This window comes from Diabrotica virgifera, chromosome 3, assembly GCF_917563875.1.
Source record: "Diabrotica virgifera virgifera chromosome 3, PGI_DIABVI_V3a".
Lineage (NCBI taxonomy): Eukaryota > Metazoa > Arthropoda > Insecta > Coleoptera > Chrysomelidae > Diabrotica > Diabrotica virgifera.
In genome coordinates this window covers 190,026,376-190,098,464 of record NC_065445.1, presented here as the reverse complement: position 1 = coordinate 190,098,464, position 72,089 = coordinate 190,026,376, and the positions used below count along the sequence as shown (strand labels likewise).

The window sequence follows — 72,089 nt, the reverse complement described above, 5'->3', positions numbered from 1 at the left end:
GTTACTACCCCGAAGAATAAAGGTTTTTATTGAAAACAAACAAATCAATAAGACAATCAGATAGTGGAGAATACAGTAAGCGAATGGGATTAGAGATTAATACCAAAAAGACCAAATTCATGATCATCTCCAGAAACTTGGATGCATTTGAAAACTCCACCATAACACTGAATACTAAGTCCATTGAGAGAGTGAGCAAATTCAAATACCTAGGAACGTGGCTTTTTGAAGACTGGGCATCGGACAGGGAAGTAAAATGTCGCATTGAGCAAGCTCGACAAGCTTTCGTAAAATTCAGGAAGGTACTGAGCTGCTCAGAGTTCGACCTTACACTGAGACTAAGGTTTACTAAATGCTACGTGTGGTCGGTGCTGCTATATGGCATAGAGGGCTGGACACTCAAAACGAGGGATATAAACAGATTAGAAGCCTTCGAAATGTGGCTTTATCGCCGTATCCTAAAGATACCATGGACGGCGAAAGTCACAAATGTGGATGTCCTTAAAAGAATCAACCAAGAACGTCAGCTTTTCGAAAACATCAAGAAAAGAAAAACGGCGTATTTGGGTCACATCATGCGAAACGAAAAATACCAGTTCCTTCAACTTATAATCCAGGGTAAAATTGAAGGCAAGAGAGGAATAGGACGCAAGAAAATGTCCTGGCTCCGAAACATAAGGCAATGGACAGGGATTACCGACATACAATCACTGATCCACATTGCAAGAAACAGAGAGTTAATGGAAAATGTGATCGCCAACATCCATTAGTGGATTTGCATTTGAAGAAGAAGAAGAATCAGATAGTACAGCTCGGTATGGTATAGGTTATTTGCTTGAGTGTCAAATTGAACGAAAATAAATAAACTAACTTTTGCGTCCAAAAACAAAAATATGCCTCATGTGGGGTTATAGAACCTACAACGGGGAAAGACTATTGGTCTTGCGGAGCAAGTAATGTTCTCAGAGGGACATAGCTGCAGAGCCAGGTGTAACACAGGGCGTTCTGTATAAAACCTATGCTAGGTAACAAGAAATAGGAAAGCTCAAAAATAAATAAGGGAAAGTCGCTAAAAAGTAATAACAGCTCGCCACGATCGTTTAATTGTCCAATCAGCAGGAAAACACCCAATCATTTCTCACCAGCAACTCCAAAGGCAGCTTTTGGAAACTACAGATGTAACTGTTTCAGTTGAAACGATAAGAAGAAGAGTTCGTGCCAAGAAGTAGACAGCAGGAGACAGTTATGGGTTCCCGAGTTATCCAGGCAGCACAAGATTGATCGTCTAAATTGGTGTCTTCACCACCAAAACTCGGAATGGGACGTTTCGGCGTCGCCGTTTCGGCGTGGCCATTTCGGCGTGGCCGTTTGGGCGTAGAGCCGTTTCGGCGTAGGCCGTTTCGGCGTAGGCCGTTTCGGCGTCGGCCATTTCGGCGTCAGAAATTTTATTTTAGTTGACTAAATACCTACATTGAGGTTTATTGGTCAGGCAATTTTTTGGAAAAAAATCTTTTAATATAGTTATTTAAATACATTGGAGTTCATTGGTCACACAATTTTAACATTAATGGTCAAGTAGAAAAATAAACTAAATATATTTCTTTTATAAACATTTTGTTATATTTTATTCTGCAAATACCTATATTGGATTTTTTATTAATGCATATTAATAATAATTGCTGTTCTCTTAATTGTCCCAGAGCTAATTAGATGATAACTGACATTTTTCAACTTTAATTAGACATACATTATATGGTATATAGACGGAGAATTTTAATATTGTTAAAATATCTTTTTTAAGCAAAAATATTTGCAGAATGTATATTTTTAAAAAAAATTAAATTATACAATATTTTCTTGAAAGGAATCTGCTTTTAAAATATTTACCATTAGTTAGTATAATAATAGTTATCCCTATATTTATTGCAGTTTCTTCGAAAATTTAAATACAAAATTCTATAAATCACATAATAATGTTATTAACATTTCCTCGAAAACTTAGGTAAAACTTCAGGTAAATTATGGCCCTCCCTGCGGTCGGGCCATAAACTTTACCTTCAGGATTAAATGTACTACTTCAGTCCCGCGGTATATAATGTACTATTATTAGGAAATACCTCGAACAGAGATCAGTTTAAGAGTTTATGTAGTGTCTTATAATATTTCATAGTAGTATTTATACGATATACAGACGAAGAATTTTTAAGCTATGGAACGAAAAATTTTATCGACCAGAGGAAGAGAGAAATTTACCACTGATGGTTTCATGTATGTTTTTGACGCTGTTAGTAAAAGCGATGAATCCCTAAAATTTTGGAGGTGTGAGAGGAAACAAACGTGCAAAGCAAGAATACATACAAGAGATGGTGAAGTCATCAAGAAAGTAAATGTTCACACTCACGACTCCTCGGCGATGGACGTGGAAGTAGCACAAGTTGTTACAAAAATGAAAAAGCGTGCTACAGAAACAAACGAAGGGACAATAGTGGTAATCAATGAGTGCCTGAGAAATACAAGTCAAGCTTGTCATGGTCGGCTCCCAAACACTGGCGCGATGAGAAAATTCATCAGACGAAAACGTAACGAAGTTCATGCAGCCCCATCAAATCCGACAACTGTTGAAGAGTTAGTAATTCCCGAGTCTTATCGTGTTTACACGTTACAAGATGGTGTAGAAGAAAATTTTTTATTAGCAGATGATGGAGAAGGATTGCAAAGAATTTTGATTTTCGGGAGAGAATCGTGGCTGCAACATCTACAGACCTCAGATGTGTGGTATGGTGACGGTACATTTGCTATAGCACCATCTCTATTTTTACAAGTATACACAGTTATGGCCACAAAATATAATGGAGTCCATCCAATATTTTATGCCATGCTGCCGAATAAAACAAGATCCACATATACCCGTATGTTTGAATTGATCAGACAAATTGTACCAAATTTGCAACCCAGAGCAATCCATTGCGATTTCGAACAGGCGGCATTTAAGGCAATGGAAGATTGTTTTCCAGGCGTCGACATCAATGGATGTTTTTTCCATTTGGCACAAAATATGAAGAAACAAGTGGCTGCTATGGGATATACGAGAGAGTATAATGCTGATCCACAATTCGCTTTAAATTGCAGAATGTTGACAGCATTAGCATTTGTTCCTATCGAACATTTAGATGATGCCTTTGCCGTTCTAGCGGAAGCTCTACCTGCTGAACACCAACCACTTGTAGACTGGTTTGAAGACTACTATATTGGACGTATGAACAGAAGAGGAAATGGCAGAAGACCAAGTTTATTTCCCCAAAGGATGTGGAACCTCTACCAGAGAACTCTGGATGGAGAAGACCGGACAAATAATCACGCTGAGGCCGCCCATAGAAGACTCAAGATGGAATTGGGAGCAGATCATCCAACCATATGGAAATTTATAGATGGCCTGCGTCAGGTGCAGAAAGGTCGAGATGTCTATTTCGAGCAACTTGTGGCAGGTAATCTCCCACCATTGAAATTAAGAAAATACAGAGACGCAGATGATCGCATTTCACGGCTTGTGGGAAATTTTGATGCAAACGGGGATGTTTTAGAATTTTTAAGAGGACTAGCACATAATTATAATATGTAAGTAGGTACTTTATTTTAATTAATATTTCGTGAATAAGTTTTGTAGGTTAAATATAAATGTCTTGTATGTAAGTATAAATGTTTCAGAATTTTTAATTGGACTAGCACATATCTAATTATAACATGTAAATAATAACTAAAATAAAATATTCATTTTTCCAAAATCTTGTTTATTCATTTATTTATATATAATATCTACAGCTAGAAGCCAATTACAGATATTACATTAACTATGAGCTAAATAACAAGCACACACACATAAGTATAAAATTGACATATACAAATCTACCATTAATATTAAAATTTTGTGATCAATGGACTCCAATGTATCTACTTAAATAACTATATTAAAAGATTTTTTTCAAAATAATGTCTTACTAATAGACTCCAATGTAGGTATTTAGTCAACTAAAATAAAATCTCTGACGCCGAAATGGCCGACGCCGAAACGGCCTACGCCGAAACGGCTCTACGCCCAAACGGCCACGCCGAAATGGCCACGCCGAAACGGCGACGCCGAAATGTCCTAGACCCACCAAAACTGGAGCATTGGCAATTGACAAAATGTGCTATTTTCAGAAAAAGTCAGGATTTGTGTAAAATCAGATGACCCACGAAATCGTGTACTTAGAGGTCGAGGAAGACAAGCAAGAACGAAAACTGTCAGATCTATTCACAAATATACAAGGGGAAGTGTAATGTTCTGGAGAGGAATTGTGATCCGTAAAAAAACTCCTTTAATTTTCATTTAATTAACGTTAACTGCTCACAGGTATGTTGATAACCTGTAGTTAGGCTCTGGAGAGGTGCAACAGGAGAAAATTTAATTTTCATGCATGATAATGGACCTCCACATACCATTAGAGTGACAAGAGACATCATTGAAGCAGAAGGTATCCCTTGTTTGGAGTGGCCTGCTTGCTCACCCGAGCTTAACCCTATTGTGTATTTGTGGGATATGCTTAAAAGAAAAATTAGAGCTTGCCGGGAAAATCCACAAAACACCGAACGGCTGGTACAAGCTGCTTTTGAAGAATGGAGCAGCCTACCACAACAACATGTTGATAATTTGATTAGGAGCGTGTCCCCGCAAACTGAAGCTTGCATAAAGACTAGAGGTCATAACACTGACTACAAAAAACAAAAAAAAAATAATAAAAACAATTTGAACATTATTAGTTTTACATTGAAATTTTTGATGATATTGATTTTAAAACAACTAGTTTCAATTTGTTTGTTAAATACTTTATTGTTTTATTTATTTGTTATGCATTTGTGACTAAATTGCTTTAAAATAAATATTCTTTGACTTCGTTTGTTCGTTTTTTTTTAAATTTGCACGAAATAATAAGAAATATCAGATGATTCCATATAAGTTTGGGTGTGTGTATTATTGCCTCATTATTGCCTCGAACCTCTTGAAGATGATTTCTTGTTTGCACCGCTGCGCTGTTAAATGACGATCCCGCAAAGCGTTGACTCGTATAAAACGATCATCTAAAGCGGTAGTTTTGCGCTTCCTGCCACTTCCCGCTTTACGCTTGTTTGTTCCAGTGCGTATAAAACGTTCCACTACCCTTTGGATGGTAGACTCTCATCCACACTTACAAGACCTTTATTCGACCCGTAATGGAGTACAAGTCATGTCTCTACACTCTTTGCACAAGAGCAAAACAAGAGAGGTTGTTGCGAGCGGAACGTAGAATCTTGCGTGTATGCAACTACGAGCACTGGAGATATCCCTCAAACGAAATCCATAACATTTCAAACATCCCCAAAATCACGGAGAGAATAAACTCTCTGAACAGGAACTTCCCAATCAAAGTAATCAACGATCCCCCCTCCGACACACAAGAAACTCTCAAATGTTCCTGTTCATCTTCCGGCCACGTACTCTACCGAAAGCCCAAACACAAAAAGATTCATTTACCGTCTGCTCTAATGCAAACATGCATTGACGAACTCCCGGTAGAGTACGAAAACATCCTCGAGGCTACCCCGTTAGCCTACCGTACCCACCTTTAACATTTCCTCTTCCCTACCCCGAACAGGGAGAAGTTGGTTTTTTGCGGTTTCCCAACTTCATTGCACAATTATACCTGTTCGTCCCAAGAAAATAGCCGCAACTATTTTCTCCACTCGAACGCACACTGTCCACGCCGCGCTCAAAGCCACCTCCTGACCGCCGACGAGGGACGCAGGTTCGCCTGTCGTTGTACAATGGTTTCTAGGGAGACTGGTCGAGAGCAAAGCACGGACAGTACACATAAATGTCTATGGAACCAACAACAATCCATCAAACTTTCTTCTCTGTTGACTTCTTAGCCTTCTGGACACCACCGTCCGGCATAACCCAGGATCCAAAAAACACCAGGATACGACACTTGCCCCAGTGTGTTTTTCGGACTGTTTGCTTTTGCTGCCAACATTTTACATTCACTACAAACCCTGAAGAGGACAAAATCCTAAACGGGGACAATCATTGATCGCATTTCTACATAGCATTATATCTATACACGCAAATCAAACAATGATAGTAGTTTGGATGGTAGAGCGATGAGTGTGTAGTACTCTAGCCACATATTCATAATTTCGCCCATCTTCAACCAGAGCAACGGCTTTCGCACAATCCTCGATACTAAGAACCATGATCAATTGATCATTGATAAACAAATTATTTAATATAATCAAAAATCCTAATGCCAAATTTTGAAATTTTGTAGTTTATAAACATTTAGAATAACTTTAAAAATATTGTCCGTAGGAACAATCTTTTTATATATTCGAAAAGCTAGTATTTTAACACGAATTTTCAAATAAAAAAAATTTAGCCTGGGTTCATTTGGGACAAAGTTAGTCATGTGTTTTTTTTAATTCACAGCTAATTTGTTTATAATAATTAAGAAATTTCATTGATGCCATTTTAAAGAATGGGATTTGTATTTTTTGTTAAAAAATTTGCATAAACATTGTATCTTCACAGCACCCTCTACGACTTTTCAAAAATGTAGTTCAAACGGTTACTAGAGGGAACCTACGAATCCACCGAGTTAAAACACCGGAGAAGCCATTTCAAACTAATACAATTTTCTGTATCTCCGGATCAACTCAATGGATTTTGATCTTTCTTTTTTTAATTTGTATGTAATTTCTACGTACATTACAAATATGCAATTTGTTTATAAATTTATTAATTATATAATGATTTATTATATAATGACTGATTATATTATATAAATATAATATTACAATAATCAGTCTAATGTGTTTAAACAATTCTTGAAAAAATGTTTTTTTACAAAAATCTATTTTTTTAATCATAGTTTTAATCATTAATGATCATAGAAAAAGGTAAAGTACACTTTAATAAATAAATTATTTTTATTAGATAATTAGTTATTAAAGATAATTTATTTATTAAAGTATACCTTAACTTTTTCTATGATTAATAATGACATGATTAAAAATATGGATTTTTGGGAAAAAGTTATTTTTTTCAAAATTAACTTTCAACAATCGGCATTTTGAAGGTTTTTCAATGTTCTAAAAAATTAAATTTTGTAGTTTTGTCAACTGTTTAGCTTTTGAATGGGGTGTAAAAATTCGAAAAAATCGCGATTTTTGCACTAAATTGTTAATAATTAAAAAACGGACGCGAACTCTAGGCAGGAAACAGGTTACAACAGAAAATGATCGATACTTACGTTTAAAAAAAGTTAACCACAATATTGACCAACAAGAATCAGAAGGGAAAATTGTCTTATCGTTTACTATAACAAAAAATAAAAATATGATGGATACGATGTTTTTTGAAGTTATACTTCTTTAGGCGCGATTGAGGGTGAAATTTTATTAATCTGCGCGCATGCGCACACAGACAGTATGGAGTTCGTTACTAAATGTTTTAATTTATGTATGTATCAGTCCAGAAAAGGTGTGGAAATAATATATTAGTGTTTTTAAATATATTTTTCTACAAACGTGTTAAAAATGCAATTTATAGCACTCAATAGGAGCGTTAAAAATGCTACTTTAAAGCACCAGTGCTTTAAAAATTTTTAAGGCACTGCAGTTAACAGTGAATTGTCAAATTGTGAAACGTCAAAATATTTATATTTCATTTATTAACATTAATATTAATAATACAACTTGCGTAATTTGAAAAAGGTGGTTTAAAAGGTTTTTTAAAATTTAATTTAAACTGTATTATTGAATTTTTAACACGTTTGTAGAAAAAAACTATTAAAAATTTGTTAGAATATACAAAAATAAAAGTAGATTCTGATGTTATTCTATAGTTGTTATGATTTGCGTATTGACAGTATAGGCAGTTTTGATGTAATGTCAAGAAAAATATAAAAATATAATGTCAGTCAAGTTCAAGTAAAAGTTTTTGTAGGTATGGTCCTGTAATTGAGAATGAATAAATTATAATTGTTGATATATAAGACCTTTGTAGAAAAAATATTGTATGATATACGTGTTAAAAAGTACATTTTTAAGGCACTCATGTGAATTGCAGAATGAGCGAAGCGAATCTTTCACACGAAACTTTCACATACGTGCCTTAAAATTGTACTTTTAACATTTATATCATAAATAACTATTATAATTTTTGTGTATTTGAACTTGTCTACCTCGGGAATAAGATAATAAGTAATATTTAAAGTATTTTATAATCAACTTCGTCTGTTTGTCACTATGTCTGAGAAATCTTGTAGCCCGGATAAAGAAAAGGGTATAGCTTAGTGGTATAGCGTTGGACTGGAGATCAAGAGGTCCCCGGTTCGAATCCTGGTGTTTTCTAATCTTTTTTTAATTTTTGGCATTGTTCTAATAAAAATTTTTGGAAAGTAGTAAGTAAAAATTAATTTAATCTTTAAATAAAATACAAATAAACTGTCCGAAAGTATATTTATTTCATTGAAATCATATTTAGAAGTATAACTTCTTACGTGCGTACAAAGTACACACACATTCTTTTTTTTTATTTCTGATTTACGATCCAAACCATCCATTTATACCATCCATCCACAATCCCTAGTTCATTCCTAGTACAGACTCTTCGACTTCCTCGATTTCTCGATAACGATAACATCATTCTTATTATACTAACACGGATTTTTGAAGTACATTGTTTGAAGATTAGAATTACGTAACTATATTGATGGATGTAAAAAATCTTAAATAACCCTTTATATTAAAAAATACCAATAATCCCTATACTCAAATCCTACAGTAAACAGATTAATCTTACAGGAATCCTACAGAACCACAGCCAAAAAGGTAAAATCGCTCGTTTCTTAAGAGCCCAAAATCTACTATCATGTAGACAATGGTACAATAAGTGGAGAACTATTTTCTCAAGAGTATGAAATATGGTTCTTCAATATTCTTTCTCTACACATTCTTAAGCCAACTGAAAACCAGCCAACTACCAGTTGGCAAAAGTTTTTTAACAATTTCTTCTTGTTTTTGTATGCTCATTTCGAAGATTTTCCCGTTTTGTACGATGCAGGTACATTTTTGGAGAATTTCTGTAGAAATTTACTTAGATACTTTGCCCTTTTTGACATTTCTTGTTTAATATTAATGCTACGTATTTTCGATACTGAAACATATTTCCAGTAGGACGGCGTATTTTATGAATTTAGAATTTTGTATGACACTTTCGTGATCTAAAGAACTTTAACCACGTCAAAATTTTAACCAAGTTTTTCTTAACTTAGTGGTACTACTTACTTTTCAGGTTCACTGAAGATGGACTGATAAGTCCAAAAACGTTCGTCCTGAACAAAAATTAACTATTGTAATCCACTTGGAGTTTTGATTTAATTTAACTAAATACATACCAATTCCAACAGAAGCTTTCACTTTAATGAAAAAGATTTTTAATAACATCTTCTTGAATTTGTATGCCTTATTTGGAAGATTTTCCTGTTTGTACAATTAGGGTAGTCAATGAGGGTATTTGGCTCCGAATTCAATCTTCGGCTCCGAATTCCATCCTACTACATCGATTTACTTGATATTTTCACAGTAAGTAGGGAATAGCTCAAGAAACAAAGTCTACCCTATGCCGATGTGCGCTTTTATCTTGGGGGTGGTTCCCAGCCCTTCTCGGCGGTGAAATTGTTTTGTTTAAAATAGCCACGGAAGAGGCTAGAGAACCTAATTTTAAGCAAAAACTGTTCTATAATTATTTTTTTGAAAACTCAATACTTTTTCGAGTTATTCGTTGTTGAAAATTGGCCATTTTCATTGAAAAATTACACCTTTTCGAACGGCTTTTTGCGAATACCTTAAAAACTATGCATCTAACAAAAAAACTATATAAAATATTTCTGTAGGTTATAAAAAAACAAAGAGATATGTTCCTTCATAAATCTTCTAGCTAAAATACAAAGAGGGGTATGGTAGGTAAGAAGAGTTTGTTTTTTTTTGCTGCATGCTTAAATCGGTTTACTCAACTTGAAATAACAGAGAAACTGTCGATTTTAAGTGTATAATGATACTAATAACTTTTGTAGGGCTTGAAAAACCTTTAAAATGAGCAATTAAATGTCGATCACATTTAAACTAAGCGAGATATTCTGCAAAAAAGTTGATGACTAATGTATTTTAAGAAGAAATGAGAAGTATATTTAACCCGTCATCCATCAGAACTTAAATCATCGTTTTGATTCTACAATAATTTTTACTATAGTGTTTTTTCTATGTTCAAAAAGTTGGACTGGATTAAAATGAACGGTTTTTGAAAAAAATAAGATTAAATTATAGAGCGCATTTTTAAATTTTCTTAAAAATCTTCCTTTTCCTCCATGTCACTCGAAAAAGATAAGAGATACGAAAAAAGATATTACACAAAAATGTGGGGCTTTTTCAGATATAAATTTCCTTTTCATTTTACATTACTGTATTTCTCATCATTTTCAAGTTACATGGAGCAAAAGAAAGATTTTTAAGAAAATTTAAAAATGCGCTCTATAATTTGATTTTTTTTTTCAAAAACCATTAATTTTAAACCCGTCCAACTTTTTGAACATAGAAATAACACTATAATAAAAGGTATTGTAGAAGGAAAACGATGCATTTACATTTTGGTGGATGGGGCTTAAAATTACTTCTCATTTTTTCTTAAAATACATTAGTTATCAATTTTGTTTGCAGCATCTCGCTTAGTTTTAATGTAATGGACCTCTAATATAGCTCACTTTAAAGGTCTTTTCAAGCACTACAAAAGGGATTAGTAGCATTATACACCTAAAGTTGACCGTTTCTCTGTTATTTCAAGTTGAATACACCAATTTGAAAATGTACCAAAAAACAAACTATTTTCACCTACCATCTCTTTTTGTATTATAACTAGAAGATTTATGAAGGCAAGTGTCTCTTAGTACCGGCGCTAGGGTATAAGGTGCCTGCCTGCAAAACTGGCGTGGGCGCCCTTTGGTTTTTTTTTTTAATTAGTATTTTGTATAACACCAGCAGAAAAAAGCTCATTTTGGCGCCCCCAAAACAGGGGCGCCCGCCTGCAATGCATCCCTTGCAGGCCCGTTATCGCCGGCCCTGAGTCTCTTTGCTTTTTTATAACCTACAAAAATGTTGAGTTTTCAAAAAAAATTATAGAACAGTTTTTGCTTAGAATTAGGTTCTTTAGCGAATTTCGTGGTAATTTTAACCAAAAAATTTTCCACCCGTAAGAAGGGGTGGGAATCACCCCCAAGATAAAAGCACACATCGGCATAGGGTAGACTTTGAATTAGGAGATAAGTAGAGACCAGGCCCAAAATTTCATTAAAATCCATGCAGTCGGATAGAATTCGGAGGTAATATCCTATTCTTGCTCCCATTGACTGGAGTAAATGTAAATTTTTGGAAAATTTCTAGAGTACTTGAATACTTTGTCTTTTTTGACTTTTCTTAGTTTAATATTAATGCTACGTGTTTTCGATACTGCAATATGGACATTGAAGAAAGCACACATAAATAATTAAGCTACAGTCATTTGAAATGTCTTGTTACAGGAGGATGCTTATAATACCATGGACACAGAAGAAAACGAACACGGAAGTATTGCGTGAAATGGGAAGTAATACGAAATAATAAACACCATAAAAATATGAAAGTTATGTACATTATCTGGGACTCGTAATGAGAGGACAGCGATACGAAATCATAAGACTGATAATACATGGAAAGATAAAAGACGGAAGGACTATAGGAAGAAGGAGAGTGCCATGGTTAAAAAATTTAAGGGACTGGTTTAAATGCAGTTCCATAGAACTCTTCAGAGCAGGGGTAGATAGAGTCAGGATAGTGATAATGATATTCAACTTCCGACTGGGAGACGGTACTCAAAGAAGAAGATTTTTAATATTGTGTTTAGTGATGTTAGAAGAGAATATTCTCAAGAGAATATTCTCGAGAACAAGAATATTCTCCAGAATATTCTCGGCCAGAAAATTCTCTCGAGAATATTCTCGGCAAAAATTTTCTATATTTTCAAAAACCGAAACGAAAATAAAAACTAGATACGGGTCAAATTATTATAATTTAAAAAATATGTAGTATATTGTTTTTGCCAATCCCATGAACCACTAGCAAGGGTGTTTACAGTGTCAATATTTATTGTTTTGGTGCAATATTAACGTGCAAATATTTAGAATGGTGTTCATTTAAGCAGAGAAGAACAAGTTGAGGAAACTGAGTTTGTAGATAATTTAGCAACTTTAAAATATGGTGATAAGTCGGCTGAAATAATGGCATATTTGGCACTTCATCGGTCTAAGGACCTAAGGAGGGATTTTTTGGAAAACCATACGTTCTAAAATCAATTGAAAAACTAGACTTAATCATATGGTGAAAAGGTACATGTTTCGGGACAAAATTAACTAAAATAGTAGTTGATACATTAAGCATGCCTTCATCCAGTGCAGCGACTTAAAGAAGTTTCAGTACTTATGGTTTTTTTTATCCACTCCTCTAAAAGAAACCGGCTCACTGCTGAACGGGCTCGTAAGGTAACTTTTATTGCTCACAATTTAAAATTGTTAGACGTAGACCAATCCATCACTGAGCTGGCCACTCGTGAAAAACAAAATCCCACAACTCATCAGTATATTGAAATGCAGGTTGTAGATGACTAATAGGATGAGCTAATGATAGAAATAGATTCTGAATCTGAGGTCTCATATTTTATCATACCACATCGATTATTTGCTGTTAAGAAGAAAATTTCATTTTTTTATCAAAGACATTTTGTGTTTTCTGTTGCTTTTGTATTTTTTTATTTACAAAGAACACTGTTGTTTCGTCTCATAATTTTGTATATATGATCATGATTTTTAAAACCCTATTTTTCATCTTCAACAATATTCTTAAGTGCGTCATGGGGTTCATTCTCAGAAAATTCTCCATATCAAGAATATTCTCCGATTTTTCATTCTCGAGAATTTTCCAACACTAATTGTGTTTACATAGTGCGTATGTTTAAATCGGTATTGTTCCTATATTTTCTGTAATTCTAGACATAATTCTCTAAAGAGTTTGATGTCTCAAATTTGCTTCACTACAATTGAGTGATTTTTTTAGTATGTTATAGCCTTAATATTTAAGAATATCGGTGTAACAATATTGTTGCTAGACAGGTAAATGCCATTTTATACACAAGAGTCTACAGGTCGAGCAAGTCTCGTAAATTTCACGATTGCGAGCCACGCTTCACGCAACCGTGTTTGCGTACTTGTGTTTCGAGTTGCGTTGTCGTGCGGAGTTATATTTACCAATTCGCGCAATCGTACTTGAGACGTTGTGTCAGGTGAGGTGTTTGAAAATTTGTGTAACTTGATTGCTTGATTCTGTGGTGTGAATGTGGTTAAACTTTTGTTTTATTTTTTTTTTGTTTTGTTTGTTTTTGTTGTTGCGAATATATCGCAGAAAGTTTTTAGATGAAGTAATTGTATGATGAAGATAACACAGAAAATACAAGAGGGCAGCATACTTTGCAAAACAACTGTTACAATTTGAAATCAACAATTTGTTAAGTTGTTGTCTTTCAGGTAAAAAAAGTGACTTTAAAAAAATTATATCTTGGAAACTAAAAATTATTTTTATTTATAATTGAAACATGTAAAAGTATAGTACTCTCAAAAAAATTTCAGCCAAAAATATTCATTTTTGTAGAGTTGACTGCAATTTTTCGACAATAGCCCTTTTTTGCCGTGAGCAGCATAACAAGTCCAGTCTCATCTGAAATCAAAGTTTCTTGTAGTTTATACCTCTGGCTAGTGAATGAACAAAGGATTTTTTATTAGATGAGGTCATTTTTGTTTTATAAAAAAAACTACTTTAAAAATGAGAAAAATTGGGGTCAAAAATGTGTTTAAACTTATGTAAAATCTTCAAATTTCATTTTTTTTAATTCCTTCGTTCATATTCTAGCCAGAGGTATAAACTACAAGAAACTTTTTGATTTCAGATGAGACTGGACTTAGTTATGCTGCCAACGCAAAAAACTTCAACTCTACCTTAAGTACTATACTTTTACATGTTCCAATTATAAATAAAAATAAATTTTAGTTTTCGAGATATAATTTTTTTAAAAAGTCACTTTTTTTACCCACAAGACCTATGTAACCCCTTAAAAAAATGTTTGGAAGAATATGTTTGATGGCCAAGATGCATACATATATTTAGAAGGAAAGTTCCTGATTTCTGTAGTATAATACATAATACTGAAGAGGAAGTAGCCCTAAGCGCCGGACTCCACTTGCGATTTGTAGTTGTGAAGATTGAACACATTCTTTCAAATAAAAGTCAATCCATGATTATTTAGTCACAAATGGATTGACTTGTATTTGAAACAATGTGTTCAATCTTCCTGATTACAAATCGCAAGTGGAGTGCGGCGGTAATAACACCAAAATATTCCATATAGGTCCATAGAAGGTACACAGACATTGAAAAATTCCTGGAATATCCCCGAAAACATGTTCCCTGAACATCCCAGGAAAATCCTGTGTCAGCATTTTAAACATTACCTGAATGTCTTATTGGAACATTCCATGAATGTCCACGAATGTTCTCTGGACATTCAAAATATATTTTTTAGACATTCCCTGGATATACCAGAAATACAGTGATGAGCGCTCTAATAACCGGCAAAATAGCACAAAAGATGTATTAAGTAGCGAGATAAAAAGACATGAAACTAGTCGAGCTGGGAAATTTAGCGATATTAACTTATACATTTAGATTGTATTGATTGTGTACCACCTTCAGACGAGTTTGGAAACTACCACTGTCACAGTGACAGTTTTAGTTGACATACTCCTCCAATATGTGTAAAGGTGGGATCAATATAACGTAAATTTAAAGGTTAATTTCGCTAAATTTCCCAGCTCGACTAGTTTCATTTCTTTTTATCTCACAACTAAATATGTTGCCCATATTTTGCCGGTTATTAGGGCACTCATCACTGTACATCCTTGCTGATGTGACAATACCTCCTATCTGTTTTTTCATGAGTTTTGTATGAGAGATGGAAAAACATGTTTTAAGGTCACCTTCTGTGTTCATATGTAAGTTTTGACTTGTTTTGTAGTTCATAGATAGTTTAATTTACTACAAAACAAGTCAAAAAATATCATATGAAAACAGGAGGTGACCCTAAGACAAGTTTTTAGTCTCTCTTACAAAACTCATGAAAAAACAGATAGGATGTATTATTACATCACTGACGATATGTGGCCATACCAAATAATACATCCTTGATAAATATAAACATTTTTATTGAACAAAATCTTTTCATACATTTTTTTAATGCAATTTACTGATATTCCTAAATATTTCAAAAAAATGTGTCACATTTGCTTTGTCCTTTCTTTTGCCTTTCGTAGCCACATATTCCGTTTCCTTCCTGGTTTTTTGTAGACCACTTCTCTCAGCTGATTCTAAAAAAAATAAAATAAATGGTAATTTTTCTATCCTTTACAATTAACAATCAGAAGAAATATTATTTACAGATAATGATATGCATAATAATAATAGGTTTGTTCTAGCATCAGTTTGAAACCATCAGCGAATAGTGGACCAGCGCGAGTAGAGGGGATCGCACTGGTGACTGTATTATGTTCTTTTACTGACCAACTGTTTGCTGATGGTTTTTGACTAGTTTGACTGTTTGCTAGAAAAAACCTAATAATAATGAATATTTTGTATTTTGACAATGACATCTGATGTGGAAGTCAAAACATTAATAAAACTATTTTTTCAAGTTAACTTTCACATGCGCGTCTTAAAATTGTACTTTTAATACTTATATCATAAATAACTATTAAAACTATCTTAAGAGGAAACAGTATCGATCAACAGGTAGCGAAAATGTGTTCCAAGATTGCGGCTGTAATTTTGAATATTTTTTCAAGATATTTGGCACACATATTCGTAATATAATAAAGAATGGCGGTACAGAGCCCAATTTGAAAAATATATTAATATGTGGAAATTACTCTGTAATTAAATACAATATAAAAAAACGAGCTTGTACCGCCATTAAGAAGAACAAAAAAATACACTTTCTTCAAATACAACTGTTATCCGATTTTGTGTTATTTTGGAACTACTAAAATTTTTTATTTCATTAGTAGTTCCAAAATTACACAAAATCTAGGCATCGGATAAAAAAGTTTATTTGAAGAAAGTGTATTTTTTTGTTCTTCTTAATGGCGGTACAGGCTCGTTTTTTAAATATTGTATAATTACAGAGTAATTTCCACATATTAATATATTTTTCAAATTGGGCTCTGTACCGCCATTCTTTATTATTTTACGAATACGTGTGCCAAATGCCTCGAAAAAATATTTAAAATTACAGTGACAATCTTGGAACACGTTTTGGCTACCTGTTTATCGCTACTGTATTACCTTAAAACATTATAATTTGCTAAACCAGTATATTTTACTCTACTACTACTCTACTAGCTACCTCATTTTCCACTGTTTCTAAAGACTTGTTTACATGGGTAGAGTTTTGAGGAGAGTAGAGTAGCGGTAGTACTCTACCAAAAATGGCTTGATACCATTCACATGAGGAGAGTACAAGTATAGTACTGATGCTAGTATAGTGAAACCGATTTTTGTATTTTTAAACACTCTTGATTATAAGTGCACCTTCAATTCTTAATTTTTTGCTTAAGCTCGTTTACTCCAAAGCCCCCTTTGCCATTCTTTCGACGATTTCGTCCTCCGCAGCTTGCTGCAAACTTTTATTTCTGTAGTATACACTACCTAAATTCCATAAACACTGGTATTCGCTGTATTATAGCTCTACAAGTTTTAAAGTTTCATCTTCGGTGAACTTCATTTTCACTATTTACACAAAACACAATTCCAGCCAGAATGACAGCGCCCCCATGTACTCTCCTACCTACTCTATTCTGCCATAATTGAGCGTGTTCCATGGGTAGAGTGTGCAGCCGAGTAGACATTTTGGCAGTAGTGGTGGTCATAGAGTAGTTACTTTGCCATAGGTTGCTAGTCACTCTACTTTAACTCCAACTATACACTCTACCAGCTATTCTACTGTGCTGAGCATTTTTACAGGTAGAGTTACTCTACTCTATCAAGTACTTGCATCATTACTCTACCCGTGTAAACAAGTCTTAAATCTACTGAATGAAAATCTACTTAATCTTAATCTACTCTTAATGAAAAATGTCTAAAATCATTTACCCACCTAGTATTATTGTAGAATTTAAGACAGTCCAGTGCCTTATAAATAATTTCAATATGAATATTTTTTCCTTTAATTCTCCTTTGATACCACTCCATTTTAGATTTTGGGGAACTTATTTCATTGTGCTTATAGCCCATATTTATTGAAGGAACCCAATCTGGAGATTGTTATTATCGATTAAGTCGGCTGGTTTTCCTATAAGATTAAAATGTTAACATCTTCAAAAATCGTTACTGTTGTAATTGTAACTTACCAGATATAAAATGATTACAGCAGACAGGACAGGAAAATTTTCATTTCGCTAGTAAAACCTGTACATTGTATTGCATTTAACCATTGTCTCTCAGATACCTTATTTAGTTCAGTTTAAAAGTGAACTTTATCTTGACTTTATCACAATTACTTTGCATTTCACACTTCAAAACACAACACCAATGAAGCATATTATCTTTCTAAATTAATACTTCCAGAGAAAATGTTAAATTAATCTTTGTACAACACAAAATTACAAAGAAATACAACTAAAATTATCTAAAACTCATTAAGAACAGATAGAATCTTTTACACCCAGTAGAAATATTGACATATTGATTTAATTTTGACAGTATTATGAATCAGTAGAAACGATTATATGTATTTAAATTTGGTAAATATAACTCCGCACGACCACGCAACTCGAAACACAAGTACGCAAACACGGTTGCGTGAAGCGTGGCTCGCAATCGTGAAATTTACGAGACTTGCTCGACCTGTAGATTCTTGTATTTTATACCGGGTAGGGTGTAACAATCATACTGTGTTTTTTCCTTAAAGTTCGGAACACCCAGGGGAATATTCTAGTATATAAAATATTGAAATTAAAACTCGATTGCAGTCTTAGGATTTCTTAACATTTTCTTTTTTGATTCATTGGGTTATGTTGGATAATAAAAAAGTTAGGAACGTTAACAAATAGCCATGTTCTTCATCAATAGAGGGTGTTTCTAAACAAGTGCGACAAACTTTAAGGGGTAATTCTGCATGAAAATATAATGACCGTTTGCTTTATAAACATATGTCCGCAAATGCTTCCTTTCCGAGATGTGGGATGTTGAATTTTTTCTTACAAACTGATGATTTATTTATTGCTCTAAAACCGGTTAAGTTATGCAAATCAAATTTGGTGGGTTTTAAGACGTAGTTATTGCGCATTTTTTGACATACAATTAAGAATTTTACGTTTATCATTGGCGTGCATACGGGTATAAACATTTTAGTTATATCCCGTATGCACGCCAATCGTGAATATAAAATTCTTAATTGTATGTCAAAAAATGCGCAAGAACTACCTCTTAAAACCTACCAAATTTCATTTGCATATCTCCAACGGTTTTAGAGCAATAAATAAATCGTCAGTTTGTAAGAAAAAATTCAACATCCCGTATCTCGGAAACGAAGCATTTGCGGACATATGTTTATAAAACAAACGGTCATTATTTTTTCATGCAAAATTACCCTTAAAATTTGTCGCACTTATTTAGAATCCCCTTGTATTGATGAAGAACATGGCTAGTTGTTAAAGTACCTAACTTTTTTTATTTGCTAACATAAGCAAATCAATCAAAAAAGAAAATGTTATGAAAGCCTAATACTACAATTGAGTTTTAATTTCAATATTTTATATATGCTAGGCTAGAGTATTCCACAGGGTGTTTTGAACTTTAAGGAACTGTGTTTTAAAAAACACAGTATGATTGTTACACCCGGTATAAAATGATAACATACTAAAAAAATCACTCAGATTAGACAACTGGTTTAGGAAATTCGAGAAATCAAACATGTCCCATTTGTAAGGTGTTCCTTTAATTTTGCCAGTGTGTGTATATGTTTTCCAAGACATTATTTTTTCAGTGATTTTGTGAAATTAATTTTTCTCAAATTTCGCATAAAACATATTTCTTATCCCTTCTGCGTACCTATCTTTCTTCATAAACTATTTTAGTATTTATTGAGAACATATTTATATTCTCTAGTGAGATTCTACAATATAATAACTTAGAACATGTGTATGTCAGAGACAAGGCCAATCAATGAATTATCAAGCAATAATTACGTTACCTAACAACTTTGAAATACATATCAGAATTTTATAGTGTAAAAAAATTCTAAAATTATTCTGCAACCTTCAGGAGATGTATTATTGGTTGCCTATCGATTCGCGAAAAAATAAACAAAAATGATATTAGCCAAAGCCAAAGGGATAGTTACAACTATTAATATTTATCTTTTGTCAAAATTTTATTTATCACTGCCATCAATTAACTGATGTAGGTAACCTAATAGTAGGGGAGGACAGTATGCTAAATTTGCAGTCACTCGAGCGTTATGGGGACCTGTTGGGTTGTGAAAAGTAGGTACTAGAACCAAAAAAAGTTAAATCAAGTTTTCCATTTAAGTGGGGACTTTCCATTTTTTAATTTAATTTTCCATTTCCAACAATCGTTTTTTCCGATTAAAGTTTCATCTATCCATAGTTCGAAAAAATGTCTCGAATAAAAGTTTCTTATTTTTACGTAAGGAATCCAAATCTGCAATAAAAAAAATTGGGGCTCCTTAAGTTTTTAAAGTAACCCCCACCCAACCTCCGTGGCGGGTCGTGTTTGGTGTCGTTCGATAGATTTTTTAAAAATATTGAATACGTTCATTTTGCAGTTTTTTGATCTGATGTTCATTTCGCGAAATATCGCGGGGTTCCTATTTAATATTTTAAATTTACCCCCCTCCCCTTTCTGTAGGGAAACGTATTTGGTATCATTCAATAGACTTTTAAAAAATATTGAACATGTATGTGTTAGTCTTTCGATCTGACGTTTATTTCTCGAAATATTCGCTTTTTTCTTGTGAAACGTTGTGACTCACCCATTTCCTTACGACCCTCTCAAACTGTCAGATTTTTGAAATATAGGTACACTGTTCGGCATGTACAATTTAACTTACCTTATTTTAATCTGACGATTTCGAGTTTTTCTAAGGATAGAATTTTTTTCGGGCCCCCTTTAACCAACTCCCCTGTTTTAAGAGCCAATATATGGTAGAGGTACATTTACAGGGTACAAGGTTTACCCCCATGTGATAATCTGACGTGCTCGAGTAACTAAAAAATTCCCCCTTGGGCTCCCCTACAATAAATAAATGACAGCGTTCACAATTCACAAGGACAAATCATGAGGCCGGTTTCGTATGACTTCCATAGAAAAAGAGATGGACTAGATACCAATTATCTACAGATATTACTCCCTGCAACATCAAATTTCTCATTTAGGTTTATATCTGTATTAGTACCCGTATGTATCTTCTTCTTATTGTGCCATATTATAAAGAAGGTTCTTCTTTAAACTCTTTCCTATATTTTGTAACGTGAAATATCTGTTTAATAATGATAATAGATTGTCCAATCTGTGATACTACTCAGCCAAGATTTCCTCTTTCTTTCCAAGCCTTTCTTCTCTCTGCTCTTCGTTACATCATGATGTGTAGAAGAGAGTATTTATCGTTTCTAAGTATGTGGCCCATGGTACAGAGTATGTGGCCCATATACGATGTTTTTCTTAATTTATTGGTGTTCATAACTACGTATATATACATTATACATGGTCTTTCCTGTGCTCAAAATATTAAATATTAAATTTTAATGTTTAGTTTTTTGAATTTGAAAAAAAAAATTGAAATAATTAAAAAAAAAACGGTGTATTTTACCTACTTAGAGTAACTCTTAGTAATAGAATACCTCATAATTTAATAATCTACTGTCGAAAATGCTTAAAAATTAAAGACAAAAAATAATGCGATAAAATAATCGTTGACCTATCCAAAATGAACGTATATGACCGGTACTAGAAATTCGCAATTTGTTTGTAAGGTGTTTGTGAAGCAGATTTTTTGATTTGGAATCTACTGTTTAAATCACAGCCTACTTTTGCATAAAAGAAGAGTTTCATCCAAGTAGAGATTTTCCAAACGAACAAAATTACATTTGTCTTAAAGGTTGTTCGTAGAAAATATACGAACAGGCAAGTATTATAGAGCTTATCATCATTTCTGTCAAGTGTGGTTAACAATTTATCATGTAATATAATAATTGTAGAAATATCGGTGTGTGTAATAAGGGGTCTTTAGACCAAAATTCAAAACATGTCAACTTCTTATTTCTCGTAAAGCTCGCTACACATTATGCATGATTCGCGATTCGTGATGCGCGATGTGTAGTTCGTAGTAATTCCAGATTCCCTCGCTACGGGTCTATAGACGGAGAGGCAGCGCTGAAAAATCTATTTGAATTTACTAAAGCTAGATTTTTCACAGTTGATTACTGTGATTGTGTAGAGAAACATACTGCGGTCGGTCAAGCGAAACGTAGAACAGGGGTTACTGAGAGGGTATCAAAGTTGCTTTCCTACGAAGGTAATTATTTCCATTTACTAAGGCTGAAAATCAGTACACACATTCTAAATTAAATATAAATAAAAATTATTATAGTCGGTCAGCTGTATGACGGGACAGAGCCGGTCGGTTGGCCCCAATAGTCGATTGAGGAAATGAAGCATTTTGTCTCGCAATTTTTTCGTCCAGCATGGATTTACTTAAAATTTTCACAGAAGCTAGAAAATAGTCCAAGGATCATTTTCTATATCATGCCGCTATCATACGCTAAAACCTTGGGGGTGGTTGCGACCCCATCTCGGGGGTGGGAATTTTTTGTTACATTTTAACCATGTAATTCGATGGAGAATGTGTTTCTAAGAAAAAAAAGTTTTTTCCATTTTCTTCGTAAAACTAATATTTTTCGAGTTATTCGCGCTTGAAAATAACAGTTTTTCGACGGAAAAATCGATTTTTTAGAGGGTTTTTTGAGAATATCTCGAAAAATACGTATTTATTCAAAAAAACTGTAGTTATCAAAATTGGATCTTTTAGTAACACAAACCAAATTATTTTCCAATAATATCTTTAAAACCAATACAAACCGAGATACGGCATGTTACAAGTTAGCTTTTTTCGTCAAATGCATAATTTGAAATATTCAAAGGCAAATAATGGGAAAAATTTGCATTTTTCGGGAAAAACTTATAATATCTTTTTTCAAGTATTCAATTAGACCTTTCAAAAAGAAATAATAAAAAGTTTCTAGCATGAAAATTAAGCGACTTATAATAAAAAAAAATGTCGGTACCTGCTTTTCTCTACGAAAAAATCAGTGAAAACAACCCCCTAACTACCTTCCTAATTCAAAATTGGTCTTCACCTTTCTGTAGTTTGTTTTATATTTATATTATCAATACACTCAAGGAGTTTGACCTATTTAAAATGCCTAATTTTGGAAAAATACTATATCTAACTGTGTATTTTCAGCCTTAGTAAATGGATTTAATTACCTTCGTAGGAAAGCAACTTTGATACCCTCTCAGTAATGAGACCCCTCAAAAATAATTTTATAGGATTTTTAAAGAGCTATAAGGCTGTGTAAACTAAATTCCGTAAGATGCCTTAGTTTTTAATTGGGGCGGGTTTAAAGGGCTCGAATAAGGGGGTGTTTGCTGGTAAATAGAGGTTTTAAACAGCTATATCTGGCTAACTGTTCACTGTAATGAAAATCCGTGCACACGGTAATTTTAGTCATTGGAAAAGCTACAATTTAGTATATCATAATTTTTTTTATATCTTCAGTATTTTCGGATATATTTTCAAGTAAAAGGTGAAAAATACCAAATTGCAAAAAATCAATTTTTCTTTAAACTCCAATTTTTCCAAAATTAGGAATTTTAAATAGGTCAAACTCCTTGAGTGTATTGGTAATATAAATATAAAAAGAACTATTAGGAAGGTAGTTGGGGGTTGTTTTCACTGATTTTTTCGTAGAGATAAGCATGTACCGACATTTTTTTTGTAAGACGCTTAATTTTCCTGCTAGAAACTTTTTTTAAATTTTTTTGAAAGTTCTAATTGTATACTTGAAAAAATATTATTTAAGTTTTCCTCTAAAGATGCAAATTTTTCCCATTATTTGGCTTTGAAAATTTAAAATTGTGCATTTGACGAAAAAAGCTAACCTTTAACACGCCGCATCTCGGTTTGTATTGGTCTTAAAGTTATTATAGGTAAAGAATTTGGTTTCTGTTACTAAAAGATACAATTCCGATATTCACATTTTTTTTTATTAAAAGCATATTTTTCGAGGTATTCTCAAAAAACCCTCTTTAAAAGTCGATTTTTTCGTCGAAAAACTGTTATTTTCAACGAATAACTCGAAAAATATTAGTTTACGAAGAAAATGTAAAAAACATTTTTTTCTTAGAATCACGTTTTACATCGAATTACATGGTTAAAATGTAATAAAAAATACCCACCCCCGAGATGGGGTGGCAACCACCCCCAAGGTTTTGGCGTATGATACCGGCATGATATAGATAATGATCCTTGAACTATTCCCTACCTGCTGTGAAAATTTCAAGTAAATCCATGCTGGACGAAAAAATTGCGAGCCAAAATGCTTCATTTCCTCAATCTACTATTGGGGCCGACCGACCGGCTCTGTTCAGTCATACAGCTGACCGACTATAATAACTTTTATTTATATTTAATTTAGAATGTGTGTACTGATTTTCAGCCTTAGTAAATGGAAATAATTACCTTCGTAGGAAAGCAACTTTGATACCCTCTCAGTAACCCCTGTTCTACGTTTCGCTTGACCGACCGCAGTATGTTTCTCTACACAATCACAGTAATCAACTGTGAAAAATCTAGCTTTAGTAAATTCAAATAGATTTTTCAGCGCTGCCTCTTGGTCTACTAGGAAAGTTGGTCGAGAACACTTCGTCGACGGAAAATTAGTCGACAACATTTGGTCGACAAACAGTTGGTCGAACGCACAATTCATCGAATGTACAATTCGTCGACGAACATTTGATCGAATGGATTTTTCGTCGACAAACTGTTATTTATCTTTAGGATAAATTGATTAATGGTGACAAACGACGGATTCTTGGTTTTTATTTTGTTAACTGGAATATTGTATTATACATTATGTGAATCTATTTTTTTTGGGGTTTTAATTTTTTTTTCTAAATCTTAATAATTTTTAAATTTAATGAAAAAATTGGCTGCGGTGGGAGAGTAGACAGCAAATATAAACCGATATTTTAATTAGTGATGTTGTACCGTTCTTCTTTTTGGTGTCGGCGCACTTGTAAACGGAGCATTTCCGGATAAGTCAAATTTGGGGGCACTTGCAGACAAGACGAAATATGCGAGATGCTGAGGTAAATAAATTGTTAAAGAATCGAGGCATTTCCGTACAATGTTTCCGACTGCAATAATCAGTCAATATCAATGAAAAAGTATAGAAATCGTGAGAATAAACCTCCCTTCACATTTTATCCAAGGCTTAGGACTGGCAATCTATAAAATATTTTTTTTTTGATATGGTACAAAGAAATTGACTTTATATATTGGCGTGTTTCCCTTTGGGCCTTTGTCGTCGAAAAATCAATTCGATGAAATGTTCATCGACGAATTGTACATTCGATGAACTGTGCATTCGGCCAACTGTTTGTCGACCAAATATTGTCGACTAACTTTCCGTCGACGAAGTGTTCTCGACCAACTTTCCGACACCGTTACAATTATGGAGTTTATTTGGGCATAGAAACTTATTCTCTACAGTTTATATACGACTCAAGCACTAAGGGTACGAAAAAATTTGCGAAATAATTAAATGCCTTGTAGGATAGTTAAAAAATAAGCAAAGAGCCACTTAAATTGTTTATTCATTTAGTAATTACAAAAAGGTACATACAACTACAATTCAGGAATACTTTATTATAACTGTTGTAGTATGACGGTCGTACTAAACTTTTAAATAAATATGAAGTTGTATATCTCCTGGATACACTTATCTTTTACATTTTACTAAATCCTAGTGAATATCTCATCAGTCTGGGAGCATCAACTTTATTTAAAAGTTAACGAATTTTACTTTTAGAGTACTAAAATCTATGGTCTATCTATACCATGTAACACTTCTTTACAATTTCGGCTGCTTTTTCTGCTATCATAATTTCTGGGGCCATCAAGTTACCTGTGATACTAACTGGAATAACACTAGCATCAGCAACTCTTAACTTGTTCACTCCGTAAACTTTAAGATCCTCATCCACTACTGCGTCCTTCTGAGTTACAATACCCATTTTGGCTGTGCCTGTTACTTGGCCTCGGACCACAGACATGTATCTGAAAACCAAATTAGATTAGATCTGCAGTTTCTGATATCATTAAAAGACAATAAGAAATGGTTGAATGCAGGAATGTATGAATTTTACAAATAAAATTCAAATATCTAGCACAAATATTTATTAAATATTGCTTAAGTACTTTCGCTCTCAGAGCAGCTTTAGGGGGATTTCGTCAAAAAAAAACGGGGCTATCCGGCACATACCGGAATGTAGTAGATTTACTTAAAAATTATACAAATAACATACACTAGACAAATAATAAGGTGGAATGAAGATTAACGGAAGCAGCATAGATATCAGGTACGCCGATGATACCGTCCTAATAGCAAGCAACGCACAAGAACTACAAAATATAATAAATGCGGTAGTTCGTCATAGCGAAATGTTTGGTTTACACTTAAACATTTGCAAAACTAAAATTTTAGTATTCTCAAAGACACCAATAAACGTACATTTGTATGCCAAGTAGTGTTGCCCAAATGCAAGACCAAGACTAGATTTAGACAGTCTTGGTGCGTTAGTACACCTGGTCTTGGTCTTGGTATTGCGCTCCCGGTCTTGGTCTTGCAGCAAGAGTTTTGCAAGTCTCGCAGTTGCCCATTAGCCTATTGCGTATCTTAGAACTACGTAACAAAGAGGTACATTTTAAGCTTGAATATCATAGCCATAGTCTTACTATAATAATGTATACTGATAAGATTTCTGGTTAGATTCCTAGAAAACTAATAATGAAAAAAATTATTTATGTAAATTTATATAAGTGCTAAGGTGACCAGTGGCGGCTCTTGGCTTTAGAGACAGGGTCGGCAAGGTTTTGTCTCCAAAGGCTTCAATTTCATAGGAGATCTTTGGTTTTTGTTTTTTTTATTTTTTTTTGTTTTTTTTTGTTTTTTCCTATAAATTTAGAAACTATACCTGTTTATAAATTAACTCTAGTCTATGTTGTTTCGAAGTAGCAAAATGGGTTATAATGTATGTAATTGTAAAATTTATTATTGTTTTGGAGGGATTTTAAAAGTTTTTTTCTATCGACATTTGAGACAAGTTTGACATTCTCTCCTATTTCATGGTGTTTCGACAATACGTTTTGACTCTTTTGAGACAAGAGAAATCCCGTTCATTTGAGACAGAATTTGCCCACATTTGAGCACAATAATTTATTAATTTCGGGAACAGTTTGTTGTACCTAATGAATTGCAGTATATAAAACTATACATAGTCTGTAACTTATCCCACCTTCCGAAAATATTTGGATCAGAATATAAACCTGCTAATTAATTTTCTTATTTTATTTGATTAAAAAATGATGGATAATTTTTAATGAACTTGTCTAATAGATATTTTGAAAATTCTTTGGCGTAACTTTTAAATTTTGAATAGTCAAAGAGGTCAATGACTTATAACAGTGAGTAAATAATAGTTTTGCCTGGTGCAATTGTTTTAACTTTTGTCCGGAGACCATACAATTCACTGGACATCAAGACAGCCCCGTCATAAATTTGCCTTACCAATTTATTTTTGATATCAAAAAAATTAATCTATCCTTTAAATTAAAACACCAAAAATATATTCTGTCTTATGGCTTCTACTCACGTCTGAAAACCTAACAACCTCTCATAAATTTAGACGTAACGCGTATCGAAGAACAATTATTGATACTTGTGAATGACATGTTACCTCTATCAGTAGTTTCGTCTACTTCTACCGAAAAGGATCAAAATGTAACTACTAATTGATTCTTTCATTCTGTGCTGTTTTAGGTACGCCGGTATATTCTTCGAGTCAGAAAATAAATTAGAAAATTCCAGATCGTATTTGTTAAACAATTTTATTTGTTATTTATAATTAACTTGATTTAACGAATGCTTCGATACATCCTGTCCCCTAAATGGTAATTCCTAACAACTTAAAAGAATTACAATATCAATAATAATATTAATAATTAAACGACGTAAAACTACTTAGGTACCTATTTCATAATTTTCCCGGGTGCGCTAGCAAGGCAATACGTGGCTACGTACGTGCCTTTCTGCCGTTTGCAGATCACCGCTCGGCCTCGGCAGAGGTACCCGCTGCCGTACTTGCCATTCAAATAAGTACGGAGAATGTATAATTGGTTGCCTATTGGCTAATATTCCATAGCTTCTTATTATATAGCAAATCCTCGATCTGGGGACGGCATGCCGTGCCGGGCTTTATAATAAGAATTCACACAATCGCAATCGGGTGCGGGTGCATGGCTATAGGATCATTAATTTGAAAAGTCTCTTACGCACAGCGCACAGGGATCACTTAACTAACGTATCGGGATCGAAGTCTTTTAAAAACAATGAATAAAATTTAGTCTGTATTATCTCACAGATATATTTTTTATTTCACAGAAACGAATATCATCAACTCCGATTAAATTAAATATTTAAAAAATCTATAATGTGTCCATAAATGTGTGGGTCGGCAGGGTCGGCAGTGCGAGCCGCCACTGAAGGTGACATATTTTTAAAAAGTTTGGATACGATATTCTATATTACTGTATAGGTCTGGATCCCGCGTATGAAAAAAAAGTTGATTAATAGCAAGCTGAAAATTTGTTAATAGCTTAAAGGTGTCTAGTCGGACAAACTTTGATATATGGGAACACTGTAACAGGGGAAGTTTTAATTGTGGAACAAGTTAAAAATTTGGAACGGCCAGACCACGAAAACGTCACATGTATTTTTTCCGACAGAACTTCCAATTGATTTGTTACCCTTTCATTAAACTCTCATGCAAAAATGAGACTGCTATTTATCACTTGTCATAATTGCTGTCATTTGACGTATTCTACGTGTTCCACTCATAATAATTCCCATTTGGTGATAAATAGTAGCCTGATTTTTGCATGAGAGTTTAAGTAAAGGGTAACAAATCAATTGGAAGTTCTGTCGGACAAAATGCATGTCATGTTTTCGTGGTTTGACCGTTCCAAATTTTTAACCTGTTCCACAATTAAAACTTTCCCTGTTCTAGAGTTCCTATATATCAATGTTTGTCCGACTAGAAACCATTAAGCTATTAACAAATTTTCAGCTTGCTATTAATCAACTTTTTTTTCATACGCGGGATCCAGACCTAGTAGGCGTCGCAACGCAGGAATGTTGTGTTATATGAATATGATTAGAAGACGACTATTCTCAAAACCAGGACAATTAATTTCAGAGCAAAGAAGTTGGCTGCTGAGAAAGAATGTATACACAATTTTATTTTTACATTATAATAATGACCTCTGAGTACATGTCAAATGTGTCGAGTGTTCTTTTAATAGATATTTTGATTCGCTATGTATGTTTATGGTATTGTTCGTAAAGTCCAATTTTCAAAATTGTTGTTACACTTTTTTTTGTTTCTCATAGAGTATCTAAGAACATAGCCGAACTTATATACTCCCTAAAACGACCCTCAGTTTTAACTGCAAGACGCAAGAGTCTCTCAGACTTAGTCTTGTTCTTGCTCAAGTCTTGCACGGTAAGTCTTGGTCTTGGTCTTGCTCAAGTCTTGCACGGTAAGTCTTGGTCTTGGTCTTGCTAAAATTAGGCTGTCTTGGTCTTGGTCTTGCGAAAACGCAAGAACAAGACCAAGACTGCAAGACCAAGACCGATTTTGGGCAACACTAATGCCAAGACAAATAATAAAGCAGGTAACGCCCATGAAATATTTGGGAGCAAATGTCGATAGTCAGTGTAACCCAGAAAAAGAAATCCTATCAAGAATCAAACAAGCGAGGAAAACACTCATGAACACGAAAACATTTTTTATCGCCAACCGTCACTAAAGTCATTCATTATTGTACTCATTTGACGCCATTTGCGGCAGTAAAGTAACACTTTATTGTACTGAAAGAAGAATTTTGCTTTACCTGCCGCGATTAATCAAATTAACCGAGATTGAATGTAAGTGGTCGATGGCAGTAATCGATTATTTATTTGAGTGAACTTAAAATTTATTTACTTTAATTATTGAAAATATTGTACACAATGTACGTTATTATCAATTAAATTTCTGTCAAAAAGTGAAATTCTGTAGTATTTTGTAAATATATTCATATAAAATAAATTAAAACCGATTTAGTAATTATTCAATATTGATAACTATCGATTAAAAATCGAAAGCGGCCATCTTGCAAAAGTTATCTGTCATCACTGTCATGAAATTATTATGACGTCTAAAATAAAAAGTTTTTAAATTGTAAATTGCAAGTAAGTGTGAAAACCAATATCAAATTGGCATTATCCAAGCTGCCAGACTTTCAGTACTTCATTTTCCAGTTTTTCATTCAGGGATTATTAACATTAAAGATGATTAATTTTATGAAATAATGAAGATAATCAAATTAAAAAAATGTGTAGTGTTATAATGAGATTTTAAAAAAGTTAAACGACAGATTTTTATTCAATTTATTTTATAAATTTTATATTATTTTTAAATAATTACAGAGCCCAAGCTCTTACGTAGACAACTTTAAGGTGCGAATCATCGGAATGCAAATTCCAAGTTGATTTCCAATCAAATTATGTTGGCGATAAAATTTTGTATGTATGTACCACGTCAGTAAACACTCTTGATCGAACTCGTCTGTTACTCGCCTCGCTCGCTACGCTCGCTCTTCTCGTAATATCAAGACTCGTTCGATAAAGAGTCACTTTACTGCCTTGGTACATAAATAACTATTACAGACCTTAGACTAATTGCAAACTGGAAGGAAGAAGTCCTGAACTTAGAGAAGAACGTTTGATTTCACAATAGCAACACATGCCTAAACTAAAGGTTTATCGGAAAAACTTATGAAAACTATTGATGGCTCTTAAAAGTGGGCACCATCAATGATCAACCAAACGAAAAACACGCGATACTCCATGTCACAAGAGGGAAACTTGTTAAATTAACAAACGAGGCAATCGGAAGCGATAAACGAGCAGAACAGTGGCCAGGTTAGTAAAGAGTTACGAGTAAAGTCAGAATTTACAAGACTTGCTATACCGACTTGGACTGCAGTATCAAAAGAGAGGAATATATGTGGATGTGGAAGATATGGTTTGATAGGTAACTTCAAAGAGTAGGAAATGGGGATCTCCTGTCACATTGAGCCTAGTGTTGCCCAAATGCAAGACCAAGACGAGATTTAGACAGTCTTGGTCTTGGTCTTGCGCCAGTACACCTGGTCTTGGTCTTGGTATTGCGCTAACGGTCTTGGTCTTGGTCTTGCAGCAAGAGTCTTGCAAGTCTCGCAGTTGCCTATTAGCCTATTGCATATCTTTGAACAACGTAACAAAGAGGTACATTTTAAGCTTGAATATCATAGTCATAGTAAAGACTAGCCAAATTAATATATATCGAAACAACTGACACCGGGTGGGGTTTGAACCCACGATCTAAGTGATCTCTGCCTATGTTCTAACTAACTAAAGTTAAAACTACCTCTTAAAACCCACAAAATTTCATTTGCATATCTCAACCGGCTTTAAAGCAATAAATAAATAGTCAGTTTGTAAGAAAAATTTCAACCCCCCCCCTATGTGGTAAACAAAGCATTTATAAAGTAAACGTTTATGAAGCAAACTGTCATTATTTTTCGTGCAGAATTACCCATTAAAGTTTGCCATACTTATTTAAAAACATTCTGTATTGATGAAAAACATGGCTAGTTAAAAAAGTACCTAACTTTTGTATTATCCAATATAAGTGAATGAATAAAAAAACATAATGTTAAGAAAATATGAGGCTATAGTTGAGCTTTAATTTCAGTATGCTATTGCATGCTAGAATAATAAGTTAGCATAATGCTACAATATTCCACAGAGTGAGAAAAAACACAGTTTGATTGGTACACCCTTTATACACTGACAATAATTGACCTGTCTAGCAACAATATCTATTATGTATTACTGCGATATTTATAAAGAATAAGACAAAATATTAAAAACAATCACTTAAATTGGACAACAGGTTTAGAAAATTTGAGACATTAAAAATGACCCGTTTTTTAAGGTGGTGCGTTAATTTCTTGGAGAAGTGTATATCGTTAAAATAATATTTCGGTATTGATATCCGGCATTATCTCTATTTGTCTGGTTATGATACTTACAAATAATAGCTGCGCTGTTTCGGCAAATTTTGTTTAGCCGAGTGACCTCATAACACAGGACACATCAGTATACATTATTATGTTATTATAGTAAGACTAAGTATTGTTTCTGCTGACTGTGCAGCAGAAACCATACATAATAGTCTTACTATAATAATGTATACTGATAAGATTTGTGGTTAGATTCCTAGAAAACTAATAATGAAAAAATTATTTATGAAAATTTATATAAGTGCTAAGGTGACATATTTTTAAAAAGTTTGGACACGATATTCGATATTACTGTATAGGTCTGGATCCCGCGTATTAAAAAAAAGTTGATATATGGGAACACTGGAACAGGGGAAGTTTTAATTGTGGAACAGGTTAAATATTTGGAACGGTCAGACCACGAAAACGTCACATGTATTTTGTCCGACAGAACTTCCAATTGATTTGTTACCCTTTCATTAAACTCTCATGCAAAAATGAGACTGCTATTTATCACCTGTCATAATTCCTGTCATTTGACACATTCTACGTGTTCCACTCATTATAATTCCCATTTGGTGATAAATAGCAGCCTGATATTTGCATGAGAGTTTAATGAAAGGGTAACAAATCAATTGGAAGTTCTGTCGGACAAAATGCATGTGACGTTTTCGTGGTCTGATCGTTCCAAATTTTTAACCTGTTCCACAATTAAAACTTCCCCTGTTCCAGTGTACCTATATATCAAAGTTTGTCCGACACCCTTAACAAATTTTCAGCTTGCTATTAATCAACTTTTTTTCATACGCGGGATCCAGACCTAGTAGGCGTCGCAACGCAGGAATGTTATATGAATATGATTAGAAGACGACTATTCTCAAAACCAGGACAATTAATTTCAGAGCAAAGAAGTCGGCTGCTGAGAAAGGATGTACTAAAAAATTTTATTTTTACATTATAATAATGACCTCTGAGTACATGTAAAATGTGTCGAGTGTTCTTTTAATAGATATTTTGATTCGCTATGTGTGTTTATGGTATTGTTCGTAAAGTCCAATTTTCAAAATTGTTGTTACAATTTTTTTTTGTTTCTCATAGAGTATCTAAGAATATAGCCGAACTTATATACTCCCTAAAACGACCATCAGTTCTAACTGCAAGACGCAAGAGTCTCGCAGACTTAGTCTTGTTCTTGCTCAAGCCTTGCACGGTAAGTCTTGGTCTTGGTAAAATTAGGCGGTCTTGGTCTTGGTCTTGGTCTTGCGAAAACGCAAGAACAAGACCAAGACTGCAAGACCAAGACCGATTTTGGGCAACACTAATTGAGCCGAAGATAGTGAACATTTAAGAATGCCTATTTTACAGTTAACTCTACTGTTAAATTGAAAATTTAACTATGGAATTTTAATTACAGAAAAAGACGAAGAAGATTGATATAGAAAACCCTTCTCGGTTTAAGTAAAAAGAATGATATAGAGTTAAACTTACTTGATGGCACATTTCCAATATTCATCGTTGAAGATAGCTTGATCACATTCGGGAATCTTTTCCTTCACCAACTTAACTCCCAGTTTCTGCATAGCTGGTCCGTTCATCATGTTCAGAACTTTTCTTATGCCGGCCATTAGAGTGCTCACGTCATACTCATCTTCGTCTGAGAGGGCCATAGGATTTATGTATGGTTGATGGTATGGATCGACATCATTTAGCTTTATAAAACCTTTCGATTTTGGATGTAGGAGGACTATTTCAACATTGAAGCCTTCGTAAGGTTTGCAGAAGATGTCTTGGAGTTCTTTTTTTAAGTTTGCTCCCTTGAAGTGGTAACAACCTAAAATATAATTATGGAATAATGAGTAACCTTTTGAACACAGAGACTTTCGGATAAGAATGAAATACATTATCATTAATTACTATTAGACTAGGAGTGACTAAGCCAAGGCAGGATACGAAGCAATACGTGGGGGATTAGGCTTTGGAACTACAAATGAAGCTGGAGATGATATGCTTGAATTAGCAACAGCACTAGATATGGCGATTGTTAACACATTCTTTAAAAAGAGAGAAACTCAACTTATTACGTACAAAAGTGGACAACATCAATCCCAAATAGACTATTTCATGATAAGGAAAGAAGACATACGTGAATGCAAGGACTGCAAGGTAATAGTTAGTGAGACAGTAAGCCAACAACATAAGCTGCTTGTTCTGGACATCGAAGTAAAAAGTGAAACTAAACCAAAATATCGAATAGGATCACAAAAAATCAAGTGGTGGATGCTAAAAGATGAGAAAGAAGGTCTATTCAGGGAAAGAATAGTAGAGAAAATATGTTGGAACATGAAAGGAAGCCCTGCTACAGTTTGGAGAAAAATGGCCAGTAGTATTAGAGAGACTGCTATTGAAATACTGGGGAAAACGTCAGGAAAAAAGTTTGAGGATAAAGAGACTTGGTGGTGGTCAAACGAAGTTCAAGGAAAAATAAAAGAGAAGGGAAAATTATATAAAAAGTGGCAAGAAACCAGATCCAACACAGATCTTCAAAACTATATGGTCGCGAAAAAGGAAGCGAAAGTAGCAGTAGCAAAAGCTAAAGCAGAAGCGTATTCAAACCTATACGATCAACTTGATACCAGGGAAGGCGAAACGAAGATATATAAAATAGCCAAACAGAGAGCAAAGAAAGCAAAAGATTTTAATCAGATTAGATGTATCCGAGATGAAAATAATAAAATATTAGTTCACGAAAAGGATGTCAAAAAGAGATGGAGAAAGTACTTTGACAGCTTATTAAATGAAGCATTTGACAGACAGCCTGTGGAGCCAACGGAGACAGTAGCAGCAATGGTCACCAAAATAACAAACGAGGAAGTGGCTCAAGCCCTTCAAAAAATAAAGAAAGGAAAAGCGGTAGGACCAGGTGATATTCCTGGGGAAGTATGGAAATCATTGGGAGAGACAGGAATAAGGTGGATAGCAGGTTTATTTAATAGAATTATGGAAGTTGGACAAATGCCAGACGACTGGAGAAGCAGTATACTAGTACCTGTCTACAAAAACAAGGGAGATATACAGCAGTGTACAAACTACAGGGCTATAAAACTGCTTAGCCACACCATGAAAATATGGGAGAGAGTAATTGATAGACGGATACGTGAAGAGACCGACATATCCAAAAATCAATTTGGCTTTATGCAGGGCAGATCAACAACAGACGCAATTTTCATTATAAGGCAGTTGATGGAAAAATACAGGAGTAAAGAAACAAACGCTCATATGGTATTCATTGATCTTGAGAAAGCATATGATAGAGTTCCTCGAGAGATTCTGTGGTGGGCACTCAATAAGAAAGGAGTCCCTGGTGCATATGTAAAGATTGTGAGGGATATGTATGAGGGAGTAACGACTAGTGTTAGGACAGGTGTGGGAGAGACTGATAAATTTCATGTGAAAGTAGGATTGCACCAAGGCTCGGTGCTTAGTCCGTATTTATTCTCATTAGTTTTGGACCAGATAACAGCGAAACTACAGGGTAACATTCCATGGTGCTTAATGTATGCTGATGATGTCGTGTTAGTAGGAAATAGTGAAAGAGACTTAGAACAAAAACTGGAACAGTGGACACGAGCTCTGGAGGAAAAAGGTTTAAAACTTAGTAGGACAAAGACAGAGTATTTGGAATGTTCATTTAAAGATGGAGTTAATACAAATAAAATGGTATCTTTGGATGGTGAACTGATTGTAAAAAGCAATAGTTTTAAGTACCTGGGATCGGTATTACAGAGTATGGGAGAAATAGATGGAGATGCATGCAGTAGAATTAGGACTGGATCGATGAAGTGGAAGGAAGCGAGTGGTGTGTTGTGTGACAGAAAAGTTCCAATGAAGCTTAAAGGAAAATTCTATAAAACAGCCATAAGACCGGCTATGATGTACGGAACTGAATGTTGGGCAGTGAAAAAGAAAGAGGAACAACGAATGCATGTCGCGGAGATGAGAATGCTTAGATGGATGAGTGGAGTGACAAGAAAGGATAAAATTAAAAATGAGTATATTAGGGGAAGTCTAGGTGTGGCACCAATTGATGCCAAAATGAGAGAGCATAGGTTGAGATGGTTTGGTCATGTTCAACGTCGAGACGTTAATCATCCAATACGAAGAGTAGCTGAAGTGCAGATTCCTGGAACGAGTAGGAGAGGAAGACCAAAGAAGACGTGGGGGGGGGAGACGATTAGGCAGGACATGTTGGTAAAGGGGATTAATATTGATATGACCCAGGATAGAATTGTGTGGACAAATGCAATTAGGGAAGCCGACCCCGCATAGGGATAAGGCAAAGAGAATGATGAGACTAGGTGTGGCTATAGGTGAAATTTGCTAATCATTTTAGGCACGATAAGAGCCTATAACTTAAACAGTAGAACCTAAAAGAAAACGTTCTAACACTGTGCCGTCACTTTTTAGTAGGACGTGCGTCGACAGCGGCGCATCAAAGATTCCACTTATGGACGGGATACATAAATTAATAGCTACCCTTCCTCACTCCCAGAATTAAACTTTTTTCATTTTTTTTAAGTTATATGTGATTAAAAAATAAGACTCAGCGTAATTTTAACCCACCACCCCTTCTCCCACCATCAAAAACTTCATTTTTCTTTTTTTTAGATGGGATTTAATCAATTTTAAAATTTCAAAAAATTAAGAGGCATAGTTGGCGCTTTTACAAAACATATCTATTTTTTTATAGATCCGTAGGTTGAGTGTACATAACCTCAAAAAATTTTTTTTGTTAAAAGCGTAAAACTTTAAATTTTTTTTTTGGAGATAGCTGGAGGGTCTATTTTTTTATTTTGTGTATTTTATGAAACACTATGTGTTTATTTTTTTTAGATTTTCCCGTAAGGTTCACTACATTCAAATATCCAAAAAACTGGTTTTTACGGTTTTTTTGGGGGTATGAATGTGTTTCTCCCGTTTTTAAATGTTCTAATCTAAAGGACTCAGTCACTTCAATGTACTTATTATAACCTTTAAAAAACATTGATTTGATCTATTTTGAAGTCTATAAACTAGGAAAATACCCCAAAAACCCCCTAAAAAAACAGTTTTTTGAATTTTTGAAGGTGGCGAACCTTGCGGAAAAATCTAAAAGAAATTAAAAATATAGTGTTTGATAAAATACACAAAATAGAAAAAAATAAGACCTTCAGCCATCTCAAAAAAAAGTTATACAATTTTTCAAAAAAAAAAATAAATTTTTTTTGAGGTTATGTACAACTTACGGATCTATAAAATATAGACATGTTTGAATAGACTATGCCTGTGAATTTTTTGAAAGTTTAAAATTGATTGCATCCCACCTAAAAAAAAAAAAAAAAAATAAGAACGAAAAATGGAAGTTTTTGATGGCGGTGAAGATGTAGGGGGGTGGTGGGTTAAAATTAAGCTGAGTCTTATTTTATAATCATATAGAACTTAAAATAATGAAAAAATTGAATTCTGGGAGTGAAGGAGGGTACCTTTTAACTTAGTTTTCCCTTCCTTAAGTGGCATGTTTGATGCGCCACTGTCGACGCATGTGTCACTAAAAAGTAACAGCACAGTGTTCATACGTTTTCTTTTAGGTTCTACTATTTAAGTTATAGGCTCTTATCGTGCCTAAAATGATTAGCAAATTTCACATATACCGGCTCCTAGTCCATATCATTAATATCTCACCTCCTTTGGGATGAGTTTTCTTAATCAATATCTGAACATCGGGGTAGTCAGTCTTGTCTCTGGAGAATTCGGTTTTGAGGTAACCGATCAACTGAAGACCGGTAGTACTGAGAGGTCCTTTACCATATCTCAGATACTTGATGATATCTTCGTCAGAGTGATCGTTTACCCAATGCATTTGTGATCCTTGTTTAATGGTTTCCTCTTTCCTTTGCAGTAATTCTTGCTCGTAGCTTACACCTATCTGTGGGATAAAGCTGTGGTCGTTGGTCTCATATCTGATATCGAAACCGAGGGGTGGCCGTTTTTCTTTTGCTTCCAAGACATTCACTATTTCAATAGCAGGGTCCTTATCGTGGTGATAATTGTCAGGGTGATGGTGAGGAACTTCTTTAACCACAATGTAATCTTCTTTGTGATGATGGTCTTCCTTGTCATGATGATGCTCTTCTTTAACGTGATGATGGTCTTCCTTGTCATGATGATGCTCTTCTTTAACGTGATGATGGTCTTCCTTGTCATGATGATGCTCTTCTTTCACGTGATGATGGTCTTCTTTATCGTGATGCTCTTCTTTTACGTGATGATGGTCTTCTTTAATTTGATGATGACCTTCTTTTTTGCTAGACTGGCCCTCTCCAACAGACTGCGAATACAGGTCGCTTTGGACTGTGAGAATTTCGTGTTGTATGGCGTGCTTCTCGTGTAGTGGATCGTAGACAAAATTGAGACCAACGAAGGAAACCTGATCCTTGAGACTCTTTCCCACCGCCAGATCTGCAACTGGACGGATTCCGAAATGTTCTAGATCTGATGTTCGGCCAATACCTAAAACAGGAAAAGAATCAATTATTTGTATAGATAAAAAATGATCTATGGCATCAAGAGATACAGATTTATTATTTCTGTGGTAGAATTTTAGAATGGAATAGTTTCTTGACGCTTTCAAGCTGAAGTAATAAATAATGTAAAAGAAAAACAACTAACCTCACACAGAGTAAGTAAGAACATAAAGAGGAGACATGACAGACCTGCTCTATGGGGGATTTTTTTAAATGTTCAGTTTGGGAATAATTTGGGGCTCAGTGACAAGAATATATACAGTCTGTACAATATAGATACCGTTACACGTCATTATCTACGTCAGAGATCTAAGTTGACATTGTTGCCCAATTATAAAAAATTCTTGAATTCATTTTAAATCAAAAATATCACATAATTATTGCGGAAGTGGATTATACAACAAAACAATGATATTCAATGTAAATAAATAAAAACATTAGAAATAGAAAACAAGTGTGCTTTATTTATTTATTTAGCGTATGGACTTTCACAGTACGATAAATACACAGATATAATATATGTTTTTCAAACACTAAAATATAATAAATATGAGTGTGCTTTATAAAAACGCTTTATATTCCACTTGTACAAATTAAATGAAACAAGTTAGGGTATGTTTCTTTAAATTTACATTAATAGAAATCTTCCAATATTATTTCTACGCGTATATAATAAAATATGTCTAGTGGCTCTAATTCCAGTGTACTCATCTAAACGATTCTAAAAAGGAACACATCTACGACTTAAATATTTCGTGTTGGTATCATGTGACGTCACGTGCTATGACGCGGATGACTTGCAACGGTATCTATATTGTACGGACTGTATGTATGTAATTATAAACATAAACATCAAACAAAAATTAATATAGAAAAATAGTACAGAACTCCTGAAGGTAGACAAAATGTGGAACTAATGTGTGTATACTTACCAGACAACATAAGAAGTTGTGGAGTATTAATAGCACCAGCTGCTAAAATAACTTCCTTAGTCGCTTTTGCTATAAAAACTTTTCCATCGTGTACGTAAGTAACACCATGGGCCTCTTTGGTAATCGGACTGACGAGAACTTCAGTAACTTGACTGTAGGGGGAAAGCTCCAAATTTTTTCTTTCTTTAATAGGCTTGAGGTAAGCCTTGGCGACACTGTGACGTTTGCCATGCTTGGTAATCACCTGAGGTAATCCCAAACCAAGGTGCTCTTTGCCGTTGTAGTCGATACGTTCCAATCCGCTTTCTAAACCGGCTTTCAGGAAATGTTCGGCTAAGATTGGATCACTGGGATAGAGATTTTCCAGATGAATTGGACCACCTATAGTCAAAAATATATAACATTATTCTTGGAGGATTTGAGAGAAGTATGGTTCTCACCATAGTGACGGAACTTTCTATCCATATCTTCCACACAAGCGTCTTCCATGTTTTTGAAATATGGCAGAACATTGTCCCAACACCATCCCTTCATCCCAGTATCTGCCCAAAGATCGTAGTCTCGTGGATGTCCCCTCGTATACAACATGTCGTTGATCGCTGTGTCTCCTCCTACAGCTTTTCCTTTTACAACAGAACACATGTTGCCAACCGATCCTAAAAATAAATTCAATTGCATAAGAATATTGAACTAATTTTTCAGCTTGGTTTTACCTAAACAAGCATGCTTCTGGACGCATGTTTTGTATCCCCAAGTGTAAGCTGTTGTTTGCAGTTGAGGTTGCATAGCCGGTACTTCAGTGATGGTAGTTTCTAAACCCCCGGCTTCCAGAACTAGTGTTCGCCATCTTGGTTCTTCCGATAGTCTGTGGGCAAGCGTCAAACCAGCAGTTCCTCCACCTACTATGATGAAGTCGTACTCTTCAGCACCTGTAAAGCATGATATAATTTAACAAATAAGTTCGTATATTGTAATCGGTGGTGAATGTAGTGAATATGTATGCATGTAGCCGTAATGGAGAGGTTAAGATACAAAAGTTTAATAAAATTTATTCCACTGTATGAAATTTAAACAAAACCAAAAAGAAAAATCAGATGGTAGGAGAGTACAAAATTGGCTTCAAGAAGAATAAATGAATGGATATTTGTCAAATATGTATTTATCTTAAAAAAGCTGCAAGCAGAAAGTTATTAACATGAAAATGAGACACATTAGGCCAGGGCATTTAGAACAGAAAACACTGGAATAAATCGATTTTGAACTATTACCTTGACGTCAGGGGACCAAGCACGCAAAATAAAATTCTATTTTGCTGACGGCACAATATAGAATTTCATAATGGGAGAATCGACGGTTGCTAGGCAACGTGACGTCACTAAAATATAATTCTATTTTGCGTGCTCCCACTACAGGATGACGTTAGGGGTACAATAGAAAAGTGGGTGGAAATGCATAATTGCATTTAAAGTATAGAAACTGCATCCAAAAGAGCATAAACATGTCAAAATCAGTATATTAAGGGCCAATTTTTGTTACTTGGAGGGGTTTTGGGGTCGCTGAACATTAATTTTTGTTTTTTTATTTGTTTTTAAATACAATCTGTTACATCACAAAAAAAAGTAACACTAAGCATTTTTGTTGAACGAACAAATGTGAGAGGAGTTTTAGTCCAATGACTATCAACTCCTAGTAGGTTTGTTACTAATAACTATACTAAGTCACTTATTTTCACTTTAAAACCTTAAAAGTCGTTGTTGGGGTGCTTTTCCAGTCGTTTGAAATATTTATCATTGCATTTGATGATCATCTGCTTCACTGTCTCGATCTTCAAGTCAGAGGCGGCTCTAGCCCATATAGCGCCCGTGTGCAGTCGATGCCCTGACGCCCGCGCCCTTTGGTGGACGCGCAGTCAAGAAAGAAAAAACTAAGTCAGTCAAAATGGAATAGTCGAATAGGTACCTACCTAGTACTTGTACATAGGGTATTAGGTACTCTTATAATGTAAACAAAAATCCAGATGCAAATAGTGCAATATTAAATGATGTCGGGAGCCAATAGATATTCACGGCGTCAGAACAACCTACCCAAATCTGTTAAAAATATTTAATTAAAAATGAACTTTTTTTCTATGAGGTAAGGTTGAAAATTGGTTGAGGTTGAAAAAAGGATGAACTACATACTACATATTTTCAGTATTACTTAAAAAACCAACAACAAACTGTTAATATGGATAATTTTTGAGGAGCTCTGACTCCGCTTAAAGTCGCAATAATTGTGGTAGTCTTCTTCTTAGGGTGCCTGTCCGTTCCGAACGTTGGCGATCATTCTGGCTATGATGACTTTGTTGGTTGCTATACGGAATAGTTGTGTTGAGGTCTTTCTATACCATGCTCTCAAGTTAGCAAGCCAGGATATTCTTCTTCGTCCTGGGGCCCTTTTTACTTCAATTTTACCTTGTAAAATGCATTGGAGTAGCTAGTATCTGCCTCGATTTCTCATTATATATCCCAAGTACTTCAACTTACGGGCCTTCAGGATGTTGACTAAATCTGCGGTTGTGTTCATCCTCCGTAGTACTTCTTCATTGGTGAATTTTCTGTCCATGGTATCTTCAGGATCCTTCTGTACAACCATAGCTCGCAAACCTGAAGTTTTGATAGAGTTTCTGCCTTCAATGTCCACGTTTCTACTCCATATAGACGCACTGAATACACGTAAAATTTAAGGAGCCTTATTTTTGATTTTAAGGTGAGGTCATGGGTCATGGCTCTTGAACACAGAGCTCATAGCCAAGAATGCACTTTTTGCCTTTCCGATGCGACATCTAATCTCTTGAGTATTGTCCCATGACTCATTGATTATAGTTCCGAAGTAGTTGTATTGTGAGACACGTTCAATTCTCACTTGGTTCAGTTATGTTTTGCTTCCTGATGATCATTAGCTTGGATTTGCTGGTGTTTATATCTAGTCCATATGTTCTACTTGTTTCATTTATTTTGTTCATTAAGTTTTGCAGCCCTGCTATGGTATTGGAAAACACTATTGTATCATCTGCATACCGCAGGTTACTGAGCTTGATTCCATTTTTATTGAGATGCCTTCATCAATATCTTTTAGAGTTTAGAGCCGCTTCAAAAATGTGCTTTGAGTACATATTGAACATCAGCGGTGAAATTATGCATCCCTGTCTCACTCTCCTTAAGATTTTGACCTGATTTGTATATTCTCCATCTATTCGGAGCACTGCTGATTGATTCCAATACAGGTTAGCTATTAATTTCAGGTCTCTTCCGTCAATCCCTGTCCTCTTCAGCATTTCCATCATTTGTTCATGCCTGACTCTATCGAAAGCCTTCTTGTAGTCAATCAGGCATGCAAAAACATCACAGCTGACATCGCTACATTTCTGAAACAACACCTGCACGCTAAATAAATCTCTCGTACCAACAGCGTTCACAAATCCAAACTGATTGAGCGCAATTTGTTCTTCGCATTTTCGGTAAATTGTGGTAGTAATAAAAGAAAATCTTCCTTTTAAATAATTTTAATCAAATGAAAAACCGCTTTACTTTATATTTACATGTTAACTTAAATAAAATACTTAATCCATTCCGTCAAAGCTTATTTCGCAGAATTATCCCGCGACACCTATACAAACGCCTTTGAAAATGCCCGACAAGTCCCAAGCAATTTGACCTTTATAAGTTCCACAACAGATTTCCGAACCATGTCTTCAAACGAATCAAAAGATCGCCGTCCGTCCGTTGGACAGCCGCAATTGTTGGCAGTTGGCTGCAATCTACATATAAATCGCGCTTAAGTGCCAATGTAATTTTTCATTAATCGTTTTAAATCATATTTTATGTTGAAACAAAGTAAAGGACCCGCTCTTTGGCGATCGGCGCCCCCAACATCCCGGCGCCCGTGTACACCGCACACCCTGCACAATAGGTAAAGCCGCCTCTGCTTCAAGTCCCTGTAAATGTCTGCATTTGGAATGAACCACGGTGCATTTGTGATAGCACGAAGAACCTTGGATTGAAACCGCTCCAGTATTGCTAGGTTGCTGTCTGCTGCAGTTCCCCACAGTTCAATCCCGTATGTCCAGATGGGCCGGATGATTGCTTTATACACTAATATTTTGTTAGATAGAGATAAGGTAGATTTTCGGCCGAGTAACCAGTAGTGTTTTTTGTATTTTATTCCTAATTGCTTCCTCTTCATCCAGATGTGTGTTCTCCATGTTAGCACCTTGTCAAGGTGTAATCCAAGATATTTTACAGTATCATTTTTAGGAATATTCTTGTTATGCATTAGGATATTCGGTGTTTCTTTGTGACATTTAGTGAATACTACGTTAACTGATTTTGCTTCGTTGATCTTGATCTTCCATTCCTTAGCCCATATTTCAATTAGATGTATGTTTTGCTGCAATATTTCAGCTGCCTGTATGGGATCTGGGTTTTTTTACCAGAATTGCAGTGTCATCTGCGAATGTTGCGATTGTAGATTCTTCTCCAGTTGGGAAACCAGCTGTAAAGATTGTGTAGAGAATTGGTCCCAAGACGCTGCCTTGCTGGACCCCAGCATTTATGTTGTGAATTTCAGACACACTTTCTTCGTATCTTGTGTAAAATAGACTTTCTTCGAGATATGATTTTAGTATTGTATATAGCGGCTGTGAGATTTCTTTCTTCAGTTTCAATAACAATCCTGGATGCCAGACCTTGTCAGATGCTTGACTTACATCCAGGAAAATGGCATTGCAATAGTTCTTTTCCTGGAAGGCTGATTGTTTCTTTTCTACCACCCTATGCACTTGTGCTGAACATGAATACGCCATCAAAAATGACCCCGATGCACCTGGTGCCCAGGGTTACTGCTAAGACTAACTTGATCCAAACAGATTACTTGGGAGCTTTTGGGGTTGGTCAATACGAATATGACATCAGAACCGACCCTTAGAGCACCTGGTGCCCAGAGTCACTACTAAGGAACGTCATATTTCGAGGGTTTTCGGCTCTAAATGATGCAAATAACTTAGTCGGGGGTTTTTGGGGTCACTAAACATGAATACACTATCAAAACCGACTCCCGGAGCACCTGGTGCCAGGGACGTGCATAGCAGTCATCCTGGGCACTGGTGCAAGGTCGGTTTGGGTGTCATATTCGTGTTCAGCAACCCTAAAAACCCCCGAGTAATCTGTTTGCATCAATTTAGTGCCGAAAACCCTTGAAACTCCAGAAGATGATATGCTTCAGCAGTGACCCTGGGCACCAGGTGCTCTAAGGGTCGATTCTGATGACGTATTCATGTTTAACGACCCCAAAAACCTCCGAGTAATGAAATCTGGCCGTTAATGTACTGATTTTGCCATGTTTATGCATTTTTATGCACGATAATCTCCTTATAAACGGAACATATATTATTATGTCGAACGAGTAGACCAATATGCATATCTTGGAACAACGATCAAATCCACAAATGATTACCAGGAAATTAAAATTAGAATAGAAAAGGCTAGAACAAATTTTAACAAAATGAGAAGAGTGCTCTGCTCAACGGATTTGAAGTTAGAACTAAGAGTCAGGTTGGCTAGGTGCTACGTTTTCTCGACTTTGTTTTATGGAATGGAAGCTTGGACCTTAAATGCGGCATCAATTAAAACACTGGAGTCATTCGAGTTGTGGATGTATAGAAGATTTCTGAAAAGATCGTTGACAGAACACGAAACAAACAAAGAGGGTCTGAGAAAGAAAAATAAAAAACGGAAGTCTTACATAACGATTAAACCAGAGTATTGGAATATCTCGGACATATTACTCTCCAACTCATTATGCACGGAGAGACCCATGGAAAAAAGAGCATAGGGAGACGTACAATATCATGGTTTCGCAACTTGAGAGAATGGTCCGGATGTACTAGTAGTACATCAAATGAACTTTTCAGAGCAACCGTCTCTAAAGTCCGAATAGCTATTATGATTGCTGACCTCCGCCGCAGAGATGACACTTGAAGAAGAAGAAGATGCACTTTTGGAAACATTTTATGCACTGTAAATGCAAGATTGTGAGAGATTTGAAGAATGCAACATATAGGTAACATCTAGGCCAATCAAGTTCGTAAAAATAAGCCTTTTTTCGACACAATTTTGTAGACGGATTTGACAGTTGAAATGTGTAGTATTAATATTACCAAAATACTCTCATCTAGGGATTCATCAATTTTTTGTGGAACTAAACTTACGTGCATAGAAATCGGCCCACTCAAAAATTTGGTCATTTTTGATGCCCCGTATTTCCTAAACCTGTTGGCCGATTTGAGGATTTTTTTAATATGTTATAGCCTGATTCTTGATCAATATCTCTGTAATAATATTGTTGCTAAACAGGTAAATTTTTATTGTATACCAGGTGTACGAATCAAACTGTGTTTTTTTTTTCAAAGTTCGCATCAAACTGTGGATTTATAAAATACTGAAATTAAAACCCAACTATAGCCTCAGCTTTTCTTAACATTATGTTTTTTAATTCATTCGTTTATGTTGGATAATAAAAAAGTTGACAGGGTGAGGTGAAATGACAGTTTACTTTATAAACGTAAGTTTGCAAATGTTTCGTTTCCGAGATAAGGGATGTTGAATTTTTCCTTACAAACTGACGATTTATTTATTGCTCTAAAACCAGTTGAGATATGCAAATGAAATTTGGTAGGTTTTAAGAGATAGTTATTGCCGATTTTTTGACTACACTACGGGACATACAAAAAAATGTTTATAACAAAACTAATGTGTATCGAAGACGTCTACAATTTAAAATTATTTTCGATTATACAGGATGAGTCAGAACGAAGGTATGAACCAAAGTTGTGTTTTTTTAAATGGAACACCCTATATATTAAATAATTTTTGAATATATTTTGTAAAAATATCAAGATTTTGTATAAGGATTTATAGCTCTAAAGTCAATAATTTTCGAAATATTTACACTTTTATTGAGAAAAATAGTAATATTTATAGAGCTGTGTTCCCAAGATAATAAAAATTTAAGTGACATGTCAAAGTTTTTCTAGTATTGTGTCATTTTTAAATAATTTAATATCTTTTACATATAGCCATAAAATATACAGTGTGATCACTATTTGCAAATACAAAATTTTCTCATATTTTTTAAGTGGAACACCCTGTATATTAGTATTTCATTTTGTAGTAAATATTACAACCTTTTTTTGGTATAAGGTTGTATGTACCTAGCATGTTTCGTTTTGTAGATATTTAAAAAAGAACTATAGATTTTATGTTTTTGCGGATATTTTATTAAAAAAAAATTTTGCAAACAAAATAATTATAATCTGGTTTTGAAAACATACACTAAAATATCAAAGATCTAATTAAAAACGTAATAAAGATTAAAATAAAACGTATGCAAGTAAAACTTAATTGAATTTAATAACTTTAAATTATGTTACAAAAATTATTTTACCATACTAATAAATGTAATTAGTATCCATAAATTAATTATTACTTAAATAAACGACCAATTTTAAAACCTATCCCAGTAATTTTTCTACCCTAGTAACTTTATTGTACCAAATTAATTGTTAGTTAAATTGTATTTACGAGTAAGATCAGTAAATAACTTTTTAATTTACCTACATCTTGAGAACGTATAGTATGCTTTGAAACAAATGAATGTTATGGAAGTTTAATATTATGAAGTAAAAATAGTATCTATGTACTCGTGTCTAGCATCAGTTTCAAACGGTTTGAAACCATCAGCGAATAGTGGACCAGCGCGAGTAGAGGGGATAGCACTGGTGACTGTATTATGTTCTCTCACTGACCAACTGTTTGCTGACGGTTTCTGACTAGTTTGACTGTTTGCTAGAACAAACCTAATTTATAAGGATTTCGCCCAAAACAAATGTCATATCCACCATTTCTTCCGTTGAAAAATTTATGTTTAAAATAGGTATATAAAAAAATACAAAAATTTCAACTACAAACGTGTTACCAGTTCTTATGACACGAGTAGATACTATTTTTTATTTTAATAAATATTTTGGCTCTTGATATCTTTGGCTATTTGATAAATATTATGTTCTCAAGATGTAGGTTTGAAAAGTTAAATTAAAAGTGTAACTGATCTTATCGTAAATACAATTTAACTAAGAATTAATTTGGTACAGGAAAGTTGCTGGGGTAGAAAAATTACTAGGAAAGATTTTAAAATTGGTCGTTTATTTACACACACCGGCAAAATTAGCCGAACACCTTAAAAATGGGACATGTTTGATGTCTCGAATTTCCTAAACCTGTTGTCCAATTTGAGTGATTCTTTTAGTTTGTGATAGCCTTATTAATTAAAAATATCGGTGTAATAATATTGTTGCTAAACAGGTAAATGTCATTTTATACCGGGTCTTACAATCATACTGTGTTTTTTTTCTTAAAGTTCGGAACACCCTGTGGAATATTCTAGCATATATAAAATATTAAAATTAAAACTCGATTGCAGACTTAGGCTTTGTTAACATTTTCTTTTTTGATTCATTTGCTATGTTGGAAAATAAAAAAGTTATGTGCTTTAACAACTAGCCATACGTTTTAACAATAAATCCTCATAGTAGGGGAGGACAGTATGCTAAATTTGCAGTTACTCGAGCGTTATGGGGACCTATTGGATTATGAAGAGTGGGTGCTACAGAGGCGGCTCTAGCCCACGTAGCGCCCGTGTGCAGTCGATGCCCTGGCGCCTTTTGATAGACGCGCAGTCAAAATGGAATAGTTGAATAGGTACCTACCTAGGACCTACTTGTACATAGGGTATTAGGTACTCCTATAATGTAAACAAAAATCTAGATGCAAATAGTGCAATATTAAATGATGTCGGGAGCCAAGAGATATTCACGGCGTCAGAACAACCTACCCAAATCTGTTAAAAATATTTAATTAAAAATGAACTTTTTATCTATGAGGTAAGGTTGAAAATTGGTTAAGGTTGATAAAATGATGAACTACATATTACGTATTTTCAGTATTACTTAAAAACCAACAACAAATAATTGTTAATGTGGATAATTTTTGAGGAGCTCTGACTCCGCTGAAAGTCGCAATAATTGTGGTAGTCTTCTTCTTAGAGTGCCTGTCCGTTCCGAACGTTGGCGATCATTCTGGCTATGATGACTTTGTTGGTTGCTATACGAAATAGTTGTGTTGAGGTCTTTCTATACCATGCTCTCTGGGGCCTCATCTTCTTCTTCGTCCTGGGGCCCTTTTTCGTTCAATTTTATCTTGTAAAATGCATTGGAGTAGCTCGTTTTTGCCTCGATTTCTCATTATATGTCCCAAGTACTGCAGCTTACGAGCCTTCACAATGTTGACTAAATCTGCGGTTGTGTTCGTCCTCCGTAGTACTTCTTCATTGGTGAATTTGAGTGTCCATGGTATCTTCAGGATCTTTCTGTACAACCATAGCTCGCAAGCCTGAAGTTTCGATAGAGTTTCTGCCTTCAATATCCACGTTTCTACTCCGTATAGAAGCACTGAGTACACGTAACATTTAAGGAGCCTTATTTTTGTTTTTAGAGTGAGGTCATGGCTCTTGAACACAGAGCTCATAGTCAAGAATGCAAATGCACTTTTTTCCTTTCCGATGCGACATCTAATCTCTTGAATATTGTTCCACGACTCATTGATTATAGTTCCCAAATAGTTGTATTGTGAGACACATTCAATTCTCATTTGGTTCACATACAGATTTGCTCCAGTTGTGTTTTGCTTGCTCTAGTCCATATGTTCTACTTGTTTCCGTTATTTTGTTCATTAAGTTTTGCAGCCCTTATAATGCCTTCTATGGTATTGAAAAACACTATTGTATCATCTGCATACCGCAGGTTACTGAGCTTGATTCTATTTTTATTGAGATGCCTTCATCAATATCTTTTAGAGTTTAGAGCCTCTTCAAAAATGTGCTTTGAGTACAGATTGAACATCAGCGGTAAAATTATGCATCCCTGTCTCACTCCCCTTAAGATTTTAACCTGATTTTTATATTCTCAATCTATTCGGAGCACTGCTGATTGATTCCAATACAGGTTAGCTATTATTTTCAGGTCTCTTCCGTCAAACCCTGTCCTCTTCAGCACTTCCATCATTTGTTCATGCCTGATTTTATCGAAAGCCTTCTTGTAGTCAATCAGGCATGCAAAAATATCACAACTGGCATCTCTACATTTCTGAAACAACACCTGCACGCTAAATAAAGCCTCCCTCGTACCAACAGCGTTCACAAATACAAACTGATTGGGCGCAATTTGATCTTCGCATTTAAAAGAAAATCTTCCTTTGAAATAATTTTAATCAAATGAAAAGCCGCTTTACTTTATATTTACATGTTAAATTAAATAAAATACTTAATCAATTCCGTCAAAGCTTATTTCGCAAAATTATCCCGCGACACCTGTACAAACGCTTTTGAAAATGCCCGACAAGTCCCAACAATTTGACCTTTATAGATTCCACAACAGATTTCGGAACCATTGTCGGTATGTCTTCAAAAGAATCAAAAGATCGCCGTCCGTCCGTTAGACGGACAGCCGGGCGGGCGGCAATCTATAAATCGCGCTTAAGTGCCAATGTAATTTTTCCTTAATCGTTTTAAAGCATATTTTATGTTGAAACAAAGTAAAGGACCCGTTCTTTGGCGCTCGGCGCCCCCAACATCCCGGCGCCCGTGTGCACCGCACACCCTGCACAATAGGTAAAGCCGCCTCTGGGTGCTAAAACCAAAAAAGTTAAGTTAAGTTTTCCATAATTGGAAAAAATGTTTCGAATAAAAGTTGCTTATTTTTACGTCAAGGATCCAAATCTGCAATAAAAATTGGGTGCTCATATTTAAGATTTTAAAGTAACCCCCACCCGACCTCCGTGGGGGGTCGTGTTTGGTGTCATTCGGTAAATTTTTGAAAAATATTGATATGTAGGTGTATTTTGCAGTTTTACGATCTGTTGTTCATTTCGCGCGAAATATCGCAGGGTTCGTATTTAAAATTTTTAATTTACCCCCCCCCCCCCTCTCCGTGGGGTGTCACGAGCCCCACGGAGGTGGGGTGGGGGATTTAATTCAAAATCTTAAATAGGAGCCCCCAATTTTTATTGCAGATTTAAATTCTTTACGTAAAAAAAGCATGATTGTTTCAAATGGAAAATTAAATTAAAATATTAAAAGTCCCCCACTTTCTGGAAAACTTAACTTAACCTTTTTCTGATTTTAGCACATACTCTTCACAATCCAATAGGTCCCCATAACGCTCGAGTAACTTCAAATTTAGTATACTTTCCTCCCCTACTATGAGGATTTATTGATGAAAAATATGGATAGTTGTTAACGCACATAACTTTTTTATTATCTCACATAAGTAAATGAATCAAAAAGGAAAATGTTAAGAAAGCCTAAGTCTACAATCGAGTATTAATTTTAATATTTTACATATGCTAGAATATTCCACAGGGTGTTCCAAACTTAAAGAAAAAAACACAGTATGATTGGTACCAGGCACGTAGCCAAGATTTGGTTTTGGGGGGCTAATTTGATGGGTTGAAGTCTGCCCCATATGTAAACTTAAATGTAGCCTTTTTGTCCTTTCTCTGAAAATTTCGGGGGAGGGGGCTGAAGCCCCTCAAGCCCCCCCCCCTGGCTACGTGCCTGATTGGTACACACGGTATAAAATGATATTTACCTGTTTAGCAACAATATTATTACAGCAATATTCTTAAATAATAAGGCTATAACATACTAAAAGAATCACTCAAATCGGACCAGTGGTTTACGAAATTCAAGACATCAAACATGTCCCATTTTTAAGGTGTTCGGCTAATTTTGCCGGTGTGTGTAATTTAATAATTAATTTATGCATATTAATTACATTTATTAGTATGGTAAAATAATTTTTGTAACATAATTTAAAGTTATTAAATTTAATTAAGTTGTAGCATACGTTTCATTTTAACTTTTTTATTTTAAATTTTTTTACTTTAATTATATTTTTATTTTCATCTTTGATATTTTAGTGAATGTTATTGAAACAAGATTATAATTATTTTTTTTGCAAAAAATTTTTTAATAAAAAATCTATAACCTGAAATCTATAGTTATTTTTTCAAATATCTACAAAACGAAATATGCTGGGTACCTACGTACAACCTTATACCAAAAGAAAGGTAATATTCACTACAAAATGAAATATTAATATACAGGGTGTTCTATTAAAAAAAAATGAAAAAAATTTTGTATTTGCAAATAGTGATCACACTGTGTATTTTATGTAAAAGACACTAAATTATTTAAAAATGAAACTATACTAGAAAAACTTTGACATGCCACTTAAATTTTTATTGCCTTTGGAACATAATCCACAGCTCTATAAATATTACCATTTTTTTCAATAAAAGTGTAAATATTTCGAAAATTATTAACTTTAGAGCTATAAGACTTTATACAAAATCTTCCTATTTAAAAAAAATGTATCCAAAAATGATTTAATATATAGGGTGTTCGATTTAAAAAAACACAACTTTGGTTCATACCGTCATTCTGACTCACCCTGTATAATCGAAAATAATTTTAAATTGTAGACGTCTTTGATACATATTAGTTTTGTTACAAAATTTTTTTTTTGTATATCCCATAGTTTAGCCGTAATCAAAGAAAACCAGAGGTTTGGCGCACCCTGTATTCACCATTAGCGTGCATACACCTAATATGATCGGTCGTATTACACGTATGCGCGCTAAGGGTGAATATTAAATTCTTAATTGTATGTCAAAAAATGTGCAATAACTACGTCTTAAAACCCACCAAATTTAATTTGCCTATCTCAACCGGTTTTAAAACACTAAATAAATCGTCAGTTTGTAAGAAAAAATTCAACATCCCGTATCTCGGAAACGAAACATCTATCCTCTATCCGACGTATCTATCCTCAAACCGTTTATCCGATGAAGACGCGCCCCACGCTTTTCTTTAACGAATGTGTTAGATTTTTTTCAATTTTTTAACGAATGTGTGAGATTTTTGTATATTTTTTTTTTCAGTACAGTTTTTTTCGAATAATCCTTCGAGTTTGAATGTTTTCATTTTTTGCTTTTTGGTTGATTTTTTATATTTTTAATTTTAGTCACTCGTAGCTAAAGAAAAGCGTTTCTTAATTTTTTTTTTCATATTTTTTCATTTTTTACTTTTTAGTCTTACACTTTTCAAACATTAAAATATATCGTCATGTTTAAAAAATGGATGTATCTTTTTTTTCTGACAAAGTTGTCTGTTGACGTCAAATCTCTAAATAGGTTTAAATTAATCTCTAAATAAGCTTTGCAAAATTAGTCCAGGGCGCATCTGTTTTGAGATGGACATTGAGAGGTGACTCAAATTTTTTTGCAGAAATTGCTTGAAAATAAATGAAATAATAATATTTGAGTTATCCTCCCTCTCAAAAAGGTCCGGAACATTGTTTAAATAATCAAAATGTCAAAAATTGAAGGAAAAATTCGATTTTTTTCTTCGTTTTTTGATTATAACTTTAAAAGTATTCATTTTAGAGAAAAGTTGTAATAACATAAAAGTTGCGTAATTAAATTTCCTACAATGTAGAATTGGTTAAAAATTTAGAAAATAGTCACCCTAGTTGCAAAATAGCAATATTTGCGAAAAAACCATACAAAAACAAGTATTCGCATTTTACGTTTTTCGACCATTTATGCTACACTTAGGACCTTCATATTTCACCCAGAAAAACTTTATGATACAGTAAAACAATACTGTAAATTTCTTTAAGATCGGTTTAATAGATTTTGCAAAATAAATTTTGCAATCCAGCTTTTGCAAAAAAAATTCATTTTTTCAAAATGTTACAGGACTGAAAATAAAGCAGATAGCAAGTTGAAATTTTTTTTGCTTATAGAAGGTTACTGTATCTTTCATTTGCAATTTTCAAAATTAAAATCGATTAATTATCACGGCGTCAGAAAATTTTTGAAATAAAAAATAATTTTTGGTGCTACGCGCAGGACAGCGGTGTTCGATTCACACAAGTTGATTTCCACCAAAATGTCTTCCAATCTTTATATAATATATTATTTTCTTACTCTATATTTTGTTGTATTTTAATATTTTAATTCCACAAAAATCAAACTAATTTTATTATTTTTTGTGAAATATTGTTTAAACAATTGCATATGTTTAAAAATAATAAACTTTTATTACTATAAACTTAAAATATATGAACAAAGAAAGTTTTTGCTAATAAAAGTGTTATTTCAAAGGATAGAGTAGGTGTTTTTATTTTGCAATAAACAAATTTATTTATTTATATCGAAATGTAATAAAAATTAAAATGTATCAATCATTATCAAAGGTCATTGGAATGCCCAATCAGAGCAAACTATCCGCTGTCCTGCGCGTAGCACCAATAATTAATGTTTATTTAAAAAAATTCCTGACGCCGTGGTGTTAATCGATTTTAATTTTTCAAAATTGCAAATGAAAGGTACAGTACACTTCTATATGCAAAAAATTTTTCAACTTGCTATCTGCTTTATTTTCAGTCCTGTAACATTTTGAAAAAATTATTTTTTTTTACGAAAGCCGGATTGCAAAATTTATTTTGCAAAATCTATTGAACTGATCTTAATGAAATTTACAGTATTGTTTTACTGTATCATATAGTTTTTCAGGATGAAATATGAAGGTCCTACGTGTAGCATAAATGGTTGAAAAACGTAAAATACGAATACTTGTTTTTGTATGTTTTTTTCACAATTATTGCTATTTTGCAACAAGGGTGACTATTTTTTAAATTTTTAACCAATTCTATATTGTAGGAAATTTAATTACGCAACTTTTATGTTAGTACAACTTTTCTCGGAAATGAATACTTTTAAAGTTATAATCGAAAAACCAAGAAAAAAATCGAATTTTTCCTTAATTTTTTGACATTTTGATTATTTAAACAATGTTCCGGACCTTTTTGAGAGGAAGGATAACTCAAATATTATTATTTGATTTATTTTCAAGCAATTTCTGCAAAAAAATTTGAGTCACCTCTCAACGTCCAAGTGTACTAATATTTTTACAGATGGGCCCTGGTCTAAATAGTGAGTTTGACGTTTTGACTATTTAAAAATAGTTGGGTAATACTCAAAAAAAAAAAAACTAAACAATTTATGAATCCCTAGATGAGAGTCTTTTTGTAACATCTCATACTACACATTTCAACTGTCAAACACGTACAATTGTGTCTCTTAAAAAACTAACTTAATAATTAGGCCTAATCTATGATTGAAAAACTTTTTATTAATGAAAAAGTGTAGTTATCAGCTAAAAATACATATCTCCCAAAATTACTTCACAGATTTGATATTAAGATATAATCTGAACACAAGATATTTGGGAAACGTAGGACAAAGTTCATTGAACTAAAGAGCATAGATATATATTGAGAAATAATTTTTTTCACTATCAAGCAGAGCATTTTAAACATTTATTTCGTTTTAACGTTCGTTCTGTAATAATGATTATAATAAATTCGCAGATTTTAATTATAATATATAGATCTAATATAATAAAATGCATGCTTTTATGTATTTCTGTCATGCCTTTACCAAAAAACCTACCTCCTAATGCCAAGGTCGCATTGAATTCCGACTTATCATAATTTCTCTGCTGATAACTATAGTTATCAGACCACTTGCACAAATTTCCAATACCCGATCGGAACTGCTTGACATATTCGTCCACAATATCAAAAGGCGAGAATTCGGCCTTAACACTAACCAAAAACAACAATGCAACCAACGTTGAACTTGACCTTGGTCTCATCTTCGCTGATGGCCACTTCTTGTACGACTGGTTCGTTTGGTGCATTATACGCTTATATAGCTTTGTTTCTTTCGAGACGAGATTGATTGGGTTTTCCGAAAATTTTCCAGTTTTGTTTTTTGTCTACTCGGAATATATTACGTGAAGATTGGCTTCTTCGAGTGCGTTAATTAGCAGATATAACATTTTTGCGGAATTAGCCGGGGAATAACCCCAGTTGCAAAAAACTTGCTATATAAAGATGTTAATATTTGGTTTTGTGTGTAAATTTCCGTTATATTGTTATAGAGGGAGATTCAACCGATTTCTTCTGGTTTACTCACTAATGGGTAGAGATGTTGACAAAGTATTTATTCGTTACAAAGTACTCGTTACTTACGAATACCGAAAGTAACGATTACTATACAGAGAGGCAAATCGTTACTTTGATTACTCTGATTACTTCGACCAATCGTATCAGAGCGAGTAACTACTATTGTATCTACTTTAATTACTCTGATTACTTCGTACCAATCGTATCAGAGCGAGTAACGACTATGGTATCTACAACCAGTACACTTGATTACTTTCTACCAATCGTATCCCTGCGAGTAACGGACGGGACCGGTATTTTACGAGTGTTATCGAATATCGTTATCGGTATGAAGCGTTTTAAGGGTGTGAGCCTCAGAGCCTCACACTGTGAGGGTGAAGAGAAGATAGAAGATGAAACAGAGGGAGGTAAAATATGTAATTTATGTCATTAACAAAGATCGAATGCGAGAACCCTATATTTTTATCTAGATCTATATCTATACCTATACAAAATACCTACCTACTGAGAAATACGATTCTCGATATGATTACCGGTACTCAAATACAAAAGTAATCATAGTAATCAAAGTAACGAATACTGTAAATGATTACTTTGTACAAAAGTAACGATTCGTAACGAATACTCGAAAGTAACTATAATCAACATCACTACTAATGGGTAGGTTATAAACTAGTGGAACTACTTGAAATTATGTCATATACCGTATCTTACCTTATTTTGGCGTTTAGCGCATAACTTTTCACCGGTAATTACCTCACAAGTTTCCAAGAGGCATTTTACCGATTCTCTTTCCTCGTAGCACAGTTTAATAATATTATTAGCTAGTACCAGCATTACTTTGGCCATACTTTAATATGCCATCGTTGTTGTCATCCATATGTACTGTTAGGGGAGTGCATATAGATTTTAACTTCGGAAAAAATCAAACAAGATGGAACTTTTTGTAATTTCATTAAGAAATGTTTAATAAACATATCAAAAAGTTCTACTCGAGAAGTGGTTGCTTCATTTTTTATTAAACAAATGAACTACGAAGTTTGATGTTTTTTTAAATAACTCCGAAAATATAAATTTTAGAACAAAACTGACTTGACCATTGAAAAATTCAGATAATTTCACAAAAAAAAACCTTAAATAAACAATTTTCTAAAATTAAATCTGTATCTTCTAGAATTTTTTATTTATAACGCTAAAGTCACCCTTCTCACAGACATTGGCTCACTGTAAACTAGCGTACGGCGAAGTGCACGGTTGTGTTATTTTAATGTAATCCTTTAACTCATGGATCAAATGAAACTTTACAAATTGAACCTAAAAGAAGAATAATTAAGCTATCTTATGGTTATAATAAAAAGAAATAAAATGTATGGGCATAAGTACGGTGGGGACGGAAAGTGAGCCTTACATGAATTTTGTTTAAAAATGATTTAAAAATGTGTAACTAATACAATTTTTCTTATAAAACCCTCAATTTTGCACAATTTACCTTTCAAGCATCGTACTAAATGATGTTTCATTCAAAAAAAAATCTTAAAAATTGAATTCAAATGATATGACGTCTTAAAAAATGTAATTTTTGAAATCTTCGTAGTTTTATAGAATTACCACCATTTTCAACGGTAGGTATTACTCAAGTTTGGACAGATCTGTTACAGTTTTATAAGTGCTTTTTTAAAGCTTACGATGTAATCTTTAAAATTCACTAAATTATTTTACTTTAGAAATGAAATAGATTATTTCTTTTTGACAAAATTAAGAAAGATAACAAAAATGTAATACAAAAACCGAAAATTACCAGCTAAAAAATGATTATATAAAGTGATCAAAACTTTTTTCGGTGAAACTTACCTAAAATACATTTAATAATAAACTTCAACAATAATAAATGTTCAGCAAAAAAATTTTTTTTAGCTCTTATACAGTATGTCTGCGTAACTTGGAACCTATTGATAACTTTTTTATTATCAGTTTTACGACAAAAAGTTATTCTTCATAAAATACTCTGCATCGTATATAATCTAAGATGCAATCATCAAATATCAAATTTAATGAATTTTATACGAGGTATGTAAAAAAATATGAATTTCACTCAAGAGTAAAATATCGTTAAATTTCACAAAATCGAAAATTGTTATTAAGAAAAGTTGTTTGGAATTAAAAAATTTGTTTTAGTGTTCAATTAAATCCTTCTAATTCAAATATTGTGAATAATAAAGGCACTTAACTCTTAAGAAAAATTCATATTTTTTACATACCTCGTATAAAATTAAAAAAGTTTAATAACTGATGGTTGTATCTTAGATTTTAGACCAGGGAGAGCATTTTATGAAGAATAACTTTTTTTCGTAAAAGTGATAATAAAATAGTTATCATAATTGTAATAAAATGATGATGAGTATCCGTAATTTGAGAAAAAATTGAAAAAATTTTTTCGATTAGAGTAATGTAATTGTATATTTAAACATAGTTTTTAATTTCAAACAACTTTTCATAATAGCATTTTTTGATAATCTGAAATATAAAGGTACTTTACTCTTTAACGAAATTCATATTTTTGACATAACTCATATAAAATTGATAAAATTTGATATCTGATGGTTGAGTTTTAGATTTTTGCCTATCCAGAACATTTTATGAAGAATAACTTTTTTTCGTAAAATTGATAATAAAAAAGTTTTCCATGTGGTTCCTAGCTACGCAGACATACTGTATAAGAGCTTCTGTATAAGAATTTTCAAATTGCAATGCCATATTCGGATTCAGTTTAATCAAAAACAAAATAGAAACATATTTGATTAAAGTAAAATGATGAATTTAACGATATTTTTAAAATTATTAATACAAAACAATTGTTATTGTTTAAACAATTAATAAACAATTAGCGGCCAAATCTGCGAGTAGAACTTTTTATTTTAACATGTATATAAACTAACAAAAAAAGTTTTAGAAAAATATAAGCTTGTTTGAATTTTTCCGAAACAATGCATGTTTTCGTTCTAATTGCACTCCCCTATGTCGTAAATCTGCTTTTTGTACAGAAAGGAAGCTCTTGTATTATTTGGAACGGGAAGGAGTTACACCAACTCCCAGACATGGGGTACTCCCAGGAATGGATTGCTTCATGCTTGGGAGTGTTTGTATCTATCTCCTCTTCCTATGTGGTATCTCTATTGAGATTGGCGACTAATATAGCAAAGCCCTGTATATTGTGGGCTTAGTGTATGAGAGCGTTTTCTTCATTTCTGGTCCATGTATGTTTCTTATTTTCATGTTTATTTGCAACGGGATAAGACGGGGTAGCCTCTGAGCGCTCTATTGTTCAACCTGATCATGAATGAAACAATAAAAAAAAGAAGAACGAAAAAATGGTACCAAATGAGAGCAAAACAATTTCAAATAATCTGATACGCAGGTGACGCAATACTAATCTCCCAAAGTGAAGATAATTTACAACGTCTGCTGTATCAGAATTATATAACCACCAGAAAATTTAACATGTTTATTTCCTCGAAAAAGACAAAATGCATGGCTATAACAATAAATCTACGAAGATGTAAATTGGAGCTGGACGGTCTAGCTACGGGAAGCTCGAAACAGTGGAAGTTCAAATTAATAGAGCAAACAGAGCCGCAGGATACCTAAACGAAACAATAAAGAGAAATAAACATATCGCAAAGAAATGAAAGGCATAATTTATAAAACAGTCATCAATAGGGTGGATAGTCCAAAAAATTCAAGTTTTTTTAGAGACCTAGGGACCCCCCCCCCCATTTTGTTATATCTAATAAAAGAATAATATATGCCAAATCTTAATACTCTAGAACATATGGAAGGCAGTGCTCAACAACATTTAGCTTTCATAAATTTCCGTAAAACACTTAAGTTTAGAAAAAAAAAGTTAAACAAAGTTTTAGACGGCAAAAGCGAAGACGTTTCTGAACCAAAGGCTAAGAAGAGCCTTTTTGACATGAACGTGGCAGCGGCTTTAGACAGAAATAAAGTTTCCGATGATCCTGCGGAATAGGGAACTTGCACTAAAAAATTTTTTTGCATAAAATTGTTAATTTATGTTTAAAAATGTTATATTCAAAATATTACGTCTTAACAATGAATAGTGTATGTACAACATCTGATCAAAGTTCCGCGCCTAAAATTTCCGTTTCAAACAACTTCAAAAGCGCGAGCTTGGGTCTGACGTCACAGGCCACATTTATCGTTTTCGCCCGTTTGCTTTGAATGCAGTTTGCCATTGCCAGTTGTGCGTGTCGAATAACTGTGACGTTTGCTCGGTATTTATGTTATTGTATTTAGTGTAGTTTAGTGTATTTAGTGTGTAATATACTTTATCAAAATGGAAAACAAATCTGCGCAATATAAGTACTGTATAGTGCCTGGATGCACCTGGATGCAAAAAGTTCTTTTTTATGAAATTACTTTTGTCGTTTCTTGTGTTGAAAAAAGAAACAAGTAACTTAAAAATAAACAAAACTTAGTAATAAAAGTAAGAGTAACTAAAAAGTATTGGTGCTACTATAGTATGCGGTCTACAGTCATGTTTCTACTATAGCTTGCGGTCTACCGAGGGATGCTGTGTGAGTATACCCTATTCCACGAACATACGCCTGTTTTGGATTACTTCGACAACGGATATTTTACTGTGCAAAATAAGAAGAACGAAAGTAAATTGCAAATTACATTGTTGTTTATTGGAATAATTATTAGCGCCATTTACTTTCGTACTTCTTATGTTGTACAGTAAAATATTCGTTGTCGAAGTAATCCAAAACAGGCGTATGTTCGTGGAATGGCCCATATAAGCTGAGATGATAAAGATATTAACTTGTAAAATTACAATAATGATTGTTCTTATTTATGCGTATTATTAACTTTGTAAAGAAGGGTTTTGTTGGCTATCGGTACGTCTGCTAATCACCATAATCTTTTCTCAGAAGGCTTTGAACACAATAATGAAAGGCTCCAGTAGGTACTAATAAACATTACAATCAAATATAATAAACTTCATAAAAATTTAGTTTCTTTATTATTATGCAAATTACACCGTAATCTTTTTCAGGATATACGAAATCCTTCGATTAGAGTTAGGTAGATGAAACCCACGGTGAAAACCGTTTACTATAATACATATAATGGTACCAATTTCAGTTTGAAACTAAGCTGATTGGGGAACTACTTACAATATATAAGATGAACATAAATAATACGTAGGAATTTTCAATTAAAGACGATTAAAATGAACTGTTGTACTTAATCGCTTTGTTTTGAAAACCCCTCGTGAGTAATAATACTTATACGTTATAAACACATTAGTAATTTCTAAAGATTTATAAATTTGACTTTAAAGTAAATAAACTGATTGTAGAACTATGCAAGAATACAAATAATAGCTGGTAATATCCATTTAAATACGATTAAAATGTAATACACCCGTAATACCTAATCGTAGACGTAGATGACTGTGGCCTCTGACGTCAGACCAATAGAAGGACGTTCAAGAGCCTCCTAAGATATTTGAATTTTATAGCATTTTCAAAGCGCCGTAATTAGCGTACGGGTTAAAAATATTTGATTTTTTCGCATGCAAGCGTTTTAAGATCATGTTACCTTATGTTTTTAATATTATTTTAATATTTAAAAATTTATGCAAGTTCCCTATTACCGCTTTCAAGAAGTTCTGTAAAAAGGAAACGAGAAGCAGCAAGACAGAATTTTTCAACAGAGATTAAATCAAACGTAGACATCAAAGAACCAATTGTTGTTCATTGGGACAGCTGTCTTGCCCGACATTTTAGGTTCACAAAAGGTAGATAGACTACCAGTGCTAGTTTCCTATGCTGGTGGAAATGAGAAACTACTGGGGTGCCAAAATTGGCTAGTGGAACAGGTTTGAACACTGGAGATGCAGTACTTAAAACTCTTAAAGCATGGGATCTCGATGATAAAGTCATTGGTATGGGCTTTGCCACAACAGCAGTCAATACTGGTATTAAGAGTGGTGCATGCACTTTCCTTGAAAATAAGCTGAATAAAGAACTTCTATGGTTGCTGTGTCGCCGTCACATAATGGAAATCATTTTGAGCAAAGTATTTGCATTAGGTTTAGGACCTTCAAGCTCTCCTGAAATTCCCATATTTAAAAGGTTGAAGGAATCATGGAATGCAGTTGATCGATCAGATTACACACCATTAATTTTTCTCCCTGGAGAAGTTGAGGTAAAAAACAGTGCCATCGAGTGATTGCTACATAATCTTAGTAAGAAAGACCTGCCTTGAGATGACTACCTCGAACTTATTGAACTGACGCTGTTGGTGTTGGGACAACCAATAGAAAAAATTCACTGGAGAGAACCTGGGCCTATACACCATGCTCGGTGGATGGCTAAGCTTTTTTATGCATATAAGTTGTACCTTTTCCCAGGTCCTAGAATTTACCATTTCACAAACAAGGAGAAAGAAAACTTAGACAGATTTATCCGTTTCGGTGCACTTTTGTATGTGAAAAACTGGGTTGAGACTCCAATCAGCGCCAATACAGCTTTCAACGACCTAATTTTTTGGAAAGAGGTTGGGAAATACAGCGTCATTAATGAAGATATAGCGAAAACTATCAAAAAAGCCTTGCAGCCACATTTGTGGTACCTATCTGACGAAATGGTCGGGTTATAACTTTTTTCCAATAAAGTGAGCCTTGAAAACAAAGTGAGCATAGTGAATAAGATGTCTGTCCCGGTACCGCCAAGGATTTTGCTAATAGTAGAACAACGTTGTTGTTCACTAAGCTAAACATTGTGCAAAGCTTTTTAAACAAGCACCCAAGTGAATGGAAACAGGGCCCGGAGTTTAAAGAGGCAAAAAATACAATGGATAAAATCAAAGTGGTGAATGACATCGCAGAAAGAGGTGTAAAACTATTTCAAGATTTTAACAAACTCATAACAAATGATGAGGACGAAAACCAGCTGTTACTGCAGATTGTAGAGGCTAGTCAAAGACAAGTCCTGACTGAGCCAACAAAGAAGGCCGTTCTAGAAAGCCTACAGAAACCATCCATTTCCAAAGATAAAATTTAAAGAGTTCGTTTTTATTATGGTCTTCACTATAAAATGTACTTATTTTAAACATGGGTTCCAATGTAAAATAAACAAATAAATTAAGTTTTTGTATCCTAACACGTCATGTAATTTTTTCAAAAATTGATAAAAATATTTCCGTTTTTATTATTTAAACAGTATTGAGCACTGCTTTCCAAGTGACTTATGGCTTTCATATTTTGGCTCCTTACTTCTTTTATCAATTAGAAAATAATTAGGAGGTCCCTTGGCTTTTACATTCAACTTGAGTTTTTTACATAAGATTTTGAACCACCCTAGACTCATCAGACTAATAGTGACATTTGCGGCAGAAACATGACCTGACATAAAGACAACAAAAACTCCAATGTAATAAAGAAATGCTAGAAACAGCAGAGATGGAAACCCTTAGAAAAATCGATGGTAAGACTCTATGGGACAGAGCTAGAAGTACAGATATACGACGGTGATGCAAAGTGGAGACCATCAAGGACTGCATACGAAAGAGAATAGATTGGAACGATCATATAAGCTGAATGACAATAAATGGAGTAGTAAAGACGGCGAGAGACGGTTCCCAATAAGAAGACGACCAGTGGGAAGCCTGCGAAAACGATGGAAAAACTAAAATTTACTGGAGACGCGTTGAAAAAAAAAGACAGTCATGTCTACTACAAAAAGAAGAAGAAGTATATAAATTTTGAAGAGTTTGCAGATTGATTCCACTAACTGAGTGACACTAATATTAAGAATGTGATAGACTTGCAAATCTAGACAGAAAAGTAATGTTTTTGTTTTAACCGTATTAATTTCCCAACCCCATTCTGGCGCTCCCTTCTGTGAGTACATTTATTATTATCTGGAGCTGTTCCTTATTTTCTGCTATGATCACCGTATCATCTGCACACCTTACGTTGTTTATCACAATGCTGTTGATTCTTGCTCCCTTCGGACGTTCTTCTAGCGAAGATAGGATTATATATATTCAGCATATAATATACATTAAAAAGAATTGTAGAACACACCCTTGCTGTACTACACCTTGGATCTAGCTGTATCTTCTGTAATTTAAGATATTAAAAAAAACGAACCTGTATTTCAGCTTCATTAATTATTTATTATCGCCGAATAGGCCTGGATCCCGCGTACTAAAAAAAGTTTATTAATAGCAACTTGAAAATTTGTTAATAGCTTAACAGTGTCTAGTCAGACAACCTTTGATGTACGGGAACACTAGAAAAGGGAAGTTTTAATTGTGGAACAGGTTACAGGTTTCGAACGTCAGACTACGAAAACGTCCCATGTGTTCTGTCCGACAGAACTTTCAATTGATTTGTTACCCTTTCATCAAACTCGCATGCAAAAATCAGACTGCTATTTACCACCAATATAATTCCTATCATTTGACATATGTTCTACGTGTCGGACTTATTAAAATGCCCAACATATTTTTTCATATACAGGATGAGTCACCACTAACGCGACGGAAGATTACAGCGAAATGGTAAAAGATTTGAAAAAAATTTAAATTGAATAGTTTGTAAGTTGATAAAAGCTACATTTTAAAATTATTTTGAAATATACAGGCTGTCCCAATAAATGGCGGCGTATCAGAGTTATATTTTTTCTTATGGAACACCCTGTATTTTATTGAATTTTTTAATTGTCCGCAAAAAATGAGGTATAGTTTCATAAGGCTTCCCTATACCTATGTACAGAGTGTTCTGAGTTATGTTGACTTTTCTTAAAATGTAAAGTTTTAAAAGAAGGCTTATTCTGAAGTTATTTACGAAATTATAAAAATATTACTTTTACATCTAAATAGTTGGATATTGGTTGAATGTATTCCATGATTAATTATTACACATTTGTCTACAGGGTGTTCAAAATTTACAGTTTCATTAGTGGAGTATTCAATGTGTCATATGATGCTTATTTTAAATGGAACACCATGTATATTAATAAATAATTTTACTAAACAAATTTGCCTCTTTCGAATGGTATATAGATGTCCTATACCTAGGTGTCATAGTTTTTGCGCAATTTACAATTATTTAAATTCTTATAATCAACTATTTTTAATGGGAAATAAGCCACAATTTTACCAAAAAAATGATTTTATTAACGTTTCGAAGCCCAAATCGGGTTTCGTTGTCAAAATACAAAATACTACTAAAATAAACAAAAATGTTGTTGCTAAGTAAAAAAATTCTTCTAATATTATTAGATGTACCGTTTAAGAAAATTGTAAATTACGCAAAAACTATGACTCCTAGTTAATATACCATATACCATTCGAAAGACGAACAACCTGTGTTTAGTATAATCCTTGATTAATAGACATGGTATTCTAATAAAATAACCATCATATTATGCTACATTGAATAATCCAATAATGAAACTGTAAGTTTTGAACACCCTGTAAATAAATGTGTAATAATCAAGCATGGAATGCATTAATTATAAGATAGTTATCAGACCGTATTGTCATAAAATTACAATGTCATACAATGACATTAATTAACTTCATCTTTTGTTTTAAAATTGATTTACAGATCATAATAAAATTAAAATAAGCATCATATGACACATTGAATACTCCACTAATGAAACTGTAAATTTTGAACACCCTGTAGACAAATGTGTAATAATTAATCATGGAATACATTCAACCAATATCCAACTATTTAGATGTAAAAGTAATATTTTTATAATTTCGTAAATAACTTGAGAATAAGCCTTCTTTTAAAACTTTACATTTTAAGAAAAGTCAACATAACTCAGAACTCTCTGTACATAGGTATAGGGAAGTCTTATGAAACTATACCTTATTTTTTGCGAACAATTAAAAACTTCAATAAAATACAGGGTGTTCCATAAGAAAAAATATAACTTTGATACGCCGTCATTTATTGGGACACCCTGTATATTTCAAAATAATTTTAAAATGTAGCTTTTATCAACTTACAAACTATTCAATTTAAATTTTTTTCAAATCTTTTACCATTTCGCTATAATCTTCCGTCGCGTTAGTGGTGACTCACCCTGTATTATATAAAGTTTGCTATTGAATAAACTTAACAACAACCTGCTAGTTTTCACAATCATGATGAAACGCTCCACAATTAAAATCACGTTCCACAATTAAAACTGTCCGTGTTCCCATACATCAAAGTTTGTCCGACTAGACACCGTTAAACTATTAGCGAATTTATAGCTTGCTATTAATCAACTTTTTTTTTGGTACGCGGGATCCAGGCCTAGAATGGTCAAGACTTATAATTTTTATATTAATTTGTATACATAAATTTTGTTTTGTATACAAACCTACCCCGACAGGTGGAAGCCATTACGAAGCGGATGTCTGAGGTTAAAGACCTGTGTGCTAATTATTGGCCTTAAACAAATGATTTGTGTCTTTGTCGGTTAATTAACAAATGTAATTTGTGGTAATCAGAAATCATGAAACTTTACACAAAGATATAATTATATAAAAATGGTTTTTTAAAGTGATTAAATCGATAAAAATTGACTATAAATAGACAATAACAGAAATAAGCGACTATCTGAAAGAATGCTAACGGCGAACAAATATTTCAACTTATAAACAACAGGTTGTCATGTTTTTTTATTTTGAAACAGCTTCCAGTTTTACAGAATTAAAATAAAATCTTATAGTCTAAGATACGATATAAGGTCGATTTGCACCGATCTGTTTAATAGATAAAAATTATTTGATATTATGTAATTTAGTATGTTAACAATTACAAAAAACAAGGGTTGCCCGATCTAATCTTGTTCTAACTATAATTAATTAATAATTAAAAAAGGACATTCTTTGATCCGGGCAGATATTATTTCAGATTTTTTAGGTCATTCTAAACAAAAAAGGTCTTTTGTAGTTTTTAAATAAATATAAAAAGACTGTTTGACTTGTACACACTTCTATATAAATATAAACGGGAACTGGTGTATGTTTTCAAAAGACTGATAGTGTGTAAATAAATTTATTAAATCAGCTAAGTACTTTCAGCATATTAATGCCATCATCAGAGCTATCCTATAAAAAGACTAAGTTGAAAAATCTTATTCATAAAAAATTATAAAGTGAAACTTACGTCTTATAGGTGTAAAAACCTCAAAAGAAGAGAAAACTTCGAACAAACACATTCTATAGTTTAAAATCAACCCAGGGATATAACCACTGGTTAGGGTAAAAACCCTTAAATGTTTAAAAATCACATTTAATGTGTTTTTATAAAATGGCTACCATTCTTACAAACAACAGCAATATTGTCAGTAACAGCTGTAAACTTAAAACATATGAACAAAGAAAGTTTTTGCCAAAAAAAGTGTTATTTCAAAGGACAGAGCATGTGTTTTTATTTTGCAATAAACAAATTTATTTATTTATATCGAAATGTACTAAAAATTAAAATTTGTCAATCATTATCAAAGGTCATTGGAATGCCCAATCAGAGCAAACTATCCGCTGTCCTGCGCGTAGCAACCAAAAAAAAAAAATGTGTATTTAAAAAAATTCCTGACGCCGTAGTGGTTAATCAATTTTAATTTTGCAAATTGCAAATGAAAGGTACGGTATTCTACTATAAAAATTAAACCTGCTGTCTGCTTTATATTCAGTCCTGCAAGATTTTGAAAAAATTAATTTTTTTTGCGAAAGCTGGATTGCAAAATTTATTTTGCAAAATCTATTTAACCGATCTTAATTAAATTCACAGTATTGTTTTCTTGTATCATAAAGTTTTTCTTGGTAAAATATGAAGGTCCTAAGTATAGCATAAGTGGTTGAAAAACGTAAAATGCGAATACTTGTTTTTTTATCGTTTTTTTCGCAATTATTGCTATTTTGCAACAAGGGTGACAATTTTTAAAAATTTTAACGAATTCTATATTGTAGGAAATTTAATTGTGCAACTTTTATGTCAGTACAACTTTTCTCAGAAATGAATGCTTTCAAAGTTATAATCAAAAAACGAAGAAAAAAATCGAATTTTTCCTTCATTTTTTGACATTTTGATTATTTAAACAATGTTCCGGACCTTTTTGAGTGGGAGGATAACTCAAATATTATTATATGAGTTATTTTCAAGCAATTTCTGCAAAAAAATATGAGTCACCTCTCAACGTCCAAATGTACTAAAATTTTTACAGATGCGCTCTGGAACAATGTGCGTTCTAATATATACCTCATCATCATTCTCTTTGCCTATCCCTATGCGGGGTCGGCTTCCCTAATTGCATTTCTCCACACAATTCTATCTTGGGTCATATCAATGCTAATCCCCTTTACTAACATGTCCTGCCTAATCGTCTCCCCAGGTCTTCTTTGGTCTTCCTCTCCTACTCCTTCCAGGAATCTGCACTTCAGCTATTCTTCGTATTAGTGATTAACGTCTCGACGTTGAACATGATCAAACCATCTTAACCTATGCTCTCTCATTTTGACATCAATTGGTGCCACACCTATAGACTTCCCCTAATATACTCATTTCTAATGTTATCCTTCTTTGTCACTCCACTCATCCATCTAAGCATTCTCATTTCCGCCACATGCATTCGTTGTTCCTCTTTCTTTTTCACTGCTCAACATTCAGTTCCGTACATCATAGCCGGTCTTATGGCTGTTTTATAGAATTTTCCCTTCAGCTTCATTGGAATTTTTCTGTCACACAACACACCACTCGCTTCTTTCCACTTCATCTATCCAGCCCTAATTCTACTGCATGCATCTCCATCTATTTCTCCATTACTCTGTAATACCGATCCTAGGTACTTAAAACTATTGCTTTTCACAATCGTTTCACCATCCAAAGATACCATCTTATTTGTAGTAACTCCATCTTTAAATGAACATTCCAAATACTCTGTTTTTGTCCTACTAAGTTTTAAACCTTTTTCCTCCAGAGCTTGTCTCCACTGTTCCAGTTTTGGTTCTAAGTCTCTTTCACTATTTCCTAAACACTACATCATCAGCATATATTAGGCACCATGGAATGCTACCCTGTAGTTTCGCTGTTATCTGGTCCAAAACTAATGAGAATAAATAAGGAGTAAGCACCGAGCCTTGGTGCAATCCTACTTTCACCTGAAATTTATCAGTCTCTCCCACACCTGTGGGATCTCTCCCACACCAGTCTCTCCCACACCGGTCTCTCCCACACACTTGTTCTAATATATACCTATCAATCATAATACAACTAACTAGTTTTATGGTTGTATAATTTATACATTATTAATTATTACTTTTTTTGTTTTCTTTAACCGGAAAAGCTAACTGTAAAATTGACCTTGACTTTAAATCTCTATCTGCTTTTGGTTTCCAGGAATATGGTTTTTTAATAACTTTTGAGGTTATACATACATAATTTCTACTGAATGTAATTTATTTCTTAATTAATAAACAATATCTCTAACTTTCAAGTTTATTGTAAATTCTAGGAAATTCTCCATTCGGTAAACAATATTTTTCAAGAATATTTATCTGATTTTCCAGGGAATCGTTGTGTTCAGTTTTAGTTTTTTTTTTGTATTGTTAAACAATACGACTATAAAAATACTATGTGTCTCTATGATGCTTCATCTTATTGAATGTTGGTAACTTGAAATTATTGTTTCTTTTATACTCTTTTGAACTTTTCTGACTTTGCTTAGTGGATTTAGAATAAGCAATTGATAAAGTCCAACAGGTAAAATAATGGAGGAATAAAAAATTTAGGAATCAACCACACATATTAGTCCCATCATTAAATTTTTTTATTTGGATCAAACAACCAACGTATTTGAAACAGTCGTACCAAAGAGATATCTTTACAACGAGGACTTAATTAGACAGCGTTGTAGTCTGTCAATATTCCATTTATACTTTGTAGATCGGTTACTTAAAATCCACGTGAAGGTCAACAATATGACATGAAATTAAATGGGGAATTACTTAACGTTTTTAAATATGCAGATCTTCTACGAATTAGTAGGAAATGGGCATCAAAATAAACAAATTGAAATCAAATTAATGTTTAGGTTGTAGATATAAACCACCTTCAAATTCTCAACTTAAATTAGAATAGATAGATAGATTTAAAGATGTGGCCTTTGAGTCTATTCCACTGCGACCTTTTCAGATTTATTATTGTGGTCCTCTAGTCCTAGACTACATTTCTAGCCTGACCCTTCTTATAAAAGGTCTAATAGCTTCCAGACTGAACCTTATATATGTAGCTATCTGCCGATGGATTTTCTTCTCCTAGTGCAAAGGCCCGCACATTTGCCAGACTCACACTGAGTGTGCTCTTAGAGCACACTCAATGTGAGAAGCAGCAGAACTCTGCTGTTTCTTTTTTCAGGTGACATAATCTGCATAGGTCATCTGACAATCCCATCAGATTCAAGTGCCTATTCAGCTTACAGTGCTCTGTTAGCACTGTAGACCTACTATGGCTTTAACTGTTTTCCTGCCTTTGCTTATTAGGTCTGCCGTAAATTTTGACCAATGTTCTGTAATGAACTGTTTCGCCTGTCTTTATTCTGGGGAATTCTTCCACCATTCCAAAGATTTGTGAGCTACTCACTTTCTTGTAGCCGGTCTTGTTACTGTCTTTGCAACGCCGCAGAAGGGTTCCGGTCCAACGAATGGCATTGATGAGCCTTGTTTGACATTTCAACTGCTTTTTCATTGTCTTTATGACCATCGTACCCCAGTACCTACGCTACCTTAACCTTGCTACTGTCTCCTAGTTTATTTAGGGTACACACATAATCCCATACTAGCTTAGAATTGACCTCTACAGAATTGGGCGCCTGAAGCGCTGCCTGACTGTCTGTGAAGATGACAATTGAACGGAACGTTCTTTCCTACCTTTCTATTTCTTCCACGCAGCGATTGATTCCCGTTATTTCCGCCTGGAAAACTGTGATATCCTTAGATAGACTTACCAGGAAATGTATCCCTTGATTTGTCCCTACACGCCAGCTCCCACACCTTCCTCCGATGTTTTTGAGCCATCATTGTACCAGGTAGTAGCAGCTTGTATGGGTACACCTTCCATCCATTCTTCCTTGCCTGGAATGAATTGCAAACTTATTGTCAAAGCTATATCTCGTAGCTGTTGCATCGGTAGGCTGTCCCATCACAATATCTGCTTTAGAGTACTATTAGAGTACTAGTTGAAAGGGTTTATTTTGGAATTATCATTAGTACCAATCACTAGTTTGTTTTTTAAATGAAAAATATTTCCTTGTAATAACCGTCTCAACTAATACCAACAATTATCAAGTGCTATGTATGGCTTGGGCTGTTGTATGGAATAGAAGCATAATATCGGATTTATAGCGTTCTACGCCTTTCCGTTCCTAATCGCCACTCCTTTCTATTGTGGCAGTCTTCTTCTCTTAAGTTTTTTTCATATAGTCAGTTATGGATCTAAAGGCGGAAATACATATCCGCGCCGCGAACTCCGCGCCGTGTGTGCGCCGCGCGTTCGTGGCGCGGTTATTGTTCGTTAAAATTTTTCATTTTGACGATCCAGAGGAAACTTATGAACGTTTAGTAATTGTAGATAATCATGTCTCTGTCCTGTACTTCTACTACATCTTATTTTGGTATTGTTCTGAAACTATTTTCTTGTGTCATCTTATGCAATTTACTATTTTATGTGGAATAAGCCACAATTTGGGAACATTTCGGGAACTACCTTTTTCGCTTCCTGGCAACACAAATATAATGGTAGGGGAGCCCAAGCGGGGATTTTTGCAGTTACTCGAGCGCGTCAGATTATCATATGGGGAGAAACGTGGTACCCTGCAGATGTACCTCCACCATATATTGGCTCTTAACACAGGGGAGTTCGTTCAGGGGGGCCCGAAAAAAAATCTATCTTTAAAATATTCGAAATTGTCAGATTAAGATAAGGTAAGTTAAGTACATGCAAAAGAGTCTATATTTCAAAAATATGACGATTTGAGCGGGGCGTACGGAAATGGGTGAGTCAAAAAGTTTCACAAAAAAAAGCGAATATTTCGCGAAATGAACGTCAGATTGAAAAACTAAAAACTACGTGTTCAATATTTTTCAAAAATCTATCGAAAAATACCAAACTTGACCCCCCACGGAGAGGGGTGGGGGTAAATTTAAAATTTTAAATACAAATCCCGCGATCTTTCCCAAAATAAACATCATATCGAAAAATTGCAAATACACTTTATCAATGTTTTTGAAAAATTTATTGAATGGTTCCAAGCACGACCCCCCACGGAGGTGAGGTGGGGGGTTACTTTAAAATCTTAAATGGTAGACCCCGTTTCTTATTGCAGATTTGGATTGTTTGTATAAAAATAAACAACTTTTATTCGAAACATTTTTTTGAATTATGGATAGATGGCGCTATAATCGGAAAAAAGATTGTTGGAAATGGAAAATTAAATTAAAAAATGGGAAGTCCCCACTAAAATGGAAAATTTTACTTAACTTTTTTGGTTTTAGGACCTAATAATCACAACCCAATAGGTCCCCAAAGCGCTCGAGTGACTGCACATTTAGCATACTTTGCTCCCCTACCATAATATATCTGCTTGTTCCTACAACCAGAA

The 72,089-nt window shown here is 33.9% G+C and overlaps 1 protein-coding gene across 1 annotated transcript; it reads right to left on the bottom strand.

Annotated features, from left to right (window-relative positions):
- Nucleotides 1-25,140: 25,140 nt before the first annotated feature.
- On the bottom strand, nucleotides 25,141-55,139 carry LOC114333622 (glucose dehydrogenase [FAD, quinone]-like). Its single transcript, XM_050647100.1, has 7 exons — nucleotides 54,875-55,139; nucleotides 39,917-40,132; nucleotides 39,644-39,859; nucleotides 39,204-39,584; nucleotides 37,430-38,257; nucleotides 33,200-33,542; nucleotides 25,141-25,621 (listed from the first exon to the last, which is right to left on the bottom strand). Exons 1-7 carry the CDS (start codon nucleotides 55,122-55,124, stop codon nucleotides 25,396-25,398), a joined length of 2,460 nt encoding a protein of 819 aa, XP_050503057.1. The 5' UTR covers nucleotides 55,125-55,139; the 3' UTR covers nucleotides 25,141-25,395.
- Between the last annotated feature and the right edge of the window lie 16,950 nt (nucleotides 55,140-72,089).

What these genes read in the sequence shown, in the direction of transcription:
- LOC114333622 (XM_050647100.1), bottom strand. Translation starts at nt 55,124, where the DNA reads ATGCACCAAACGAACCAGTCGTACAAGAAGTGGCCATCAGCGAAGATG. An exon ending in TGCGACCTTGGCATTAGGAG is followed by an intron (nt 40,133 to 54,874) that starts GTAGGTTTTTTG and finishes CATGCTTTACAG; the next exon opens with GTGCTGAAGAGTACGACTTC. An exon ending in GAAAACTCATCCCAAAGGAG is followed by an intron (nt 33,543 to 37,429) that starts GTGAGATATTAA and finishes ATTATATTTTAG; the next exon opens with GTTGTTACCACTTCAAGGGA.